Source organism: Acipenser ruthenus, chromosome 25, assembly GCF_902713425.1.
Source record: "Acipenser ruthenus chromosome 25, fAciRut3.2 maternal haplotype, whole genome shotgun sequence".
NCBI lineage: Eukaryota > Metazoa > Chordata > Actinopteri > Acipenseriformes > Acipenseridae > Acipenser > Acipenser ruthenus.
Window position 1 is genome coordinate 8,806,963 of NC_081213.1, and position 63,891 is coordinate 8,870,853.

Below are 63,891 nucleotides of genomic sequence, written 5' to 3' on the forward strand. Positions count from 1 at the left end.
AATGTCACTGCAGTCAGTCGAATGTCACTGGAGTCAGTCGAATGTCACTGGAGTCAGTCGAATGTCACTGTAGTCAGTCGAATGTCACTGGAGTCAGTCGAATATCACTGGAGTCAGTCGAATATCACTGGAGTCAGTCGAATGTCACTGTAGTCAGTCGAATGTCACTGGAGTCAGTCGAATATCACTGGAGTCAGTTGAATTTCACTGGAGTCAGTCGAATGTCACTGGAGTCAGTCGAATGTCACTGGAGTTATTAGCCTCGTCGCAGTCAGATATTTCTGACTGACAGCGAATGAAGATATCTTTCTTCTTAGACTGAGAGGCAGTCGGTTCTTGAGTGATATTTTCTCAGTCTCAATGTCAGTGTGGACATCCTCAGGAGGCATTATCTTGAGACGTCAAGTGGCAGAGCCGGGGAATCCTGGGACTTGCAGTTTGTTTAGCAGCAGGGAACGTTTCGTTTGGTTGAAGAAGACGCATGAGTCATATGATTTATTTATATATATACTAGCCATATGATTTATTTATATATATATATATATACAGACGTGCTCAAATTTGTTGGTACCCCTCCACAAAAAATGAAGAATGCATAATTTTCTCTGAAATAACTTGAAACTGACAAAAGTAATTGGCATCCACCATTGTTTATTCCATATTTAATAGAAATCAGACTTTGCTTTTGATTTTTTATTCAACATAATATTGTAAATAATAAAACAAATGAAAATGGCATGGACAAAAATGATGGGACCGCTAACCTAATATTTTGTTGTACAACCTTTAGAGGCAATCACTGCAATCAAACATTTTCTGTAGCTCTCAATGAGACTTCTGCACCTGTTAACAGCTAGTTTGGCCCACTCTTCCTGAGCAAACTGCTCCAGCTGTCTTAGGTTTGATGGGTGCCTTCTCCACACTGCAAGTTTCAGCTCTTTCCATAGATGTTCGATAGGATTCAGATTAGGACTCATAGAAGGCCACTTCAGAATAGTCCAATGTTTTGTTCTTATCAATTCTTGGGTGCTTTTAGCTGTGTGTTTTGGGTCATTATCCTGTTGGAGGACCCATGACCTGCGACTGAGACAGAGCTTTCTGACACTGGGCAGTACGTTTCGCTCCAGAATGCCTTGATAGTCTTGAGATTTCATTGTGCCCTGCACAGATTCAAGGCACCCTGTGCCAGGCACAGCAAAGCAGCCCCAAAACATAACCGAGCCTCCTCCATGTTTCACTGTAGGTATGGCGTTCTTTTCTTTGAAAGCTTCATTTTTTCGTCTGTGAACATAGAGCTGATGTGACTTGCCAAAAAGCTCCAGTTTTGACTCATCTGTCCAAAGGACATTCTCCCAGAAGGATTGTGGCTTGTCAATATGCATTTTAGCAAATTCCAGTCTGGCTTTTTTTATGTTTTTCTGTCAAAAGTGGAGTCCTCCTGGGTCTTCTTCCATGGAGCCCACTTTCGCTCAAAAAGCGACGGATGGTGCGATCAGAAACTGACGTACCTTCACCTTGGAGTTCAGCTTGTATCTCTTTGGCAGTTATCCTTGGTTCTTTTTCTACCATTCGCACTATCCTTCTGTTCAATCTGGGGTCGATTTTCCTCTTGTGGCCGCGCCCAGGGAGGTTGGCTACAGTTCCATGGACCTTAAACTTCTTAATAATATTTGCAACTGTTGTCACAGGAACATCAAGCTGCTTGGAGATGGTCTTGTAGCCTTTACCTTTACCATGATTGTCTATTATTTTCTTTCTGATCTCCTCAGACAACTCTCTCCTTTGCTTTCTCTGGTCCATGTTCAGTGTGGTGCACACAATGATACCAAACAGCACAGTGACTACTTTTCTCCATTTAAATAGGCTGAATGACTGACTGATTACAAGATTGGAGACATGTGTGATACTAATTAAAGAAATGAATTAGTTTGAAATATCACTATAATCCAATTATTTATTATCTTTTCTAAGGGGTACCAACAAATGTGTCCAGGCCATTTTAGAATATCTTTGTAGAATAAGCAATAATTAATCTCTTTTCACAGCTTCTTTGCTTTATTCTATGACATACCAAAGGCATGCAAGTATACATGATAAAATAACTTTTAATTTCATCACTTTTCAGGAGGAATGAAGCATTATTTCAATGAGCTGTAAGGGTACCAACAAATTTGAGCACGTCTGTATATATATATATATATATATATATATATATATATATATATATATATATATATATATATATAATGTAGAATATGTAGCTATATATAAAAGATAATTACCGTGCTTTGTTGGAAAACATTTTTTTTCAGTTGAAGATAATCAATGTATAATGTTACTAATTCATTTTCTGACTTCAAAGTGTAGTTCCTGTTTAATGGTGCTTAAAGTACTTTAAAAAGCATTGTTGATTTCTTCAAAGATATTTTCAAGGAAGAATTAAAATGGCAGAAAACAATCTGATTGGAATTCTGTTTTTTCTGGTGCCTCCTTAAGTTTCGGGTGAATTGTTTGTCTTTCTATTGCTCATAGTGGAGATAAATGTGTAATTGCATTGCAAGCTTACCAATGATGATGAAGATTTTCCCTTCGTGTTTTGGAAAAGAAACAAAGAAAGATATCCAAGCCTTGCACAACTCACAACAATATATCTTCATGTAACTGCTTTCAGTGTGCCTGTGGAAGCATGTTCTGTCACAGGATTCATGGTGAACTACCATTTCTCCATACCGTCTAAATTATATGTCCTTTGTTCACCATAATTATCCTGTTTTTCCCTCTGCCTCAGTAAAATGCTTAACTTAAAAGCACGCTTCAGGTTGAAAACATTTTTAAACAGCAATGTGCAAAACAAGCTAAATATATTTTATACTGAACAGCAAAGGTTATTTCAGTCACAATATGTTTGTTTTTCATTTTTCTTTATTCAACATTATACAATTATAGATTGTTTGTTGCAATGTTAAGCAAGCAGTTCTCTGTTAATTCACTTTTTTTGGTTGGACAGTTGAGGCATTGCAATATATTTCTGACATTGCTTCTCACCTTCTGTACTAATCTTATTTTAAAACGTCTGGTCCGCCCACAGGTCAAATGCATAGGTTAGATAATGTGAATTATGTACTTCTGTTTTATTACAATATTTTCATATTAAATATACAATGCATATTTGTTCCTATGCAGTTTATGTTTTTGTATGATCTAGCTTGTGTATAGACAATGTAGTGTATGTGATATAGACTGAATAATTCTTACATATTTTTGCTGCTACAGTATGTTTAACATACTTAACTCTTTGGAGTACACTGCAGAAGACACTGAGGTTTTTGCATGAGCCTGTCACTTTCTATAGTATTATAGTTCCTGCTTCAGCTGATTCCTATAATGGTTTCAGAGGTGAACTAATAGCATCAAGGGTAAACTAAAGGTGTAGCATATGAATAAACACTGAAAGATGAAAGTGTAATAAACCAGTAGTTTAATATCGGTGCTTCACAGTTAATCGTGGGGGGGGGGGGGCGGGGGTTGGGGTCAAGAAAAGCTCATTGTGGATTTGAAAAAGTAAGTCACATTTTTACCAGTTAGTTGAAGTCATATTTTTCAAACTAGCTGGGGAAAAGTCCATTGAATTTCCTTTGTCAGTCACATTGTCAGATTCAACTGACTTGCGGGTCTAATTGTGAGGCTACAGCAAAATGGGACAAAATGGTTGACCCAATGGATTGATCGTCAAAGGGAGTTTACAAGGGGTAATCTAATAATAGAAACACTGAAAGTTTGGAATGTACCTACATCACTGGGGCCATGCACAGGGCAGAATTCCCCTGGGCACCACATGTAATAAAAGCATTCATTTGCATGTAACATTTACTTTGGGGGTTTCTTTTCTTGAAACATTGCAATGTACTCCAAGAACAGATAATGCTGTTTTACTTTGTCACCACGTAATACGCACTGGAGCTGCACAAACTGATTAGTCAATTATCTGGATTTCCATCTTCTCACGTGAGGTTCTGTGGTTGGGCTTATTTACCATTCTGACTAAAACAACAACTGAAGAAACAGCTGCTCCTGATCGCTGCCCTCCACAGAGGCTGAGATAAGCAGCAATCCCCTTATAAAAGTTTATCATACTAAAAGCATAGCAAAGTGTAATAAAGCATGGTAAATCATAGGCAAGCATTGTAAAAGCCAGTGAGATAAGGTGAAGCATATTAATAAACGTGGCAAACCAGATCAAACTATGGTTAAATGCATAGTACCACAGGGATGTAAGCACCCCCTATTCCATAGCAGTTTCACCCATTCCAGGTTTTACTTTGAGCTTGATTAGCCACAGTGTATAGGAAACAAGCTCAGATGTGTTCTATTAATCTCATTGTAAAACCAGGAATGGATCAAACTGTTATTCAATGGGAGTCTTAATGCCATCCCTGAACCATGGGGAAAAGCATGGGAAAACAGCAAAAAAAAAGCTGTGCAAAAACACCACGGTAAACCTTTGTAAGAGTCATATTCAAGCAAGCTGTTTCCTCAATTGTTTTAATTTGAACAGCAATGACCTTGACCTGGGTGTCAGCCCATGCTTGCTATGGAGATCTCAATCCGAACACTTGGTTTTGCAGCTCTAATACACACTAATTAATAAATAGTGGGAGGCTGTTCCGTTCCAGCACTTTGGAATCTCCAGACAAGCTCAAAGCCAGGTATAGGCAGAGAAATATGATAGCACAGTATTGGATCAACAGAAGCCAGACCCACTCAGAATGATTGCAAACACCATGAAACAGCAAGTGGAATATTAGTGTCTCCCCTTACAAAAGTTTACTCGTGTATTTGTGCATGTTACTGTAGGTTTAGGTTGAGTTTCCCAACATGTTCAAGAAACTATTCTAATGCCTGACCACAGGATTAAGCAAGGGCTGATTCTGTATTCGCCTGAACTCTGAGATCTCTCTTCTACAGAAGCACCTTTTTCCAGGAATTTTGGAAATTGACACATAGCCAGGATCTATAGCTTCTGGTGTAAAAGCCACTTTGGGTATTTAATCAAATTCCATTGTTCTCTGGAGTTCTGCCAGTAAGTTATTATGAAATAGTCTGGATTCTGCACAACAAACCCTGATCACTGGTAACTCTGCTCTTGGGTAACTGCAGGACGTAAGCTGTAGAAATGTGGTTCAGCATGAACACAATGTTAACAAACACAGGTAAGGAAGCCCCTTTATTACCAATGCAGAATGACTGGGAGCGATTCGAGCAAGAAAGCTCCTGACCGTACAACTCGTCCTGCACGCTACACCGGAAACAAAGTGCTAGCATTATCCATTTCCTAGCACTGCAGACTGACTGCGAGGGGCAGCACTGGGGGAAGCCCTCGAAGGTTGACTAGCTCTTGTTTTTGCATGCATTTCAGGAGGAATCACTATCTGTTCAGACTGTTGCTGGCATTGACCGGTCAGCACAAGTTTCATGAATATTGCACATGAACCAAACTGACAGAAAGTCTACCAGAAAGGATTGTTCTTTTTGATTCAAGTAAAATGCTTTAAAATGAACCCTTTAACAGGTCTATAAACTACAGCACAGGCCTGTACCACATGACTTTTCTGTAATTCTCTTCCATGCTGAATATAAAATCACAGAGGGCAGTTGTGTTTACAGCATAGGTTTTGACCACATCAACAAGCCAAACCTTAAAGCCCACACAACCAACTTTCAAATAATGTATGATTTGTTTAAGAATGTGGGATTAAACTCCTTCATAAAGCAATGCAGCTCAATCTGCTGCTCGCCTCATTTATTGTGTATTAAATCATGCTCTGCAGTACTTTTTTCTGACAGGAGATGGCAGCATAATCAAGGGAAGACCATTGTTTTTCTGCAGAGTTTATTTGGTTTTACAGATTCACACTCTCTAGTGATTTCATTTTTTCAGCTTTAAACAATTTGGATTTGTAGTTTAATTAATTTTCCATTTCAAGAAACTACATGATCTCGGCTAGATTATAAACGACATATGCCGGTGGGTGTGAGAATTTCAACTTTCAGTTAGTAATCAGTGATATAGAAACAATAGGCACTTGTGTGAAAATGTTAGACCACTTTATGCTTTAATTAGACATCTTAAACAATTCATGCATTTTGCCATTTGTGGTTGTGTGTTCCTTTTCTCTAACTATTTTAAATGAACTGCATGTGGCCTATTAAAGTGGTCAATTAAATTAGACCATCACTAATTTGCCTATTTTGACAATGTTCCAATTTTTCCAGTGGTTTGATTTAATATGCACAATAAATCAAAACTACAGAAGTGTTGCATGTGTACTGAGAAGAAATGTTGCAATACAATGCATAGGAAACAGACTTATTTGTATCAGGTCTTTTGTGTTTTAATGCTTATTGCCCCATTATCGGAGAACTCCTCATAAAGTTAACTGTCCATTGCTATTGTAGTCCCTTTTGAAGTGATATTGAAATGGTTTGGCATCCAATCAGTTTTAAATGGGCTTATATTTTTGTGTTTGCTTCTTTTCGTGAATACAGGAAGAGCTGCAGCTGGAGAGAATGGAAACAGCCTGGATACATAAATTGGCTTTATATTAATTCCATCATTCACTACTTAAAGCAAAATTCATTGAAGGTTAAAAACCAAGCATTGTAAATATGTTGCTGAAGAGAACACTGATCTACCATGGTTGTCATGTTGAGGTTGCGTTCATTATTTTTTTTGCTGCATAGAGACAGTAGATTTGGAGTTATAGTCTTACACTTTGATACACGGCTGTATTCTTTGATTTCCTTACTTATGTTCCATTGTTGTCTAGTAAAAATGAACCGTTTCCGTGTCGCAGTTTAAAGTTCTGACCCTATCAATAAACAGAGCTCACACTTTGACACAGTCTTTATAGTTGATCAGTGTTTTATTCTATGATTCATTAAAGGTGGTGCCCAGACCAGTAGAAACAAACCAATTCACTGCCCCTTGGTTTCAGCTTGAAACGGCCGGGTTGCAGGACACTGCAGCTTTAAGTAGTATATATGAGACAATAAATCCGTTTGTTTTGCGAGACTTCCTGCAAATACTGAAAACTTGAATTTCACTTTCACTTTGCAAGCAGCTACTGTTGTAGTGGTGCATGTAGCCTGGGAGAAAAAACGAAACGTCTTCATTCACTTACAAGTAAAAATGGTGCTCAAATACCCAGAGGCCCGGAGAGATGAAAGCATAGTAAGTAATATTTGCTATTTTAGAATAGCCTTCTGCTTTTGAATGTGTGCTCCGCATTGTCAAGAAGTGAATGACAACGCCCCGTAATGTGGGCCAAAAACATCCTTAAGTGCATAATTCACGGCAGTAATAACAGTAAATGCCTCCTGTATGTGTGTTTTATATGCGACGGTCGCTGGAAATGCAGAAATGTATTTCAGTAGCCAAACGTTTTAGGATCAGTTCTATAATTATCGTGAAGGATTAGGTTGACACACTAATCCACTTGACTTGTTGGTTTTGCCTCAGTGTTAAAGTTCAGAGGAAAAGCAGACGCATCATTGTGTGGTCTTGTGCACGACACACGGCAGAGCTACATGATTATCTGTATTGGCTATAACTTGGGCATCTTAAACATGACCGTTTAACAATCTTTACTACAGAGTTTAAAATGTAAACCCCCTCACTGACTGTTCGATAAAAAATATTTATAACTCTTGTAGCTTGTCACAGTAACTTTTCAGCAAAAAAAAAAAACAGCACCCAATAAAATAACAAAAAAACACACCCCAACGCTGACCTGCTCACATGAGAATTATTTGAATTTAATTTTCTTCAGAAAAATAGCAATGTATATAACCTGAATGATTTGTAGCGCTGTGATGTGTTCCGATCCTCCTTCTGTTGCGGATCCTTACAGGAAACTTTCTTCCCAAATCCCGCCCAGCAGGAACTGTAGGCGGTTGCTAGGTTACAGTGGGCCATATTTTCAAAGTGTTTTACTCCGGTCTTTAATAAACTCCTATTTTTTAAAGGTTAAAATTCAACAGTTATGTACAAAACTGAGAAAACAATTTGAGAGTGCTTAAGATACTTTCATTTACATTACATAGATGTTTGATACTAGTTCTGTTAAGTCCATTAGTATTTTATTTTTTCAAAAGGCAGGAGTGAAAGACTGTAGTAAACTTTTCGGGAAATATGGCCCTGTAAATCATAAGTAAGGCTTCTGTTTTTTGTTTTTTATTAATTTCATTTTTCGGTGATTATTTATAGCTATTTTTGAGTTTTTTCCGGGGCTTTCACTTTTTATATACTGTATGAAATTATTGTTTTCGGTTACTTTTCAAAATGCTTGGGCGTTTTTTTCTGTCAATATGTATAGTAACTCGACAGTACTTGCACACCTAAATTGTACCTTCTCTCCTAGATGTCTTCCACAACAAAATCCTTAGTTACGGTTACCGGCACATTCTTCTAGGGCTTTTGTGTGTGGGCATTTTTTGATATTTCGCCACAATTTGCAATTGTTTTAAATCCTCAGTATTTTAACTAATACATCTTTAAATCCAGCGAACAAGTCTCCATTCCTGATTGTAATCTCGTATTAAACCTCACAAGCAGATTCAGAACAAATCCATACAAGTCAGGAAGCATCTAGGGACATTGCTATTGCACTGGTAAATTTAGTTTTTAGGGGTTTGTTTAATGGGAAATGGATGGTCAACTTTAACTGAGTAACCATTTCCATGTTTTTCTTCCGGTGTTTATTGACTATAAACCGATTTTCTTTTTTTTTTTGTATCGGCGGTGTTTTATCGTTTTTTTTTTTTTTTTTATCGGTTAAAACCGAAAATCAGAAGCCCCAATCATAGCGAACTTCTTACAAAAATAAAGTAAATTAAATGCATTCCCTTATATAAAATACACATGGTATAAACAGGATAGCTGATTGCAGGCTATTTGTTAAGATACTTATCTAACTTGTTCCATGGTCTTGTCACTTATTAGATAAATAAACTAATAGCCTGGTCAGCTATTTTATGTTAATTAACTGTTAATAGTTTGAAAAATCCCATTAAGATCCCATTATAATCTCAGTAAGAAATATCTAAGAAAATAGCAGGATTATAAGCAAGCCACAGCAATAGCAGCATAGGATTTGGGACACGTATTGCGTAGTACTCCTGATACTGTTGCATGCTGTATGGTACCAATTCATAGGGCTGCAATGGATTAGCCGTTTGCATTGGAATGGCAAAATATGACACTGGTATAATTGCACCAGTGACAGTTCTATTGTCACTTCCCTTGGGCTATCATTGCCTCTCAGCACAGAACCAATCTAATTCTACTGTCCTGATAATGATTATTTGGTATGACGAAACTTCCAAATATTCCAGAATGCTGTGTAGACCTGGCAGTAATAGATTTGATTATTAAATGTATTGCATGTTAAGATCACTTTTCAATGGTCTGCTGTGTGATCCGCAGATTGACGACTACCACGGCACGAAAATCCCAGATCCCTATGCGTGGCTGGAGGACCCCGACAGTGAGGAGACGAAGGTGAGATCCAGGAATCAGAGGGGAGGAGAGGGAGAGGGAGGTGTGGAGGGTGATCAGCTGTAACCACACTGCCTCGTCTGTGTAGAGAAGCCCATCCGAAGTATGGGGAGTGGATTCCCTTGTCATGCACCTGTAACAGAGCGGTGGCTGTGTGCGAACCTGTGACCCCACAAGCAAGCACCTTAACCACTATGCAAAAGAGCCAGGCTCGTCTGCATTTAAGGTTTTGGAGCTTTTAACCTCCTCTCATCTCACCACCAGGGGGCAGAATCCGTAACGACAGTGTATCGCACACTACCCATTACACACCCATTCCTGGTTGATCTGCCAAGTTGAGAAATGTCACCACAGTGATATCCAGGGCCAATCAAACATACCTTGGATTCCTTCGAACAGCTGACATGCTGTATGTGTTGTGTGTTCTGTGTTGCAGGCGTTCGTGGAGGCCCAGAATGAGCTGACCATGCCTTTCCTGGAGAAGTGTGCGGTGGGGACGAAGTTTCACCAGAGACTGACTGAGCTTTATGACTATCCCAAATACAGCTGCCCCTACAAGAGAGGGAACAAGTGGGTACAGCCCAGCACCGCCAAAATCCTTTCAGAAATAAATCTCTGAGTGGGAAATCAAGAGGGTCTATTCAGTTGCTTATCACAGCAGCTGCTCTAGAACATGACACTGTTTAGATCATTCAAACAGCTCTCTCTCCCTGAGTTTCACAACCCAGTTAGCATTAATCTTGAGAGTCTGTGAAACTGTAGTAGGACATTAACCCCTTACTTGCTTTTCTTACCCTGAGCTAAACTGTCTTCCATTTACAACACTGTCTTCCAACAGGCCATACAGAAGGAAAGATAAGGTTCTGTTTGGAAAGATTTCCTGAAAGATTTTAAAGATTTTCACATATTTGGATCTAATACTTTCTTTGCTTTAAAATTCCCTTCCCTTTTATGATTTGACAAATGTATATCAATTTCAACAATGCTGTTTTCATTTTAAGCTGCAACAGAGTCTGAATGTCTCATTTTTAACACCACACTGCTGCAAGTAGTAACAGAAAGCATACCTATTTGGCTCGAGCATGCTTTATTAAGTATTGGAAATGTAATCTAACTGAGCTGTCCCTTTAATTGCAATGCACTGCCTTCCCTCCAGGTACTTCTATTTCTATAACAAGGGGCTGCAGAATCAGCATGTGCTGTACATGCAGGACTCTCTCCAAGGGGAGGCGCAGGTCTTCTTTGACCCCAATCGGCTCTCTGAAGACGGGACTGTGGCTTTGAAAAGTAAGGCAGCTTGTGGAGGAGGGGGGGGGGGTGCTCAACCCATTATAGGTTTATGAATGAAGGTAAGCATGGAATTAACAGCTGGGTTACGCTATAAGGATGAGACCAGACCATGTTTCAAATGGGAACAATGTTAACCATTTATTAGTTCCAAATACCCACATTACATTCTACATTGAACAATACGTGCCATGAGTATTAACAGAGATAGGCAATTGATCAGATTACCTGAACCCCTGGAGAGATCCCTCAGACTGAATCACCGATGGTCCACGATGATCCTGGAGGTATTCGAGGCTTCTCTGTCTGTGTCGCCTCCATGCCTGGTATTTATACCATATGAGCTCAGGACATACGTGACTACAGTCTGTTTCTGTATCTTTCTAATTCTCAATAGAATTGAGCCCTTTAGCTGTTACTCCATTCAAGTGCAGTCAGCCATTAACCAACCTCTTTTACAAGGTGACCGTGGTTAATTGTGTACCATCTTTCATCCCGTACATTTCTGCACATGCTTTATACTTTCCAATCATTTTAACCCTAAGTTCTACCAATATATTTTACTCTCCTACGATTCCAAATACATTTTCATCCCACATTACCACCTTCTCACCATCTGGAGTATGACTTTACACAGCTCTTCCACTGCATTTTGGTCTTCACTTTGCCCTAAGAAAACTGGTTGGAGGCTGGAGTGGAATCTCGAATGAAGACGTTGAAAAACACATTTTTGTTTCTAGTTGATGTCAACAGAATGCCAGCCCCTAATGTGTCATGAAGGTCACTGGTGGAATAAGTAGAGTGGTGTCACGCAGGAGCAGACAATCAGTTACCATGTCTGCTTTGAGAGAGTCCCAGACAGGCCTGACTAACCAATGCTCAGCACCACCAGTTAGCTAGACCAGCACAACCAGTGTGATTTGTCTGAGTGGGTTCCCCCTCTTGTGTGTGTGTGTCTGCAGTGGCGCGTCTGTCGGAGCAGTGCAAGTGCTTTGCCTACGGGCTGAGTGGCAGTGGCTCGGACTGGGTCACTGTGAAGTTCATGACGGTGGCGGATCAGAAGGAGCTGCCCGACACTCTGGAGAGGGTGAAATTCAGCTGCCTGTCCTGGACTCACGATGACAGAGGAGTCTTCTACAACTGCTACCCCCGGCAGGAGGGCAAAGCCGACGGTACTCCAGCCATGATGAACAAGGCGTTACAATTCACCTCCTTTTAGCACTAGCATCATTATCACTTGTCCCAATTCAAAGGAGGGCAAATCAAACCTTTTCTTAGCAGTATTATCACTAGGACCCTAAGTCAGGGCCACATTTATTGATTACTTCTGTAGACATTTCATAATAAATGGTAGAAAATGGTTTTAGATTTGTCTTGATAAATAAATACATAACTTTTTTAAAACTATAACTATAAAAAAAAAAATTAAAAAATCCTGTATCTTTGAATTGGTCAATCCTTTTACCTCTGTATTCTGTGAACAGGCACTGAGACCACCACCAATATCAATCAAAAGCTCTTCTACCATGTGATCGGAACCAGCCAATCCGAGGACATCCTGGTCGCAGAGTTTCCTGATCACCCCAAGTGGCACAGTAGCGCGACGGTGAGCCGAAAGACATCCTTCAAAGAAATCTGAACAGTTTTTCCATTCCAAGCGATTTCTCTGGATAAACATGATTTGCGGTTCTGTAAATGCACTCATCTCCATCTATAATGATCCTAGGTGTCGGACGACGGGCGGTACGTGCTGCTGTCCATAACAGAGGGATGCGAGCCGGTGAATCGGCTGTGGTACTGTGACCTGCAGCAGCTGAGCGGCGGCATTACTGGTTAACAATTAAAACCACATTTTTAACTCAAAATCTGTTTTGAATGTAACTGTTTAATTGTTCATTTGCGTGTGTGAAGCGCTTTGGGATCCTTGTGAAATGTGCATTGTTGTTGATGTGGTATTACAGTATATCTTGTTAGTGGGAGAGAGTATGAAACCAATAGCATCTCAGTTCTCGTTCCTCTCTCACATTCTTAAAGGGATTCTGCCGTGGGTGAAGCTCATTGATAATTTTGAGGCTCAGTACTCCTACGTGACCAATGAGGGCAGTGCCTTCACCTTCCGCACCAACCTGCTCGCTCCTCGATACCGTCTCATCAACATTGACCTGCAGAGTCCAGACCCCTCTCTGTGGACAACACTGATCCCAGAGCACGAGAAAGATGTCCTGGGTAAGAGAGACTTCCTGGCCTTTCACCTGGATACATGCACAGGGAATATAGCTTCCAGCTAATGAAATGACTCTTACCTGTCACGCCCGCCCATTCACTATGAGTGGTACAGAAAATACCTATTTCACGGCTCCACAATATGGTTCTTTTGAAGGATCTCGTTCAATCTGGCAATCTATAGTCTTAAGTAAATGCAAGTACAGTAAAAATGTACCTGAAGGAACACAAAGCCACTTTTTTTAGGAATAATGGCTTGAAATCTGGCTCTAAGAGACAGGGAAACACAGTCTAAGGCAACTTTACTCTATCAAATCCCAAGTTTCCCCTGGTGTCCCATGCAGTGGCCTGAAACCCAGTCTCCTGAAACCAAGTTCCAAGCCACAAAGTGGCTTTGTGTTCCCTCGATCTAGAGTCTACCAGTTCGCCAGCTTTTTAGTCCATTTTTTTCCCCCCTTGGTGATATTTCTGTATGGCTCTGTAAGAGCCAGGTATTAGGAATGGCTGGTTTAGCCAAAAAAAGGTTCTGATCTGTTTCATTATAAAATATATATTTCTGGTACCATATTTAAGAAGCTCTTCTTCATCTATTCACCAGCAGAGTGCAATTCTCCCCTCCCTGCAGCTTTCTTTCCTGTCATTAGCCTGCCATCTGTGTCCTCTAATGAATGAATATTTTATAGCAGGTCACATGCTCTAGTCATGGCTGGGGTGCAATGATCTAGGAAGTGAAACAGTGACTACTGAAAGTAAGACATGCTGACAGATCTTTGGGTGGCCAAAGTCAGCATTTCCACTCCTGGTCTTTGTTTCAACCCTCTACGAACTTGTTTTGAACCAATTCAACCTCCATCCAGACCCTGAAGTAGCTAATTATCTCATTTTACATGTAAAACCTGGATTGGAATGGCCCTCCAGGACCGTGATTGGACACCTCTAGGACCTCATATCTTTTTTTTTTTTTTTAATGAAAATACATGTTTGTTTTAACGTGCTTCCAAACTGCACAGGTGATACGTGCTGTCTTTTTTATTTGTATGCATTTCTATAAGTAATTCAAAAAAGTTATTTAATAATTTAAAATAATTTAGAACTACTTGTTCAGAAAATACCTGTATCGTTTTTTTTTTTTTGTTTGTTTTTTTTAACAATTCAGCTTGATAGTTCCGTTATACTCATTTGAGGACGGCTCATTTAAAAAAAAAAAAGTGAAGCATTTTTAACTGTGATGATAAAGCTCCTTGTTCTCTGTGTTGAGCTTCATAGCCAGTGTGAATTTTCACTGCTCTGATTACAGACACATCTATGACTGTCCTCAACATACGACGCAGCAGTTTGTAGCCAGAATGATTGATTTAGAATGTATCAAATTACATAAATACAGCTTGTGTTGTGATTTTTTCAAAGAACAATTCATTCGGTACTGAATGGATTAATGAATCACTGAGAAGTACTTAGCATTCTAACGCAGCGCTGTGGTTTCGGTGGCAGGCTTCGTGGCCTGTGTGAATTACAGCTTCCTGCTGGTGAACTACCTGCACGACGTGAAAGACGTGCTGCAGCTGCACCAGCTGAGAACAGGCGAGTTCCTCAGGACCCTGCCCCTGGCTGTGGGCACTGTGGTGGGGGTGAGCAGCAGAAAGAAACACGCAGACTTCTTCTATCAGTTCAACTCCTTCACCACTCCAGGTACTGAACACACGGAGGAAGGCCGGGCAAGAGTCCCGAAATAACTCCCATGGTTTTATTTTAAAAAGCAATGTTTCATTTTACAAAACTAGAAACTAGTCTCCTAAAGAAGTCCTAACCAAGGTTTCAAATCCAATATCTTTGCCCATGTTTGCTTAAGGGTATTACTGGTCATTCTTTAATTGTGCTGAGAACTTTTAATTGAGGATAATCAGATATTTCAATTACAACGCTATTGATAAACTGCTGCAATATAGTGAAAGCATAGGGAAGCATTGTGAAGACCAGAGAGGTAAGGTGAAGTATATTAATAAACAAGGTAAATTCTGGTAAATGCATTGTAGATCTATGGGGAAACGCATGGTAAAGCTGCAAAAGCACCAAACTCTTATAAGGGCTGGCCCACATAGAGGTGCACAATGTAAAGTACTCCTGCTGTGTGTTTTTATAGGAATAATCTACCACTGTGACCTGACCTCAGAGACTCCGGAGCCCACAGTGTTCAGACAGGTGGAGGTGAAGGGCTTCGACCCCTCGGACTACCAGACTGTCCAGGTAACACTGAACACTTTCAACTAGTGCTTCCCTGCTGAAGCCCAGTTCCTACCCAAACATAGATCTCAAATGAGACGAATACATCATTAAAGCGGGGAGGTTAAAACGTTTTCAATTGTAACTTTCTGCATTTGGGTGCCCCGGACACGGAGTGACCCGATTATCTGTGTTCCAGGTGTTCTACCCCAGCAGAGACGGGACGAAGGTCCCCATGTTCCTGGTGCACGCGACAGGGATCACGCTCGACAGCTCCCACCCAGTCTTCCTGTACGGCTACGGGGGATTCGAAGCCTCCATCCAGCCCTACTACAAGTCAGTTCCACAGCCAAGCCTTAAAGATCTGTGGATCCGAGTTCCCCCACCGTGCAACTTATCGAAGGAGTGCTAACTGAGACCTTCACATGGGTTCATTTCATACTGGCCGACACAAATCCTGTTAAAGGGAATTACTTGGAAAAACCGATTTATCTGTACAGCCAAGTCTATGAGATGTGGATTAATGTCTACTGGAGAAACTTTTTCCATTACCCCACTCAGACCCCGTTTACTGTATAGATAATCGCCCCTTCTTCAAAAGTAGGATCTGCTACATGTTAAAAGTGTATAATATGTGTTTAGATTTTAATCTCATACTGACTTTCTGACAAGAGATTTACCTACCTTATGCATTCAGCTGCTGCCTCTGTATTGTCAGCAGTGACCCCTCACCTGTGCTGTTTTACAGCGTTGCCTACCTGCTGTTCGTGAGACACCTGGGTGGGATCCTGGCCGTCACCAACATCCGCGGGGGAGGAGAGTACGGGCAGACCTGGCACAAAGGTATGCAGCTGAAAACAGGCATTATAGGTGTCACATGTTCTTAGTCACTTCAGACATCCAACAAGATCAAAACAGGACCCCACGTGGCCAGATAAAGACTGGGAGACCACAGTATTTTTTGTTTCACCCTGTAAACCCTATAACAATATTTTAATGACGAGACAATTAGAGTAGAAATGACAAGACTCTCGTCAAAGGCGCACAAATACCCCCAAACAAAATCATGCTGCACACACAATGAAGACACATTCCTATTTCTTTTGAATATGACTGCTGGTGTTTGACCCTGATTTCCCTGACTGACACCCTCTCTAGGTGGTTGCCTGGGTAACAAACAGAACAGTTTTGATGATTTCCAGTGTGCTGCTGAATATCTGATCCATGAGAAATACACCACGGCCAGTAAAGTCGCCATCAACGGAGCATCAAATGGAGGGCTTCTGGTTGGTAAGGAAACGGAATGCTTCTTAAGAGACAACCACAGGGTCTGGCGAGTGTATGAGACCCTAACGTGACACCTGAATAGATGACCACGAGGCGATCTGCAAATAAAGGGTTCATTGAGTTTTATAAGATGCTACCATGCTGAACGATTCCAACTTACTTGAATATGGATATTAGCATTTCTATCACTTTTCTTCAGCATCTGTTAACCAGACAAAATGTACATTAAGGATAGATTTCTAGACTATATCATGGCAGTTAAACTGTTAAGCTGCAAAGCAGACATTAGTTTGCTTCACAAGCCAGACATGGGATGCCTTGTTCAAGAAATTTCTATTTCCTCTTGTGACTTGAATTTGAGCCCACTGAGGTATGAAAGATTGGCAAATTAGCCAATAGGTTCAATCAAAATATTGCATTAGAAAAGAGTCTCTCGGATCCCCCAAATGGCTTACCTGATAAAGCTGTGTGATGTTCAGGGTTAGTCATACAGTCAGGGGATTGAGCTTTGTGTCCTGGCTGTGCCAGGTTGCTGGTCTTCACTGGGGGTTCCAGAGCGTTTTATTGGCTCTGGTGCCCATGTGGGTTAGGAAGGTAAAATCAGCAGGGAGAGGTGAGCTCAAAGCAGACACCGGCAGGGCTGGCCTTTGTCCTCCAGGGGCTGCTAGCTGGGTGTGAAGAGGGGATTGGCTTGGGGATCGGAGGACACTCACTGACCTTCAGTTCTGCTGGGCTGTTGTAGGGAGTAGCTGTAATCAGGGAACATAATGGGACATTCTAAATAAAATGTAAAAAAACAGGTACAATAATTGGGCAAACAACATTAAACAGAGGTGCAGTATACAGCACGCCTTTGATTGAATGGCGATATGTGAGCAGATTTGAACCCGTGGTGTTTGGTTTTCCTGCCTGACAGCTGCCTGTGTGAACCAGCGTCCGGAGCTGTTTGGCTGCGCCGTGGCGGAGGTGGGTGTGATGGACATGCTGAAGTTCCACAAGTTCACCATCGGCCACGCCTGGACCACGGACTACGGCTGCTCCGACAACGAGGAGGAGTTCCACTGGCTCATCAAGTGAGTCTCTTATTGGAAGGGGGATGCAATTCAACTTCAAACACTCAATCAGAGATCATGTTTCGGCTAGTGCATCCGTCAGTGCAGTAATCCATGTCTCCACAGTCTAAGTGGGAAAGAATGAATTGCATTGTAATTATTATTGGAAGAGTGGTACAGATATTATTTCTAGAATTGATTTTTAATAGATTTGGCCTACCACATCTCATAGACTCAAGGTCAATTCTTTCCAGTAAGATAAAGATAATAGCGTTTTTGTTTTGTTTTGTTTTTGGCTCCGAGGATAATAATGGGTTACATTTGACAGGCAGGATAACCGTGAGCTGAACCACAGAGCATTAATTTGTATTTCGATCTGCCATAGTTTACATCATTACAACAGACCCCATTATAATTAAACCTGTGCTGTAAATTATTCAGATCTGACTTCATACTGGTTATCATTCATAGAACGATGTTTAAAGTTATGAGTGTCTTGATCCAGCAACACTGCAGTTTGTTAACACTGTCCCTGTGTCCTCAGGTACTCCCCCCTGCACAACCTGCCCCTCTCCTCCAGCCCCGCGCCTCCCTACCCCGCCATGCTGCTGCTGACGGGGGATCACGACGACCGCGTGGTGCCCCTGCACTCCCTCAAGTACACAGCCACCCTGCAGCACTGTGTGGGCCGCCGCCCCGACCAGAGACAGCCCCTGCTGATCCGCATTGACACCAAGAGCGGGCATGGAGCTGGCAAGCCCACTGCCAAGGCCATCCAGGAGGAGGCGCACATCTTCAGCTTCATCGCAGAGACCCTGGGGCTGAGCTGGAGGGACTGAGCACAGGCAGAGGGGCTCAGCTGAGACACTGACACGCTGACACACTCTTTGATTTTAGAGCTGTGTTGGATTGAGGACAGACTGAACACACATCTCCTTCAGGGCTGACACACACAGATGGACACACACACAGTCTGACAGACACTCACACACACTATAGGCACAGACAGATGAAGAAAGACACACATATAGTAGATAGACTAACACTCTCACAAAGACAGACAGATGCACACACAGGAAAAACAGGTGCGGGGGGGGGGGGCTTCGTTTACCTTGAAAAAGACTTGATGCTGTGTTTCAAAATAAATCAATGAATGTATTTTTTAACAGTTAATCCGTCCTGCATTTATTTCTTGATGTCTTATTTTAAAACTAGTCTTTAATATATTTCTTGGTTATTCTTGTTGATTAAAAACCAGTAGCTGTTAATTAATTCCCTAGTGCCATATACACTATTACTTACTCTGTATTTTGAATAAAGGTAATTTCACCCTAGTTAGGTCAATGCCTAGACCTTCAAACAGCTCTTGCTTCCTGTCTGCTTGTGCGCATTGTCAGGGCCTAGGGAATACTGACATCTAGTGGCCACACTGTTAAACTGCAGCGCACAAAAGCAACAGGCAAGATACTTCGAGACACTACTAAAACAATATTAAGGATATTGCCGCATGAATATTCACTCTTGGTAGCTTCTCTTAAGTTCTAGTTAACTGCCCTAGATATATAACCCAGGCCAGGGGTCTTTATAGGTGTAAGAGCCAGCGGCATCTAAACGGCATAAGTCCTGTCTCCATCGGAACCTGTTAGCAGCAACTGCACTTATAGGGCTGGCTTCACTGGCACTGATTAGCATTAATCTTAAACTACCTCATGTTATCTTAGGTAAGGTAATCCTAGACTCGTTCTAGTCGAGGTCTGTGAAACCAGTCAACAATGTCTTCTAAAAAACAGATTAAATACGTCCAGCTTTTCGTCTGTTTTTTATTTAGATTGAATGTATGATAGACCCAACACTGCAAAGACTGCTCGAGAAACACGCAATTTCATTGGCGGCAGCGCCACCAGACACTTTGAAACAAGCCTGATCACAGCTGAGCCGGGGGGCTCTAAAGATTGTCACCAGTTAATGTTCCTGTTTACCTGGGCTCCTGAGACATCACATCAAGCTATGCTAATGAGCTTCTTCCTTACTGACGTCTCTGCAGCCACAGCAACTCACACCTGCAAGTCCTTGGCTGCAGCGCTGCACGTTATGAAGAGGTGCTGTATATACTGTAAGGGCTTTAGAGACAGCTGTGCTAAAACTGTATGTAGATGTAAATGATGGAAAGCGACATTATTTAAAAGGTTTCTCCTAATGAAAAGAAGTCAGGTCAGAAAGAACAAATAAAGTCTTACTTTATGAAGGGTAAACAAATTGAACAAAGTCTCTCTCACATCCACAATAAACTGCAGTGTACTACATACACTAAGAAAAGTACAAACGGGAAAGCTAATGGAACTTAGAAAACATGCACAACACACGCCCGTGTACACAAAACAGAAAGCATCGTTAAAGGCAAGTACTGCGAACTACAACACCGAACAATTAGAGAGTACAATAATACGAACAATTGAGTTGTGTCCTTACTGGAAAGATTAGGTCAAATAAATAGTCATAACAGGTGTGTGTAACGGTAATTTTGTATTTTTTTGCATGCTTTACACACAGTTATAGTGTAGTATGCATTTGCCATAGCTTACTCCGGTTGGCCATGTTTTTAAATATGCTTTACCATACCTCTCGGGTGCCCACCGAGGCTTTGCCATGCGTTGACTATACTGCACTTTGCAACGCTTTAGTAAACTTGTATAAGGATTCGCTTATGTATGGAAGTCTGAGAATGGCATATGAAACTACTTCATATTTGTAGACGGTATAAAACTATTATTTTAACACAAAATAGTATAACTACTACCTGAGTCCAAGGAAACAAGCGTTGCAGCGCCACTGCGTACCACTAACCACCCAATCAGCTCCCACAGTGTTTCACAGTGTGTCACAGCGTGTACCATTGAGTTTCACCGGCAGGGGAATCCCTGGTCGTCTAGTTTCACTTTCACTTTAAAGTACGAGGAGAAACGGGCTTCTTTGTGAGGACGGAAATTGTACATCACATTTAAACAAAAACACTGAAGAAACTGTGGAGTTCAAATATCCAGAGGCTCGCAGCGATGAAAGCAAAGTAAGTCTCTCCCCTTCCCGCTTCTTAAATCTCCCCTTTAAATCTCCATTCACTGCCTGCAGCTCTCCGGTCTCGTGTACAGTCTGGTTACTTGTCACACCATTGTAAATATACAGTTTGTAACACTGCATTTAGAAGATAAACTGCAGACGTGCTGGGATGTTGTAAATATATGTTTTGTGTCACGTATAGACAATCTATGGTGTAACAGTTGTCTTTTTGTTGTTGTTAGCTTAAAATAAAACTTTTCTTTAATGAGGCCAAGTAAATGTATTAATCACTGCACACAAAACGTAACCACATACTATACCTAATTATTCTTTCAATTTTTTTTCTAAGGTTTGAGAGTGCTTTAAAACACAAGAACACTCACAACTTAACATTCAAGGCACTAAATTTGAACCTAATTAATAAAGTCTGATTCAAGAAAAAAAAAAATCAATTATTTTATTTAGAGAAAGGGGAGAGGTTTAGTGAAGTGTCATGTGCCCTTGACCTGAAAGTGAAAGGTCAAAGGTTTCTCTCGGCATATTTGACATAGTAGGTCCTTGTTTTTTCACAGATGGACGGACGCAGCCACCATTTTAGTAGTAATCACTGCTGGACTGCAGGTGATAACAGTCTTTTGCTATTAGGAGTTGATAGATGAAATGGTGGCCCTATCAGTCCAGAGATGATAGACAAAGCTTGTGATTAATTATTATTTAATTAGCCCAATAAAATGTATCACATCTCCCCTAAATATTAGGAGTGAAAGTGTGGTGCACACAAAGAGGCTATGTATGGCAAAGCTAACTAGAACCAAACCATTGGTTAGCAACATTTAAAACAACACCCACATTGACAGGCACAGTGTTTGAATCTGATTAGATTCATACATTGATTGGAAATGACACAGCAGAAGACATGACTCGCTCAACACATCAGCCCTAATTTACAGCAATTGCATACAACGTAAACAGTCTGCAACGAATATAAATGTGACTGCACAATACACGTTCAGCTTTAAAGAAACAAAGCAGTGCAAGTGGTATCCAAATTCAAAATCATGTAACATACAGTTGCACATGGGACGTTTATGACTTTCAGTTTCGTTTTTGGTTGGGGCCTTGGTAAAGTGAACCGAGCACAAGGACAAACTGGCAGAATGATTTGAGAGATTACATTTGAAAAGAAAGATACAACTGTTGGTTTTGGGCACACTGTTGACACATTTTTATTTGGTACTTTTAATTAAATTTGAATCCTAAAATGCTTGAGATTATGCCGTATTAACATTTCTTTGTTCTGGTTGTTTGGGACACACACAAGTTTCAACACAAGATTTAAATGGCTGCTTCCTGGTACGGTAACACATCCTGAGCTGTAGGTCCCACCTGTACCATGAAAGTAAGACTGTCCTACAGTACAGGAAGTGATTAGGTAAAAGGAAGCAGTATCTGCATATCTAAAGCAAGGATATATACAACTTTTTTTGCATTATTAGTTCCACACATCCTTAGCATTGCTTACTTTATCTCTGAATGCACAAGGAAAGAGCCCCCATGTTTGTCCGCAGGTATTAGACTCCCCCATTTCTCTCTGTGCTGGACAGAACGTCCCAGAGGAAATATTGAACATGTGTTAAGTGTAGTTCTGGAAATGAACTATCTGTGCCCAGTAAAGAGAGCATGGGGGACTGTAATAGGTGAGGATCAATAGGCTGCTTATTACAAAAATATAGTAGAAAGGAAAAGATCAACTAGTAGTTAAGGGTTAAAAATGAGTTTGAAAACTTTAGGAACTGCACCTAGATACTCAATCTAATATTCTACACTTGATTTCAATCACACATCCTGCTCTCGCGCTGTTGTGTGATCCACAGATTGACAACTACCACGGCACGGAAATCCCAGATCCCTACGCATGGCTGGAGGATCCGGACAGTGAGGAGACGAAGGTGAGCGTGTCCACAACACGATTCCAACTTCACAACTCCGCACACAATGTCTCTGATGGGGAGAGGCTGGGACTGAGGGGCAGCTTTGAGAAATGTCACCAGAAATACAAAGGCGTGCATTTGAAAGTCCTTTATGGGGGCTCTGCAGTTTGAAACAGTCGTGTTTGTGTTGCAGGCGTTCGTGGAAGCCCAGAATGAGCTGACCATGCCTTTCCTGGAGAAGTGTGCCCTCCGGGGGAAATTCACAGAGAGAATGACAGAGCTTTATGACTATCCCAAATACAGCTGCCCCTACAAGAGAGGGAACAAGTGAGCAGAATTTCAACATATACATTGAATCTTGTATGTACGGGTCAGGGGCAACTCATTAATTACTGCCAAAAACTAATGAGATATATTATTGAGTTATAATATAGTGTGATGAAAAGATGTGTATTTATATTCGAAAAGATGTGTATTTATGTTTGATTGAGTCGGGATTCGTAATAATCTTGTTGCATTCTGCCCTTAGTGTTGGAATCCATAACCAGATGCAGTGAGGACACTTATTATTAAAAACTTTGAAGCAAAACATTTTGTAGACTCTTTACAAAAGCCTTTAGATACAACTGATTTATTGATCAATGAATGTTAGGAGGCAAAATAAAAGCCATGGTGTTCAATAATCAATTAATCCATTCAGTGTAATGAAAACAAGTCATTAAGAAAATAACATGCAAGGATAGAAACAATTTTAAAAAAGTCCACTTCAGTGTTGAGTACAACTACATTTAAATACAAATACAAATGCATCTAAATCATACACATACAAATACAAATACAAATGCAAGCACCTCAGTTGCATTTAAATGCAAATGCACTTGCACTTGAACCCAAGCCTGGTCCACTTGTGCCTCAAATACAAGCATGTGAGGTGTGTGTGTATATACAGTGGTTTGCAGAAGTATTCACCCCCCTGCAAAGTTTTCACATTTTGGTGAATGATAATGTATGCACAGTTTTTCAAACAAACTTTTTTTTATTCAAAGCTGTAGTGGTTAAACTGAACACTGTTATATGAGGAGGAGGTTAAATGTCAGCAAAACTTGCAAAGAAAATGTACAAAATGAAATTTACTGGTTGCATAAGTATTCAGCTCCTTAAGTCAGTACTTGGTAGGTGCACCTTTTGCAGCAATTACTGCTGTGAGTCTTTTTGGATAGGTCTCTACTAGCTTTGCACAGTAGGATGGTGAATTTTTTTCCCCATTCTTCACGGGAAAATTGCTCTAGTTCTGAGAAATTTGTTGGGGATTGTGACAGGAATGGCTGACTGGTCTGACGTCACGGCAGAAGAAGGGACAACCAAAACAAAAAGGTATTGTGCAGTGGCGCGGGCGCCGTTTTATTTAATGAATCCAAAAAAAATAAATAAAATATTCAAACAGAAAACACTCGCTCACAGAGCAAAATAAATGGTTAAACAAAAACAAATCACGAACACAAAATCCAAAATAAATAAACCATAAACCATACAGGTCAGGCTGGGCAGTCGCTGTCACTGTTCCGGTATGCTATGCTTTAGTTTCGTTTTTAAATAAACCTTCTCTCGCTCTCCGTCTCTATCACCCACCCCGAACTAGAGAGCTGCAGGCTTTTATTAAGGTGAACCATCTCCCAATTAGCAACAAAATTAATCCCGTAATTAATTCGGGAGATGGTTCACCTTCTGCACGAGTTTATTAATTATTACTCCTGGCAGAGGACGAGCACCGATCTCGCCTCTGCCAGGACACGTTTTAAAAATAAACGAAACAATAATAAACATACGGCGCTCGCCGACATAAATACAATAAATCATAATAAACACAAACAATACTTTGCACAGGGGCGGAGGATGAACCCTCGTTCTAAAAATAACACAAAACAATGTACAGGGCTGCTCGCCCTGTTACATATCCCCCTCCTTGTGCGAAGCACACATGGCCCCAACGGCCACCTCCCCCCTCAGTCTCAAAGTCCCGGACGAGGGGGAAGAGAGTTGCTTCTGGGGGGTGGCCATGGTGGAATCTCCGGCACCCCCCAATTCTTCGTGGCCGGCAGCTCCCTCTTCTGGGGCTCCCTCCACACTCTCTCCTGCCGCGAAATTGCGGCTGGGGGAGCTGGTCTCCTGACCTTCCCCCTCCTCTTCATGGCCAGCAGTTCCCCTCCGTGGGGCTCTGACCACACAAACTCCTGCCGCGAAAGTGCGGCTGGGGGAGCTGGTCTCCTGACCTCCCCCCCCTTCTTCATAGCCGGCAGTTCCCCTCCGTGGGGCTCCGACCACACAATATCCTGCCGCGAAAGTGCGGCTGGGGGAGCTGGTCTCCTGACCTCCCCCCCTTTCTTGATGGCCGGCAGCTCCCCTCCGTGGGGTTCCGACCACATGACCTCTGGCCGCGAAAGTGCGGCTGGGGGAGCTGGTCTCCTGACCTCCCCCCCTTTCTTGATGGCCGGCAGCTCCCCTCCATGGGGCTCCGACCACAGTGTAGGGACCCCAGGTGAAGCAGGATCCCTGGCGACCCCAGGCGACGGCAGCGGACCCTCGGGAGGCGACGGCAGCGGCAGCGGACCCTCGGGAGGCGACGGCAGCGGCAGCGGACCCTCGGGAGGCGACGGCAGCGGCAGCGGACCCTCGGGAGGCGACGGCAGCGGACCCTCGGGAGGCGACGGCAGCGGACCCTCGGGAGGCAACGCAGGACCGGCAGCAACCCTAGGAGATGCAAGGGAGACACAGGCGACCCTAGGCGATGCCGACGGCGGGAGGGGAGCCCCTGGCCATGAAGGCGGCAGCAGGAGCTCCACTTCTCCCAATGGTGGTGGTGGAGGTAGAGGTAGCTCCTGCTCCTCTCCTCCTGACAGTAAAGGCGGCAGGGGCTCCTCCTCTTCTGGCGGCCAAGGCGGCAGGGGCTTCTCCCCTTCTGGCAGCCAGGGCGGCAGGGGCTCCTCCCCTTCTGGCGGCCAAGGCGGCAGGGCTTCCTCCCCTTCAGGCGGCCAAGGCGGACGGGCTTCCTCCCCTTCAGGCGGCCAAGGCGGCAGGGCTTCCTCCCCTTCAGGCGGCCAAGGCGGCAGGGCTTCCTCCCCTTCAGGCGGCCAAGGCGGCAGGGCTTCCTCCCCTTCAGGCGGCCAAGGCGGCAGGGCTTCCTCCCCTTCAGGCTGCGAAGGCGGCAGGGCTTCCTCCCCTTCAGGCTGCGAAGGCGGCAGGGCTTCCTCCCCTTCAGGCTGCGAAGGCGGCAGGGCTTCCTCCCCTTCAGGCTGCGAAGGCGGCAGGGCTTCCTCCCCTTCTGGCAGCCAAGGCGGCTCCTCCCCTTCTGGCAGCCAAGGCGGCTCCTCCCCTTCTGGCAGCCAAGGCGGCTCCTCCCCTTCTGGCAGCCAAGGCGGCTCCTCCCCTTCTGGCAGCCAAGGCGGCTCCTCCCCTTCTGGCAGCCAAGGCGGCTCCTCCCCTTCTGGCAGCCAAGGCGGCAGGGGCGCCTCCCCTTCTGGCTGCAACAGGGAAACCAGCAGGCATGTTCCCTCTGCTGGCAGTGGTGGAAGCGGAACCAGCAGGCATGCTCCCTCTGCTGGTGGAGGTGGTGGTGGGAGCGACATGTCGTCCTCCCACGGAGACGGAGGTGGCACCAGCAGGTATTCTCCCTCTGCTGGTGGTGGGAGCGACACGTCGTTCTCCCATGGCGGTGGAGGTGGAACCAGCAGGTATGCTCCCTCTGCTGGTGGAGGTGGGAGCGGCTCACAGTCCTCCCACGGAGACGGAGGTGGAACCAGCAGGTATGCTCCCTCTGCTGGCGGAGGTGGGAGCGGCTCACAGTCCTCCCACGGAGACGGAGGTAGCACCAGCAGGTATTCTCCCTCTGCTGGCGGAGGTGGGAGCGACTCACAGTCCTCCCATGGAGATGGAGGCGGCACCAGCAGGTATTCCCCCTCTGCTGGCAGGTACCTGGGCTGTGAACCTTCGACCTTCCCCTTCTTGGGCCGTGGACGCACCGACTCCCCCCTCTCGGGCCGTGGACGCACCGACTCCCCCCTCTCGGGCCGTGGACGCACCGACTCCCCCCTCTCGGGCCGTGGACGCACCGACTCCCCCCTCTCGGGCCGTGGACGCACCGACTCCCCCCTCTTGGGCCGTGGACGTTCGGGCTCCTCCCACTCAGGCGCAGGACGTTCGGGCTCCTCCCTTTTAGGCGCAGGACGTTCGGGCTCCTCCCTTTTAGGCGCAGGACGTTCGGGCTCCTCCCTTTTAGGCGCAGGACGTTCGGGCTCCTCCCTTTTAGGCGCAGGACGTTTGGGCTCCTCCCTTTCCAGGTCCGTGTTCCCTCTCTGCCTCCTTCTCCTCACCTTCCGCTCTCTCCCCTCTCGCTCCTGGTAGACCCAGTCGATCTGGGTCATCCACTCCTCTCCCTGGTATTGGGTGGGGCAGATGGCCACAGTGTGCCCAAACTCCCCACAACCAGGGCACCACTCATTCACCACAACAACCCCTGGTGGCCGCTGTTGCAGCTGCTGCTGTCTCCTCATCCTCCTTCTTCCTCCCATCTTCCTTCCTCCCATCCTCCTCTTCACTCTCCTTTTCTCCACACACAAAAACGAAAAAAAAAACGAAAAACCCTGCAGTACCCTCTTCTGCCTGCGTCCTGGAGGCGCTGCGATCCCACGCAGGACACCACGTGTGACAGGAATGGCTGACTGGTCTGACGTCACGGCAGAAGAAGGGACAACCAAAACAAAAAGGTATTGTGCAGTGGCGCGGGCGCCGTTTTATTTAATGAATCCAAAAAAAATAAATAAAATATTCAAACAGAAAACACTCGCTCACAGAGCAAAATAAATGGTTAAACAAAAACAAATCACGAACACAAAATCCAAAATAAATAAACCATAAACCATACAGGTCAGGCTGGGCAGTCGCTGTCACTGTTCCGGTATGCTATGCTTTAGTTTCGTTTTTAAATAAACCTTCTCTCGCTCTCGCTCTCCGTCTCTATCACCCACCCCGAACTAGAGAGCTGCAGGCTTTTATTAAGGTGAACCATCTCCCAATTAGCAACAAAATTAATCCCGTAATTAATTCGGGAGATGGTTCACCTTCTGCACGAGTTTATTAATTATTACTCCTGGCAGAGGACGAGCACCGATCTCGCCTCTGCCAGGACACGTTTTAAAAATAAACGAAACAATAATAAACATACGGCGCTCGCCGTCATGTATACAATAAAACATACGGCGCTCGCCGACATAAATACAATAAATCATAATAAACACAAACAATACTTTGCACAGGGGCGGAGGATGAACCCTCGTTCTAAAAATAACACAAAACAATGTACAGGGCTGCTCGCCCTGTTACAGGGATCTTGCCATAAATCTTCGATTGGATTCAAGTCAGGACTTTGACTGGACCACTCAAGAACATTAATTCTCTTCTTGTTCAACCACTCCAGTGTGGCTTTGGCTTTGTGCTTCGGGTCATTGTCCTGCTGAAATGTGAATTTCTTCCCCAGTTTCAGAGTCTTGGCTGACTCAAACAGGTTTTCCTCAAGGATTTGCCTGTACTTGAATCATCCATTCTCCCCTCTGTCCTGACAATCTTCCCAGTTCCTGCTGAAGAAAAGCATCCCCATAACATGATGCTGCCACCACCATGCTTGACAGTTGGGATGGTGTTGACTGGGTGATGTGCAGTGTTGGGCTTGCGCCAGACGTAACGCTTGGAATTTAGTCAGAAATGTTAAATTTTTGTCTCGTCTGACCACAAAACCTTTTTCCACATGTCTGCAGTATCATCTACATGCTTTTTCGCAAACTCCATACGTGCTTTAAGATGAGGCTTTTTGAGTAATGGCTTCTTTCTTGCCACCCGTCCATACAGGCCAGCTTTGTGTAGGAACCGGCTTATTGTTGATGTGTGAACACTGACTCCCATCTCAGATACAGAACTTTTCAGATCTCTCAAGGTCATTGTTGGCTTCGGAGTGACGTCTCAAACCAGTTTCCTGCTTGTCCGGCTGCTCAGTTTCGGAGGGCGACCTGATCTGGGTAGTGTCGGGTGTTATGATGCATCTTCCACTTCTTAATGGACTTCACTGTGTGGAGAGGGATAATCAGCGCCTTTGAAATTTTCTTGTACCCTTCTCCTGCTCTGTGCCTCTCTACCACTTTATCCTTTACTTATTTCGAAAGCTCCTGGGTCTTCATGGTTGCTTTGTTGGATCACTATGTGAGTTGCAGCTTGAAAGTCTTTATATACCTGAGGGAAATTATCTACAAGTTAAACCACTTGGAGTACACACAGGCAGAAACCATTTCATTAATTTTGCGACCTTTCAAACAAATCATTTGCACCTGAACTGATTTAGGGCTACAGTAGAAAAGGGGTTGAATACTTATGCAACTGAGATGAATCTGTTTTTCTCTGAAAATCTTACTTATTTATATTCTATATGCATTTTTTAACTTTATCAATGTGGAGTAGTTTGTGTAGATTCTACATGTAAAGTCTAATTTGAAAGCATTGTGGAGTACGCTCAGGTGCCAACAAAATGTGAAAACTTTGCAGGGGGGTGAATACTTCTGCAAACCACTGTGTGTGTGTATATATATATATATATATATATATATATATATATATATATATATATATACAGCTCTGGAAAAAATTAAGAGACCACTGCAAAATTATCAGTTTCTCTGGTTTTACTATTTATAGGTATGTGTTTGGGTAAAATGAACATTTTTGTTTTATTCTATAAACTACTGACAACATTTCTCCCAAATTCCAAATAAAAATTATTGTCATTTAGAGCATTTATTTGCAGAAAATGACAACTGGTCAAAATAACAAAAAAGATGCAGTGTTGTCAGACCTCGAATAATGCAAAGAAAATAAGTTCATATTCATTTTTAAACAACACAATACTAATGTTCAGAAATCAATATTTGGTGGAATAACCCTGATTTTCAAGCACAGCTTTCATGCGTCTTGGCATGCTCTCCACCAGTCTTTCACATTGATGTTGGGTGACTTTACGCCACTCCTGGCGCAAAAATTCAAGCAGCTCGGCTTTGTTTGATGGCTTGTGACCATCCATCTTCCTCTTGATCACATTCCAGAGGTTTTCAATGGGGTTCAGGTCTGGAGATTGGGCTGGCCATGACAGGGTCTTGATCTGGTGGTCCTCCATCCACACCTTGATTGACCTGGCTGTGTGGCATGGAGCATTGTCCTGCTGGAAAAACCAATCCTCAAGAGTTGGGGAACATTGTCAGAGCAGAAGGAAGCAAGTTTTCTTCCAGGACAACCTGTCAGGCCAGTGTCAGACTGGATACCCGTGCCGAGCTCTCTTCCAAATCCCGCTCTCTGTTTACAGGTGTCAGATGACGGGCGCTACGTCCTCTTAAATATCAGTGAAGGGTGCGAGCATGTCAACCGTCTCTGGTACTGTGACGTGCAGCTGCTGCCCAACGGGATCAAGGGTAAGAGCAATCCAGAATAGCCCTGGGGCAAGGGGCGAAAGGAACAAGAGGAGGCGTATTCCATCTGGCTGAAAGTCTGGAAAGAAAAATAGGCATGACTGGCTGTACAGCCTTCATCATGCCTAGCCTAGCACTAAGACTGGCTTAGCTTTGTACTTGAAAAAGCTGTATCATATTGACACTAGATAATGAAGCCCTCAGACTGAATCACCGATGGTCCCCGATGATCCTGGAGGTATTAGAGGCTGCTCTGTCTGTGTCGCCTATGGTATTTATACCATATGGGCTCAGGACATACGTGACTACAGTCTGTTTTTGTATCTTTCTAATTATCAATAGAATTGAGAGCTTTAGCTGTTACTCCATTCAAGTGCAGCCAGTCATTAACCAACCTCTTTTACAAGGTGACCGTGGTTAATTGTGTACCATCTTTCATCCCGTACATTTCTGCACACGCTTTTACCCAGTACATTCTACTCTCCTAGGATTCCAAATACATGTTCATCCTACAGGCAGTGGAAACAGAGTTTCAGATCACAGCTTTTGATTTGTTTTCCAATCCTCATTAATATGTGCAGGCCTCCTTCCCTGGGTCAAGGTGATTGATAACTTCGATGCCAAGTACTCGTACATCACCAACGAAGAGACTGTGTTCACCTTCCTGACGAACCTGGATGCACCTCGCTCGCGAGTCATTAACATCGACCTGAGTGACTGCAACCCCACCCACTGGAGGACACTGATCCCAGAGCACCACAAGGACGTCTTGGGTGAGCGCTAGCAGGAGACCGCTACCATTCTGAACAGCTCCTTCCTGCAGCTAATGTATTGAATTCAATACTGAGCCCTTTTCACAAAGCTCTCACTCCTACATTTTTTAAAGAATGTTTAAATGAATATAATACATATGCTTGTGGACAACTGTAGTTTTTCCAGAATAAATGACAGTCCTCGTGTGTGATCTGAAGCACAGAACGTACATGGAGTATTCTGTATATATAACAAGTACAGTGTATGGAAAAGAAAGTAAACCTAAAAGCTATTCAACGCTAGATCTCTTAACACTTGTATAATGTTTGATATACAGCTGTTGTTAAAGAAGCAACATTCTAGACAACTATTTTAAATAGACTGTGAAAAAAAAACGATCTAAAATAATTTATCAGTTAAAGTTTGGTGAATCGGACCAAAACATCAACTAAAACATTAATGAAATAATAACTTTTACTGCAAAATTAAGACAAATGTAGCTATTTTAGTAAAGGCATTTCACATTTTCAGCTGATTTTCAAGGTTATTTTTATTTAGTTTTTACCTTATTATATTCAACTTGTTGTACAAATTTGACTCAACTTTTATGCAGTGACTTTTGTCCAAATTTACTCTGGAGGTCAGCTGTTCAACTGGGGGGTATTCAGACCCCAGAACCCCCAGTAGCACCTCTGGTTCTTTGATGCTTTTTGTAAACACTTCCTGTAATTGATTCAAAGCCTGAAATAATAGTGAAGTAATCCCGCTTCTCCTTGCCCTGCCTGTCCTATCGATTATGTGACCTGCGTGAACGGACAGTTCCAGGTGGTTGACTACATGCGCGACACCAAGGATGTGCTGCAGCTGTTCAGCCTGACCTCTGGGAAGCTGCTGAAGACCCTGCCCCTGGATCTGGACACCATCGCCGGCTTCAGCGGCCGCAAGAAAGACACTGACATCTTCTACAAGTTCTACTCCTTTCTGCAGCCAGGTCAGCTTCTCTCTTGTGCTTTGAATCTATCGTTATCTATTGCTGTCTCTGCTTTTTTCATTAGCTGATCATTAGCTGATTACATCACACGTGTCCTTTTTCAACCATTGGTTGTGAAAATTGATTTTCAGTTTAGTAACGCACAGTTGCACAGAGGCAGCTTCAAGGCAGGCAGAAGCAGGAAGAGCAGAGACTGGACAAAGGCATTGCAGTTCAGCACTGGGACCACTTTACAAAAACAACTATTAAATAATAGTATTGAATAGTCAAAATGCAAAACAAACAGTATTCCTCCAAGCTAAAGCTACCACACCAACCAGGACCAAGATCAAAGCACCTGCTGGTCTCGAGTCCTTGGCTGAGCCGAGGGGCCGTTTCCCAGCTCCTCCTTTATACACGTGGTCAAGCTAAACTGGCTTGTGGGCAGGCTCAAATTCCCAGTTTAGCTTGAACACATTCAAACAGATTTCAGATCAGTCTAAACCTAGTCCAGCCACATTCACACATGGCTAGCTTGTCTGCCTGTTAAAAATCTCTGCTGATACAAATGCTGTATACAATATTCATTTTATTTACATTATTTAGCCAACACTAAATCTATACATTCTCGTGTGCAGAAATGCAGCATTTAGGAGTCTTTTCAGCCCCTGTGGTTGTTTCGTTGTGCAGGAGTCATCTACCACTGTGACCTGACCTCAGAGACCCTGGAGCCCACAGTGTTCAGACAGGTGGAGGTGAAGGCCTTCAACCCCTCGGACAACCAGACTGTCCAGGCAAGCAAGTCACTTTCATTAAACAAGCCTGAAACCGCATGGTTCTGTTGAAGTTCCACTCGGAGAAGATGCTTCACATCCCATATTATCTCAAACTAGAGCACACATCAGGTGCATTTGTACGCAACTGCCCCCCTGCCTCTTGGATTTTAACCACTTGGAGCATTGTTCTGTTATAAATCAGGTCTTTTTCAATTAAAAATATCAAGATGTCTCCAGGAAAAGTTTATTGTCCGAGTCCCCGAGGGGCTTACCTGGTAAAGCAAAGCCGCGTGGTGTGCAGGGTGAGTCATACAGCCCAGGTTCGCATCTTTACTGCATGAAGTTGGCCAGTCTTCACTGGGGTCTCTGAAGGGGGCGTGGGTTAGAGGCAAAACCAGCAGGGACTGTTTCTCCTCGTCGCGCTACAGCGGACCCTATTGGCCAGGGGCTCAGTGAGCTCAGAGCGGACACCTGCAGGGCTGGCCTCCAGAGGCCGGTAGCTCGCTGACATCCGCTCTCGAGTTACTGTGTGTAGAAGAGGAAGCTGGGGTTCGGAGGACGGCCACCGAACATTCTCCTGAGCTGTGTGGGGAACTGTGGCGAGGAGAATTAGGGGCGATAATCGGGTGTAAAGTAATTGGGGGGGGGGGGGAGGTTATTGTCCAGTCTTCCTGTGTAAGGTGTTGGAATGTTTAATCAAATTTGAATGAATAAGGCATATGTGTTCTACGTGGTATTCTTACGGATGTATTTCTTACATCCACTAGGGGCACTGTTGTAGCAGCTGAACTTAGAGGACATGTTTAAAACCTCTTACGCCCTCTAGTCCCGCGGGCGGAACACGGAACTGCACGTAAACATTATATTTCATAACTCATTTGTAATATTATTACAAAAGCAAAAGAGAAAAAAAGCTGATGAATATGGGGCAGCAGTGTGGAGTAGTGGTTAGGGCTCTGGACTCTTGACCGGAGGGTCGTGGGTTCAATCCCTGTGGAGGACACTGCTGCTGTACCCTTTAGCAAGGTACTTTACCTAGATTGCTCCAGTAAAAAAAACCCAACTGTATAAATGGGTAATTATATGTAAAAATAATGTAATGTGATATCTTGTAACAATTGTAAGTCGCCCTGGATAAGGGCGTCTGCTAAGAAATAAATAATAATAATAATAATAATAATAATAATAATAATATCAGAATCGTTGTTTTCCTACCGTCAAACCGCGAAGGAATTTTTCGAATCTGTCATTTCACCGCTGAGATATCCCATTCGCAATGTGTCTAGTACCCCCATGCTTCCAAAACAAATGTGATCGACTAGCTTGCGTTTTGCTGCTCTGGTCTTACAACCTTGATGACGGTGAAGTCCCCCTGATCACGTTGTAGGGGAGGTCACAAGCTTTCCATTCATACCTTTACTTTGTTTGTAGCCCAATCCATTACAGAGTAATCGATGTGCAAACAAACACACCCACCTCTTGAATGAGATAAGGGGGGGGGAAAAAAGCCTTACAAAGGCTAATGCATGTGGCAATGGATAGCATGTGAGGTGCCAGAAGTTAACATCCCTTTTAGAACTTAGTGTGTCACTGGACATAAAGATTTACACAATGTTTATTTTTGGAGAGGTTTGGGGACCCTTGGGCTTAGCTTTGTAAAAACTCCTGTAGAATTTGATCCCTTTGTTCAAACAGTTCCAAATTTTTACCCAGTATAGTAGACATGTTGGTGAAGCACTGGAAATAAATCTGGCTCTTTTCATATGCTACAAGTTGAAAAAATGACTATAGAACATAAAAAAATGAAAAGAGTTGAAATGAAAAGTTTTTTTATGTATTTTTTCTGGATATCTTCTTCCAGTGTGGTACTGAATAAGACTTTTATCACACCTGAGGTTTTAGTCTTGATGCCCAAGAACCATGCCTGTGCTATCTATACTTTGGAAGATATTGTGATTTATTTAAGGACACAGCCCCCCAGGTGGAAATTGCCTGTGAGGGGCTGGGGTTTTGACAGGTTAAGAGTCCCTTTGAGATCACAGGGGTGCTTTCAACTTCTGGTTGGATTCAAACAGATATACAAAATGAAAGTAAATAAGATTGATTCATTCAGTAAGATTACTGTGATAGACCTCTACCAAGTTCCTCTTTAAGATATTGGACCCTTTTTTCTCAACAGGTCTTCTTCCCCAATAAAGGATGGCACCAAGATTCCAATGTTCATTGTGCACAAGAAGGGCATTAAGCTGGACGGGTCTCACCCGGTACTGCTGTATGGCTATGGAGGCTTCAACCTCTTCCAGCAGCCTTCATACAAGTAGGAACATCCCACTGCACCCTTAACTAATATATACAGAAGCACTGAAAGGAGACAGTAAAATGTTAAGACGAGGGAACGCTGTAACAAGAAGATCTCGCCTTCAGACCACTTTAAAGGAGTGATAAGGAATGTCATTAGCATTGGTCCTAACTGTTTTATCACTGCCAGACTGTTGGTTGTTTTTTAGTAGGACATGTATTCTTTTCAATACTGTATAGACCTTTAAAGTTTAAAGTTTCTGTTGCTTCCCGGTGCCTCATCCCTTCCTGTTTTGGGTCCCCAGTGTTGCGTACCTCATCTTTGTCAGACACTTGGGGGGTGTCCTCGCCGTCGCCAACATAAGAGGCGGGGGGGAGTATGGAGAGACGTGGCACAAAGGTGGGGCCCCTAGTACAGCTTATTTTAAATGATAAACTTGAGCGGGAGATGGTGAGAGAGAGAGATGGTTATCAGGAAGGAATCATGCTAGAATTCCGGAATTCAATGCCGGAATGTGCTGGACCCTTTCTCTCGGAAGACACACTTTCTCTGTATTCCAGGAGGAAGTCTGAAGAACAAGCAGAACTGCTTCGATGATTTCCAGTGTGGTGCTGAGTATCTGATCAGAGAGGGGTACACCTCCTCCTCCAAACTCACCATCAGGGGAGCGTCTAACGGAGGCCTGCTAGTCGGTAGGTACATTGTGCTGTGTGCTGCTCTCCTGTGAAATACTGCATAGATTTGCTGTTTTGTGTGGTTTTCTTGCGGCTGTAAGTTTGTCATGGTGAGGGGAATTATGGATTATCAATGTAAAAAAAAAGTATAGTATTGAAACCGTTTTATGATAAGAGTGTTTTCTAGTTATAGATTATGTTATGTAAGTCTTAATGATGGCTGATATTTACACCTATTCTTCATTGGGACAAGCCAGCCCTTTCTAATTGATAGAATCCAGCTCCTACAGTTTGAATCTTAAACAAGTGAACAAGTGACTAGACAAACAATTCTGATTGAAGTCTCATTGACTTCTTTTGTGGTAGCCTGGGTCACATACTGTATGAACTGAGTTTTGTGCTTTCAGCCAAGCCTCCAGTTGATATTAGACCCTTTCTCACAGGGGGTAAGGGAGGCAGGGAGCAGTTCAGTCCATGCCTCAAGCCTGTCCTGAACTGGAGGGAGCACCCTTTCTCTTAGGGGTGAGGGAGCAGTTCAGTCCCCTTGCCTCAAGCCTGCCCTGAACTGGAGGGAGTACCCTTTCTCTTAGTGGTGAGGGAGCAGTTCAGTCCATGCCTCAAGCACATCAACTCATTTAATCTATGACCAGGTTTTGAATCCAGGCCTCCAGAGGTGAAAGGCTGGTGTATTTAAACACACTCTTTTTTTATCCCCTGCCTGCCAGCCGCCTGTGTGAACCAGCGTCCGGAGCTGTTTGGCTGTGGCATTGCCAAGGTGGGTGTGATGGACATGCTGAAGTTCCACAAGTTCACCATCGGCCACGCCTGGACCACGGACTACGGCTGCTCCGACAACGAGGAGGAGTTCCACTGGCTCATCAAGTGAGTGCGGAGCTTCCTTCTGGTGCATTACTACAGGGGCACCTCAGCAATACTGAGCACAGGGCTTTCACTCTGTATTTTTTGGTAAATGAAATAAATATAGGAGGCTGTGTGGTCCAGTGGTTAAAGAAAAGGGCTTGTAACCAGGAGGTCTCCGGTTTAAAACCCACCTCAGCCACTGACTCATTGTGTGACCCTGAGCAAGTCACTTAACCTCCTTGTGCTCCGTCTTTCGGGTGAGACGTAGTTGTAAGTGACTCTGCAGCTGATGCATAGTTCACACACCCTAGTCTCTGTAAGTCGCCTTGGATAAAGGCGTCTTCTAAATAAACAAATAATAATAACTGAGGCAGAGCTAAATAACTTCTGAATGTTCCAGAATTCTTTCTGATTATAACATTAACTGTTTTATTTTTTATTTCCGTAACCTTTGACACTTTTCATTATTTAAATGGCCAGTATTAAGTCTGTATACAGTAAATTCAACCAAAGTGTGGAGATTAACTTGGTGTGTGACTTCAGGTACTCCCCTCTGCACAACATGCATCTCTCCTCCAGAACTGTATACAAACCTTTATATATGCTTTTAAAAAGTTTTTTCCGTGTTTTATTTAAAAGATTTTTTAAGTATTATTTTATTGTTTTAATAATGGTTTACATTTGGCAGGCAGGATAACTGTTGAACCACAGAGCATTCGTTTGTATTTAGATCTGCCATAGTTTACATCATTACAACAGACCCCATTATAATTAAACCTGTGCTGTAAATTATTCAAATCTGACTTCATACTGGTTATCATTCATAGAACCATGTTTGAAGTTATGAGTGTCTTGATCCAGCGACACTGCAGTTTGTTAACACTGTCCCTGTGTCCTCAGGTACTCCCCTCTGCACAACCTGCCCCTCTCCTCCAGCCTCGCGCCTCCCTACCCCGCCATGCTGCTGCTGACGGGGGATCACGACGACCGCGTGGTGCCCCTGCACTCCCTCAAGTACACAGCCACCCTGCAGCACTGTGTGGGCCGCCGCCCCGGCCAGAGACAGCCCCTGCTGATCCGCATCGACACCAAGAGCGGGCATGGAGCTGGCAAGCCCACTGCCAAGGCCATCCAGGAGGAGGCGCACATCTTCAGCTTCATCGCAGAGACCCTGGGGCTGAGCTGGAGGGACTGAGCACAGGCAGAGGGGCTCGGCTGAGACACTCTTTAATTCTGGGGCTGTGATGGAGAGACACTAACACAGATAGATCTACACACACACACACACACACACAGAGGGGGCATTCATAGGGGACAGACAGACAGATCCTCAGACACAGGGACAGGTTGAAGAGGGGCACACCTTCTTCAGACCTAGGGTTAAGCCAGAAGGACCCAGACAGACACATGGACAGACAACTCAGGGTTATAAAAGACTGTTGTTTTTAAATCTATTTGATTGATTAAATAACGTACCTGAAACTGTTCTTCTCCTATTTACACTCGTTGTGTGATGAATTTACAAAATCATTCTGGAATCAGTGAACACATCTTCATTGCACATGCAACTAATATCCTGTTCTATAAGTGTGTATGTTGCGAGTAGGGGTGCAAATGTATATAGTTTGTGATTACTGTATGTATACAGGGTGATTAACATTATTGAACCGCCCTTTGTTGGCCAAACGGTGCATCACACAGAGTGTCATTCACATTTTTCCTGTGCATGTCATCCTCCACGTACCCTCCAGTTTTCACAATGCTCCGACATCGTTGTGAGAATTATGAATTACCCTGTATATGATTCCTGCTATATATATGTGTGTGTGTGTGTGTTTAAAGCAGGGATTTCTATATCAAATCCCTGCACTGTGTTCGGTTCCCATCCAACAGGCAGACAAACCAGCCATGAGTGGATGTGGCTGGACTGGCTAATTTTGCGTGATTGGGTCCAGGGTTCGGTATTCAGTCAGGAGAGTAGTTTTGTGTCCTAGCTGTGTGAAGCTGCTGATCTTTGCTGGGGATTCCAGAGCGTTACATTGGCCATTTTTGTAGGACCCCACCCAGGCTGTTTTCCTATTAACTAGTGAAATTCAAATAGGAATGCGCTCTTTTTCAATTTGTTGAAATGTTTATTTTGTTCGTCTATTTAGGTTACACGGGGCAGTGAAGAGTGAAAGAGGAAGAACTCTTGTTCTACGACATTCGCTGTTCAATAAATGCTGAGCATGGATATTTTTCAGTCACAACTTCCTTTCAGGGTAAAAAGCTGACAGGCTTTCACTCTGGTGAGGTAGCTGGCATGCTGCTACCTGATCTAGCTTCTTATATAACAGCTTTTCCTCCAGATGTATAATATTGTGGGTGATGTCACTCTGTAATGTTTAATTTTCACTACTATTGTGTATACTGTATCACAACTTTTGGGTATACTGTATCACGACCTTAAACATGTGAACTCAGGATGCACAGTAAAACTGCTCTGCGTATTCTTTATCCATTACATTTAAATATGATGCAGAATTCATATTTTTGCAATGCGTGAAACATCCAGTACACAGCTTATCTGGAGCGCTGGGTCCTACAATCCCTTAGAGACGTTTAGCACAGTGCATGTTCGTGGTAAAGGTTTCCTATGGTTATACTCTACATTCGCCATAGTTTCCAATGGTTTAATATGCTTTCCCTCTCTGTGCTCCTGAAAGCTCCTCAATTGCAATAAGAACCTCTCCGAATGATTGCAGCCATCTTAAAAACACACGGGGACTGACATCCGAGGGTGCTGATTTCCACCACTGAGAGGACATTGATCACATTACCATATCCATGTGTAACCAATAGCTTTGGGACTACCTGCTGCTGCAGGAGTATCTACAGACACACCAAACACATCTACAGTGCCCACTAAAGTTAGTAGCAAGGTTCCCAATAAAATAAAGTACTATGCTGAGAGATGACCTTAATTATCGACACCTGTTCTAAATCCACTGCTTACTGATGAAACGCTTCACACAGATGCTCCAGCCCAGCTCTCTTTCAGTGGACTGAAGTTGTAATATAGTTGTAATAATGGCATTGCTGTGGCGTCTTCTTCAGTAATAATGGAACTCCCCGCTATTGACTCCGGAGTTCAGTTATTACCTAGTAACACCTACAGTAATGTCATTATCCCTGCAATGTGAGTCTATTGGAGTTACTATTATTGTGCATAGCTAGCAACATAATATGAATCTAAACTTCAAAGCCATTTTACATTATTTTATATTGATTGATCTTTGAATTTAATAATAATCTTAATTTACATGTGTGCATTCATGTAACATTTTATTGGAATATTGCTTTTAAAAAGTAGTAACTAAATAGGTGTTATTATTTTCTTTTAAATTCTAATTCTAGAGGTTTTTTCTTTTGTTGTTATAACCTTTAAGCTATACAACTATAGATACTGAAACTAAGGGTAACTGGCAGAGTAATTGTGCTGTCACATGAAGAGAAAAAAGCTGCAATAATGTTATTGGACACTAGAGGGAGCGGTTACTCTGTTCTGTATAAACCAGTGCAGGACAAAATCTACCTCGCCAATGGATACGGTCCCAATAAAGCAAGAATACCTTGTTACTTTTTCAACTCTCAAATTATTGATTTAAAAAACATATTTGGATGTCATAGTTTTACAATAAGTGTGCATTATACTTCTGTGTTTTTATTGGTTTCCTGTTATTTTATCTATTAACTGCGCTCTACAATAGTTAAGTGTATATATGTATATATAGATTTTTTTTACTATGGTTTACCAAGCTGCTCAGTTAATTACACTGTTCACATTGACTTTATTAAATAGTTTTTACTACACCTCACTGCATTTTGCTATGCTTTACCACGGTTTACCACATAAACAGCTATGGACTTTCGAAGCAGTTTATCTTGTTAGTTTTTTTTCAGTGTCCTGAGCTCAATTGCATCATCACTGGGATCCAAGTTCAAAAAGGTTATGTCATCCATCTGATGCAGTTGGAACTCCGTGATTGGCTTTTAATCATGTCAATCAAAAGGACCAGTATCCAATTGGTTAATAAGCAAACAACAGGCTGTCAGGTAGTGTTGCAATGCCATAATTCCATCAACCTGTTCTGCAGTTAGGTAGATGTCACATTTGGGGTTTTGAAGTAGACGGTTCTAACAGATCACTCCAGTAAAATGCATTGCAGGTGTTTCATAGGTCTCACGTTGTACTCAGGTAAGCAAGCATGTGGTTGCACACTAGAATAAAGAAAGTTCTCAGTCCCAGTGTCTTAATCTCAGGAAGTCTGTTAGTGTTGCACTTCCTCTGTCATTTCACCTCGGTGGTGTCTTGTCTAATGAAAACGTCACTCTCTAGCTGAAGTAAAAAGCATTGACTGAATTGGACTTTACTACTACTGCTATATCAGTGTCTTCTTCAGCTGCTGAAAACCTGGGCAATCTGTGTAAATTTCCATTGTCTTGCCACTGACATCCACACCAAAAAGATTGATAGGCTCTTAGCATGGCAACAGGTTCTAAGGTTCCTTAATTGCCTGGCTCGGCAGTCTAATATTTACAGGGCATTAGGTATCACAAGTATATGCCACGGATACATGAAACCAAGTTGAAGCGATGTGATATAGTCTTTGGTGGCTGACACCCTAAGACTGCCTCTTCCAGTATGTTAACTGGAAGCCTGCCCCTCTCTCTGCTGCAATGACAGGACAACGCTGTCCGGGGTCCTGAAACAGAGTCTGCCATCTTGGTCTAACTCGAATCAAAACACACACAGGAGACTTTTTTGCAGAGCTCTAGTAAGTGATCTCTTCTTTTGTTCCTTTTTTCCCCTCTTGCTGTCTGTCGGAAAAGAAAAAGGAAGTGTTTTTCAAAAATAAGCGTCTGACTATAGGAGAAAATAACTGGTAGCGTTGTGGATTGCCGTTGCTGCTGAGCTCAGGTTTGATGCTGGCAAGCGCAGGGAGAGGAGTACCTTGCTCTGGTATTGATTTCTGCTTCCTATCTGTTAATCACTTAGCAGGGATATGAATTGGACAGGATCATGCATCGATCTGCAGGGAGCCGCCAATCCAGCTGCTTATTGTAAACAGTGCACGCTACCTTCTCCTTGTGGGCCGGAGGGATCTGAATATTAAACTAAATGAATACGGACCCAAAAATTGCTGGTGTATTGGGGGGGGGGGGGGGGGGGCGTATAGGAATTCCATAATGGATTTCTGCAAAGCCTGTTGTTATATTGATCTATATGGTCAATACTTTTAATGCAACGTCTCTTAAAATAGCCCTATGACCCAAGGCCTCACTGTTTACAAAACGGGACAAATACAAACATAAAAAAACTGAAAGCATCATCATCATCATCATAATAATAATAATAATAATAATAATAATAATAATAATAATAATAATAAATAAGTAAAACACACAACACACTCCCAAATTGGTTTTAAAATAGCAGCTCTAAGCAATCTCAGAGGATCAAATCAATCCTTATGAAGTGGCTGTATTGATTATTTCTCTCTGGGCAGTGTCAAGTCACTGACAGCTTCTCGATGGCTGTTTGGGGTTGTTAGCTGCAGTGGTCACTATGCTGGGGGGGGGGCAGCTGGTGACCTTAGCTATTGATTTTATCAGGACAGCTATTACATGGTGTGAAATTGATGTCTGCTCACTGGCAGGACATTCAGCATTGAGGGGTATGGACTTGTTACAATCTTCAGCTCACACAGGGCGTTATCGGACCTTCCAGGGGAATTGAAGGATCCAGCCTCGTTTGCATACAAGAGGGTGGTGTTCCATTGCTAACTGGGGGTCTTAATAAAGTGGGCACATTGCTATGAACACAGATTCTTACATTACCATTTATAAGATGTTGTTTAAATGTATTCCCTACTCTCTTCACTTCTGAGTTCCAGCCCATGCTTTAAAATCGATGTTCTTACCTCTTATCAGGTTTTTTAACACAACCAGTCCCCTTTAATGTGCCAATGACCTAAAAGGGATTCCTATTGAAATAAAATAACGTGGTAGATCTCTGTGGTTTCCGTTCCCTGGTATTTTGTAGTTTTCTGTACTATGAATGAATATGTTGTGTGTCTCTTCATTTTATTTGCGGTGTCATTCCTCACACAAACTGCTTTTTTATGCTCAATGCACAGGATGACATCTATGCACAATGTTTTGATGAAAACAACACTGATTGGTTGATTATAATATAAATTCATTCAAGAATACATTTACAATATATATTTTCCATATTAAGTTTTCAGTTTTGTAAGAATATATATGAAAATATACGTACAGCTATGTCCAAAAGTTTTGCATCACCTTGTATTTTAGGATCGCGACATTTTTTTTTAAGCTATACGAACATAATTTAGATCTTTTATTTAACATAATGTAATCAAAGACATTTTTTCCATTTGTTGCCATGTTTTTTTAAGTATATGGAAAACTACAAAGCGGTATGTAATTCAATACGCTAATGTAACATATTTCAGCAGGTTTCATTCGACTTTATGAAGCACAATGAGTTCATTCTAATTGTGATGCAAAACCTCCGTCCATAGCTGTATATATGTATATTGTAAAATATATATTTTTCAGAATATATACAATATTTACTGTGTATATTTGCCTTAAAAATAGTATTTTTAAATATATTGTAATATAATTAAACATATCACAGTAGATTCATAAGCACTATATAGAGAGAGATAAATTTGTAGTATGTATTCAGTTTTCATTTTATATATTTTACATTTTCATAAGCGCATATATTAATAGCATTCATGCTGTGAATTACTTTTTAGCGTGAGAAGACGATTAACCTACCCCATTTAGAGTCGTGCAATGTTTCAGATGCGCACTTCCTGTGTGGAACGTGTGTGGTATCTTCTGCTACGTCACGTTAATAACGACTGTGTGACGACTTTCTAAGCTGCGTGGAAACTCGGCCATTGAAACTATTACATATCTTTAACAAACTAATTGTTAAAAGGGAGAAGAAATGAGTGGGTGCACAAGCCTCAGGTCATTATTATACTGCAGTCCTTACTGAAATTCCACCTTGCTCAAGCTTGCTCAGAGGCTGCAACACAGGTACCGCATTCTGGTGTGACTTCATTAAACAAGCCCACTATCTGTCAGCTCAGAAACAGCAGTAAACAGATTAGAATGAGCTCAGAAACAGCAGTAAACGAGGGTTAGAAACACATATAATGAGATAATAAACGCATCCAGATATATCCCCTGGGGCACATTTAAAAAAATAAATAAATAAAATAAAAAAAGAAAGATGTTTTTAAACTGCATTTGTGAACTTTATATGGTGAGAAACTGCCAAGACTTTAAAAACACACATTATAAAGTATTGTACAGATAGGAATTTAACATGCAGCAATCATACATGCAGTGAGCGAAGGGTGTATACAGATAGATACAGATCTACAGCAGTGTGCACATTTACACCTCAAGAGCTGTCCTTATATACCTATCTGCATGAAGTCAGTAAGTGATATAGAAACAGCAGGCACTTGTCAAAAACAGTAGACCACTTTGTGCTTTAATTAAGCCCCTTAAACAACTTCTAAAAAGTCTCGTGCATTTTACCATTTGTAGCTATGTGTTCCTTTTCTCTTACTATTTTAAATGAATTGCATGAGTGGCCTATTAAAGTCATCAATTAATTTAGACAAACACAAACTTGCCTATTTTGACAATTTTCTAATATGTTCAGTTCCAGTGGTTTGATTTCATATGCACAACAAATCAAAACTACAGAAGCAATGAGGTGTTCAATACACGTGTACACTGCTGTAGATATAAAGAGAGATGTAGATGTATCTCCTACAGTCACAATATTATTTAAAATCTAAGGAAATAGGCGAAATAAATGCATTAATATTACTTTTCAAAATTAGACACAAGATTAATTGTATATATTTAACGACATTTTATTTCCACATCTGTGGTCCCAGGGCTGAAGGAGATATAGCTACAGACAGACAGATAGATAGACAGATATAGATAGATAGATAGCTAGATAGATAGATAGATAGATAGATAGATAGATAGATAGATAGATAGAAAGAAAATTCCAATTCAGAAGGTATAGAGTATTCCTTTAATGATAAACATCATAGTCTTGTGACCATTATGATTCTAGTCCCCTGCATTCCACAGCAATAAATCACAGGCTCCCAGTATGACACTTCCGAGCCTATCGTTCACCAGTAATGGTCCTGTTTGCACGCGTGTGGGATTGTTTAGAGGAATCTCCCAGTGTCAAAGGTCAGGTGAAGGTCGTTTCCTCTTACCAGAGGGAAGGAAGGGCAATTGTGTCACTATGGAAACCACGGTTAAATCAGTTGTTCTAGAAAGGATCTCCCAGGAACAATGCAGTAGCTGTAAAGAACGGGGGTTTGTTAAAAAGGTTATTCACAAATACTTGAACCTGTTGATTGTGTCAGACATACCCATAAAGTATATTAGGTGCTGTAAAAATGCATGTCACATCAAAATGTGTATTTTAAAGCTGTAGTGATAATTACATAAATTGTATGTAGCACATAGAAAATGTTATAAAAAAAATTAATATACACATTATTTAAAAAAAAAATCATAATTAAATTTGCTTTTTATTTTGCAGTTTTTTCCAAGTTAAAACTAATTTTAAAGATTACTTTAACATTATTATTATTATTGTATTCAAATTGCATTCAAACTGGATGGCATGAGGGTTGTTTTGATAACAGTGAGGCAAAACAGCTCAAATGAATACTGTGCATTTCCTTCATAATACAAAATCTTTATTTCACTTTGGCTTATAGAGAAAATAAAAAAGCATTTTGGTCAATGATTGCTTTTTGTAAAATAATGCATTTTTAATCCAGAAATGACCTCACAGGGGTTGTGAAAAGAAATTCATTTTAATAGGAGCGCTTGAGTATTCTGGGCTCTATTCTGAAGGAACAAAGGCAGCAGTGTATGAAATATTATGAACCTACCAAGAACTAATCTAGTTGTTTTAATATTCTGAGTAGTTTCCAGCTAGTTTTACAGTCTCCTCTCAGAAACGTAACATTTAACAAAATTGGATCATCTGTATTCATGGTTGATTTAGAACAAAGGAACATGGGAAACATTTGCGAAGGAGAAGAGGCAGTTCAGCCAATCAAAGCTCATCCCTTCCTAGCTCACCATTGCCCCCACCAAGGAGAAAATCACAAGCAGTCGTGTTGTGCGTGTCTGTTTATGAGGTAGCATTAGGTATGTGAACAACCACCTACCTACCTTACTTGTTGTTGGGTGAGTCTAGCTGGGTAAGAACCATTTCACAAGGGGCTAACATTAGTGAACAGCCAAGTCAGAAGATCCCAGCACACTGCTGCTGCTGCTGCTGCATGGCCCACAGCTGCTCTTGGTCTCCTGGCTTTGCCTTGGTTTCAGTTCTGGACTCTGGGAGGGTAAAGTGTCAATTGATAGTGCAGGACCTCCCTGTGTAGTTGGGTTGAGTGAGAGAGGACAGGCTCCTGGTGCAGGACCTCCCTGTGTAGTTGGGTTGAGTGTGAGAGGACAGGTTCCTGGTGCAGGACCTCCCTGTGTAGTTGGGTTGAGTGAGAGAGATTTAAAATGATATGATTTGCAACTTGAATTAAGAACTCATCAATGAATGGAGTGCACATACAATCATATGCTGATAATGACAAACTTAATTTTTTATATCACTTAAACAGTGCTCTTACATATATGTTTATTTTGCGGGTTGTACTGTCGCGGGTCTGCAGGTTTTAATGTCAATTTGCAGGTCATTTGGGTGGTCTGTGATACCATTGCTGGTATTATAAATTGCTTTGACTAGCTAATGTTATTTGATGGAAGGAAGCTCAAGACTAGTGTAATCTGTGAGACCAGCTGCATGAGTGCAGGAGCTGCTCTTTAGATCTGTAGATCCAGTTGCCTGTCATTGACACATGCAATGTAGGTCAGATCAGCCAAAGGGTCTATATTACTTGTCAGCGCCAGCATTGCAGCGTATTGCCAGAAAAACAATAGGAAACCTTATCCAAAGTGACTCATTTCAAGATGAGAATGCACCAAACCACCGTGCCAGAATTGAGTGCTAATGGCTTGAGGGGGAACCTGAACGATGCACAATCGCCTGCCTGCCTCTCTGCACCAACTGCATGAAATAATGAAATACTAATGACAGTATGGATTAACATCCACGAGACACCTTCCAGCACCTTGTGGAGTCTTTGAAAACGGTGACCCTAATAAAATTCACTCATCAGTGGCCACTATCAGTCTGACTATCTGTTGTACACTGGGTCAACCTATATTGGGAATGGACTTATAACCATGCCAGAATATTATTAATGCCAACAAATATAAAATGGTTTACGTTTTCTGGAACCTTTTGACAAGAAGTCTTTGTCAGTGGCTTCAAATCCTCACATCACACACAGTATCTGGATTCCTCTCAAACTAAACCATAAACCAGTAGTTATTAACTTAATTGGTTTATAATTACTGGGGGTAACCTTGTTTGATCAAAAAAATGCACTTCAGATTCTGGTCTTTCTTTCTACATTTGTTGATGAGCTTTGAAACAGTATATCATTTAAAAAGCTAGTCCTTCCTTGACTGGACTTCCTACAATAACCATCATTGGTTTGTCTTGCTTGGTTTTGAACAGGTCATGACGGTCCATGATGACTGCGGGTTGTCTACACCGTTAAATGGATTCAATTGTCATTACCCGCTGGGCCTGCGTTAGTAAAACACTAAATGGGTGTAACAATTCACCCCATGTTGCTGGAATGTTTGATATCGTCCCACACTTGTAATTTGTATTCTTAGATGCTGATGTGGTCAGGCCGAAATAACGTTGTCACGCAACCAAAAACAATGTTAAAATTTCAGAAACGAAAGCCACCGCAGCGTTCATCCATTGTTTAGTTTTATCGCAGGAACAAAGACGTTTTCTCTCGGAAACTGACGAACTGTAACGAATCAGCAGCTGTTTGTTATAAAGAGAGGGATAGATCATGGATAAACACGACTATTAATATTTACAGCCTCTTAGTAATTTTCAGTTCTCGGTGACAAAGGGGTGGCCTTTCTTAACGACGCGACCAGCAGGACAGACAGCTTGGTAACCCGCCTACATCAGCTTTCTCAGTCCGGTCAGACCACAGCCTTGGCCCGTGCCTATATTGCGGTCAGACCCTGGCAGCTGCTCGGCAAGTCTGTCCTGTGCCCTGGACTGAAGGACTGTTATATCGTCCCCCGAGTCCCTTGTCCTAACTGCAAGTTTCTCAAAAGCGCCTGCTCGCCGATCTGTTGATGACGATGACTCACGCCTGACTCACTCCCTCGTGGGCAGCCCATAGATTGGATTCTGGGCACCGCGGTAAACAGATACACCGTGCCCCGGTAATACAAAGGAACACTGCAGAACAGGCTGGCGAAGAAACAAAGACAATTCCTCTTTGGCTCTAAGTATCCTCCCACTCATTCACCTGAGCAGATGCCAAAGTAATACCATCTATTGTCGGGTGCATGTGGAACACGCATATATACAGCTATGGCCAAAGGTTTTGTATCACCTAGATTGTAGGATTAAGACATAATTAAAAAAAAACCGATATGAACATAATTTAGATATTTTATTTAACATCATGTATTCAAAGAAACTACACAATGATAGTGGAAAACGACAACGCGGTAGCCCTATGTAAATAAATATGTCAACGTAACATTATTCAGCAGGTGTCATTCAATGAAGCAAAAGGAGTTAATTATATAGGGTGATGCATAACTTCTGTCCATAGCTGTATATGCTGGTCCGGTCCCTGTCCCCACCCCCATTAAATCAGGTTCGGAGAACACCTGTTGCAAATTCAGAAATGGAGGTTTGTATTGGTATAAAATAAAGGGAGAATGGGAGAGTGTGAATACAATAGCTCGGCTGATGTTGCATGACCTGTTATTCAAAGTGGATTGCGGTTAACGCGGCCGGTGGTTGAGTAAGGGTTTGTAAAGTTCCCGGTCAGTCTCTCCTGTATAAATGCGTGGTGGAGAAGGGAGGATTCTGAAGCTAAGAAGGAAAAATCACTGAGGTCGGACTCAGGGCCACTGAGGTTTATATGCAGACTATAGGTACAGGGTTGACCTGGCAGATTGCTCAAGATAGGAAGCGCCAAAGCTGTGGGCAATTCTGAATTAAGACATCTACGAGTAACAAATACCGACGGGCTGAATCCGAGAGAACACCCATTTATTAATACCAAAGAAGCCGCAAAACATGTCACTGTTTGACGGAAACCGAAACTAATGGACGGGCTGCTTCTCAGGTGGGTACGTTTCTTCTTCGTCAGTCTGTCTAGCTGTCTGTCTGTCCTTCTGTCTGTCTGCAATGTTGAACCAACTGTTCAAGAATTAAACACACATCTTATGGGACAAATTATAGTTTCTTTTTAATTACTTGAAAATTAAAAATGTGTTTAAAATCGATTGCATAAGATCTAATTGGAATATTGTATTTCATTGTAGATCATTAGTGAATGGATGGTGAAGCACAGATAAAGCATGATGTATAAATGCTTATACTGAAATGTGTTTATAATCTGTTGCATAAAATAATTCTTTATTTCTCAAACACTGTTTACAGTCACTCTAAATGAGTGCTAGTACCGCTGTCTTGTGATTAAACCAGCTGTAGAAACAAAAAGATTTCCATAGCCTTTTAGAGAACCATTGTCCAATGCCTTTCTAAACAAGCAGTGGGCAAAGTGCTCTGACAGAGTGTCAAGCGCATTTCACTGGAGAGGATTTGTGTCTCTATAGAAAACTACTATTGGAGACTGTAAACAAACTGGACAGTCAACAATATCCCTTTCTACTGCAGAGGGCTCAATGCAGGGGAAACAGACACCAATGAATTATGATGTGTAAAACTCCCTTCAACCAAAGTGAGTTCTGACTCCTGCTGTTGTTCTGGTTCTAGGTGTGGTTCTAGGTGTGGAGTTCTGGATGATGAATTCCCTGCACATCTGCTGTTCTCTGACAGTGCCGGCTCCAGGTTAGTAAAACTGCTTCTTTTTCACAAAATAAAAATCATACTGCAGGAGACCTGTGTAAAGAAATAGTCTAAATAACAGATAATAAACAGTGATTGTATAGGATCTGAATACCCAGAAATAAAACTGTATTACAAACACATTGTAATGTCACATTAGCAGTGTAACGCTTAATGTCATGTTAATTATATTCTTATCATAGTATATTGTTTTAGTTAATTTTGCTAACACTGTAACACTGTAGCCTGTTGTTATTAACCATATATTATCGTTAATAACATTCTTTATTACAACCAAAGTGTTGCTACAAAGTTGTAATAGAAACATATTTTGTATTGGGCTATTCCATCTTCATATTTCTAACTTGAAAGATGCATTTGTAATAATTAGGCTTAATTCTGGTCCTTAAAGTGTTGAAGGCTTCTGCATGGAAATCTAAGTAAACATGTGAGGTTAAAGATAACATTTGAAGTAAAAATTGTAATAGAATAGGCTAAACAGAATTGAATTTTAAAACAAGACTTCCTGTATGTTAATGCTGCCTATATGAATAGATCCATGGAGATGTATTAAGTGATTGATTTGACTTAGCGATACTGGTAAAAGAATATTGATCAACTTGGCATAACAAATAATGACCTAATATATATTATACATATACACACTTAGAAAAAAAGGTTCTATCTAGAACCATTAAAGGTTTTTTGCACCGATGTCATAGGGGAACCTTTTTTGGTTCTTCAAAGAACCATTTTGAAAAGGTTCTTCAAAGAACCTTTTAAAATGGTTATTTAAAGAACTTTTTAGGTTCTCCCCCCCCCCCCCAAAAGATTCTTTCAAACCATTTCCTTACCCATACATATTTTGTCTGCAATACAGACCCTCCCATCTTGATTTTTATTATATTGCTCCTACTACAAAATCATTGTGTGAAATTAAAGATTAATGTAGTGTATTTTTGTTATTGTAACATTTAACTATGTAGATAGACCATTCCCTTTTACAATTCTCCTCTGTAAGTAAGCTATAGAAATATCTTCATTATTAGTTAAAGCAGTAATAAATAGAACACACAAATTACTAACTACTTCTGTGTAAGGTGAATTAAAATAAAAAAAAATACAGCAAAACTTTTTTTTTCTCTAATTGGAGAAAAGCAGCTCCATTTATTAAATACAATCATAAAATATGTACATAATTAAATTGAAATTAAGTAAATTAATTAAAATGAAAGGGTTAGAAGACTTCCTTCACATTTTCTCCAGTAAACTCCAGTAAAAACAAACTTAAAACACTAAACATTTCTGCAGCACTTTCAGAACAGAACCTTAATGATCATTTTATGTGTTTATTTTCTAAACACAGGCCGAAACAGCATTATATAGTCTTTTAATACTTTAAAGTATTAAGTTTGAAGACAAATGCCTCCAAAAAGCTCATTGTCTTCCTCGTCTGCTTTGGATATTCAATACCAAATATATAATATAAAGAAAAAACAGACAGCCCCCAAAGCAAGAGACGCATCCAGATTCAAATCATCAGTTAGCATGGACTGGCCATCCATTACGACGGTCACTCTCTCGTATGACATAGGAGTTCCCTCTGTACAGTCATGTAAAACAAATCACAGAGGTTGGGGGGCTGGGTCCTGAAATATATATTTTTTAAATTCAGAAACCCATACATGTCAAAAAAAAAATACAGTACAAAACAACAAAAAAAAAACATTATGGACGGAGGTTATTCAAAATGTTTCTGATAGGATAATTGCACTGGCTGAATATACATAAGACCTATTACAAATGCACATGGGGTGGAAGGAAAGGCCACTTATGTTTTCATAATATCAGAAAAAATATTCTAAAACATTTACAAACTTTTGTTTTGATCAAATAGTAATACATAGTACATGCAAAAGGTATACAAAATGTAAATATATCTGTTAGTTGCAATGTTTCTTTTACATTCTCTTACATTCAGCCTACAAGCAGTAAAAGATGGAAACAACCGATCAATCCAAATGTACCTGATCTATCACAAATAAAGTTGACTAATCTTCTTTTAACAGGGATGGTAGAAGTAATATTGCTGCAGTCAACTCCAAACCTAGAAAAAAAAAAAAAAAACATAATAACCGATAGGTTGTTACTTGACATCAGTACCAGTATCCAGAGAAATCGCATTCCAAAATGATCCAGGTGTCAGCTGCTTTAAAAAATACCTGTATATAAATATATATATATATATATATATATATATATATATATATATATATATATATATATATATATATATATATATATATATATATATATTATACACACACACACACACACAGTATATCTATTTACATGAATAAATATTTTCATAGCTATCAATATTAAAATCCAAAAAAAGAAAATGTAATGTCAACCTCAATGTTTTCCAGAACTGAATCAAAACTCAAACCAAAGCTTGTTACCTTTCTTCTCTAGGTCATTCAAGCAGCTGTTTATTTTTTTTTACACACATCTGCTTTAATTGAGTCTTCGGGCTAGTGCTATTAATTGGGAAGCCATCTTGCCAAGATTTGTCACCACCATCTTGTCTGCATCAATGCCTTATAACAACTTCTTCTCAGTCAGCAACTGCATAATATAAACAGGATACAAATATTTAAACTCTTTAAAAACAAAGCCTCCAAGGCTGATCACGGTTATATTATTATTGCAGACACCTATATCCAATGCGACAAATAAATAAGCTGCCAAATAAATAAGCTGCCAAAGGTTAAATTATTGATTACCTGCATATTAATGGAGTCTTCCCTCATCAACTCCTTCACAGCAGTAAGCAGCTGTATGATTTTTGTTTTTGAGAATTCATTCAGATCCTTCTTTCCATTTCTTAAAATGAAGTCATATATCACCTGATAGAAGTATGCACAAAATGAAGATGGATAACTCAAGCTATTGTTTCTATGTCAGTTTATCACACTGCTTTTAACTACCCATTGCTGCAATATGTTTTCTTATTTGTGTGCAATACTTCCATACTTTCCCTGTTCAAAACAAGGAAACTTGTCCATGACTGTTTTCATGTCCCCACCGGGACTGTGGACAACCACATTCGACGTCCTTTGTGTGTATCTTTTAAAAGCATTTTTATATGATTTTCATTGGGCTGTGGCTTTGCCCATTCCTTGGATAGCTCAGACACATTTCTCTCATAGTCATCACTGTTTATCACTATTGCATTTGAGCACTGATCCATTGCAACAGTGAAACTCCTTTGTTTTTTTAGTGGTGTTTCACCTCCAGAAGACTTTCTTTTCTCACTCCATCTCAAATGTGAGCACTGTAGGATTTGCAGAAGACAGACTGTGAAATACATTAAAACACTGTGAAGAGAAGAGCAGGGGGCTGGAGTGTCTGTGAGTTTGCCAGTGAGAATGACTGCAGGTACACAGAAAACATTAATAATATACCAAACAATAGTGTGAGAGTAACTTTAAAAATGCACTAAAAATCATTTGAATTGGAAAATTCCTCTATATCAAAATAACTCAGGCCAAATGTTCAGAGACATACCCAGGGTTAATTTCCTTCCTGCTTGATTGTGGGATAAGTCTGGTAAAATTTGTGTCCCATGCTGCGGTATTCTGCACTTTGGCCAATGTGTGGAAATAGGCCCAGGTAGTAGCGTGCACTTTCCTCAATCATTTTTGACCATACCATGACAGATTCATTTTCCTTCAGATGTCTTTTTACATACTCGCTTAATGGAGGCATCTATGCTTTGGCCTGTGAATAAAATAAAGTAAAAAAATCACAACAATAAAATAATTAAACTCTTTAGATGACTCCCATCCATCATCCACTATCATAACAGCTTATTCCTTTAGAGGGTCACAGTGAGCCGGCACCTAACCCAGTAGACACAGGGCAATGCAAGGCAGGACTACACCCTGACAGGACGCCAGTCCATCGCAGGGCACCACACACACACTCACACACACACACACACACACAGAGGGCAATTTAAACAGCAGGTCTTTGGACTGTGGGAGGAAACTGGAGTACCTGGAGAAAACACACAATGCAAACACATTGGGGAAAACATAAACTCCTACTACACATACAAAAAAATACAATGATCACCACAGTTCAAGACATAATAATAATAATTTTAAAAAAATAGTTTAAAAAGAATAGCTTATTACTAGTCATGCCTATTATTTTAAAGCTTTTAAGACTACCAATTAAGAATCAATTGTTCACGCTGGGCAAACGATACAGTTAACTACAATATCGCTGTTGATAAGTTAAGTTCGTAACAACAGTGAAAATCCATTGCTCAGTATAAACCAGCGATTGATTATGAAATGGAATGTTAAAATGCAGTCTGAGAGGGAATAGGCCACGCCCACAATGCCTTAGTTGAGGCTGTCAGGGCAGTGGGCTGAAGCCAGAGCGGTGATGACTGAAGCTATGAAAACAGTCCGTATAGCGCTATAGCTTGGTTCGCGTCTTTTTTCTTTCAATATGATACATTTGAACATTAAACTTGAATTGGTGTGTAACTGCATGTACTTAAAGATAAATAACTTACATTTTAATTGAATAATAAAATGAAAACGGGGGTTGGGGGAGTTGGCAACTTCGAACAGCTGAGCGCGAGCCGAGCAGAGCCTGAGCGCGAGCCAAGTCCAGACCAGCCGCTGTCCAAATGGCGCTCATCGACGCCAGTGTTTAGTTGTTATTTAGTTAAATATTATTTAACAGATCCATGTTTGTATGACAATTTTGTTTACTTTGTTTTATGTAACAGTTTCATCTCTCGATGTGTGTGTGTGTGTCTTTCACCGCTAAAATGGGTGGTTTTAAAATAATCAATTTATACTTAAAGTTGAACTGTTGAGATGTTCTGTTTTCACATACGTTGATTATCAGTAATATTGGATTCCTATAATGCTAATGTAGGTAAACTAATCGAACAGTGATATTCAGGGTGTGTGAAAAAAAAGTCTTTAACAATGTTACAAAGGTCTAAACACCAGTGTTTACATTATCACTTATAACACTGCTGTTTAGGGATAGATCACCTCTCTGCATCAATAAACACACGCCATTTAGCTTATAAACGCGTCACACGTTCTTTGGTTTTACAGTGCAGAGTACACACAGCACACCTACAATGTAAATAAACGTGAAAAAAGTGATTGAAAAATAAATCATGAAAAAATAACACAATTAAAAAAAAAAGAAGCTGAATAGTTGTTAAAAAAAATAATTAAAAAAAGCGCGCCCCCCCCCCCCCCCCGTCTCTGAACTATCCCCAGTCGCTGCACTCATTAGAAGAACATGCAAGTTGGTTGTGGGAGGATTCTTTTTGCAAAATTATCAAGAACGCTCTTCTGCATTTTAGCCTGCTAAAGAACCATCTAATAAGGTATAAGGTTCTTCACACACAAAACCATGTGGCAAGCTAGAAACAGGTCCTTGTATAGAGCTTTTGATTTGAAAGAATTTCGAGTAATAAATGAGACCGCAATGAAGTACAATAATACCTTCAAGGTTAGATTTAAGAAATAAATGTGCTAATATATAATTATTTAATGGTTCATGTCTGTCAAATAGATTGTGTCAGATTCATCAGTATCTTTGCACTTCAAAATAAAGGTAAGAAAACTATTAACAGATTAAAAGGAAAATAAAACAATACATAATTGTGAACAGACTCGGGCATACTTTAAATTATAATACATTATAATTGTTTAAATCTGCACCGTTGTGTGGACTGCATATACAACCATAACATTTAGACACGGGTATAGAACGTGGCGTTATAATAAAGTTTTGTTATTCTTGCACAGTATTTATTATTATTATTATTCATTACAGTAATTAATTCGTAAGTTTTTCCATGTGTATTGTTTTTCGTTATATAAATAGTATAACATGTTCATGTATATGTTATATAATAATGATTGTACCACTTGTTTGTTTATCACGGTTTATATATTCTTTTTTTTTAATTGTGTGTCTGTTGAAATAATTCTATTTTATTAAATTATATAATTGATGCTTTCAAAAAAATGGCTTCTCCCCCTCCGAATCGTTCCTTTTCGTTCTGTTTGTGTTTTTTTTTTTTTTTTTTTTTTTTTTAATTTGCTGGGACATACATCGATCAGAACCCTGGACAGAGACAGGGAAATATATCCTATCACAAAGCGCTCGGATTGGTTTCCTCTCAGAATCTTACTGATTAACACGATTATCCAGTAAAACACGTTTTAAGAATTGTTAATTGTAAGAATTGTAAATATTAAGAACCCAAATTCAAAAGATAAGATACTTAAAATGAGAAATTCGAAACGTTTTTATTAGCTGTTCAAGGCTTGCATAGACACAAGATAATGAACTGTTATGATGTTTGTTTGCTATCCGCACAGGTTCAAATGTATTTTAATACAATATGTGTCATGTATGTTTTTAAAGTTCTAAAACACATTCATAAGATATGTGTCAGACATTTTAAATAGAGGTTCGCTGTATGTATGTATCGAGGTGAAGTCAACTGCTTGCACACAGTGTGAAAAAAAACCGCCATTATGAACTACAATGCACTGCGTCACGTTAAGCCTATGGGTTCCTAATATTAAAATCTTAATTTCTTTCCGTCTTAAAATGATATGTATTTGGGTACGTGAATACGTACATATAGACCTAAACAAACAAAGCTCAAGGTTTCATTATTTTAGTACAAACTACTATTTTAGTACAAACACGGTGTTATAAGTGAAACAATATAACCCACAAGGAAGTAGATAAACAGCGATAAACAGACAACAGCAGCCTCCGCCACTAGAGAACTACGAGTCAAGAACCAGCTCGAGAAACACGAAGAGGCGTCTGTGAGCGTGCCAGGTATCACTGTTTAGAACAAAGAGAAAGCGGCGGGGTGCAGTGACTATTAACACGTTACTGGTGTGCAGTCCTACCCACGCATTTCTTTCATGCTTTTAAACAAGTCGTTTATCTTCCTTTTTGTCTGGTTACATATATATATATATATATATATATATATATATATATATATATATATATATATATATATATATATATACATCGTTAATTATTTTAAAATGAATTCCACTGTTATTGGTTCCATTTGTCACGATGAATACAGTACAGGCACAGAATAACAGGATTTTGATACACATTTTCATACCATTTCAGTGGAGTGTGTTGACGATGGAAACCAATAATTTATTATATAACAGGGTGATTGAAAATAGAGTTTTGCTATTTAAACCTCACGGCAATAACAACACAATTAAACACGTATATTGGTTTTCATGACAAGCGTCAATTCGGCAGATTCCTAAAATTACAGCATCAAATTAACACTCCATTAAACCTGGTATTTCATAAACCACAGCATTTTTTCTAAATAGAAACTGTGCTTTCCTTTAAAATACTATTATAAAATATATGTTTGTATTCATGTTGAAAGTTATTATTATTATTATTATTATTATTATTATTATTATTATTATTATTATTATTATTATTATTATTATTATCTATACTTGGCATAGATGTAGAGGCCGTGTACTTTTGTTGAAATGTAGGCCAGTATTCGAAAAATTGCAATAAAAAAAGTATTGTTATTCGGATATTAAATATAGCTCACTGTGCTTTCGTTTAAAATACTATTATAAAATGTATTTATTTATTCACGTTGAAAGTTAAAGCAAATATTTTAGTTAACTGCTGTTAGTCGAACCAGCTCTTACAAGTAATTCTTTATTTATTCTTTATTTCTTCGCAATTATTTACTGTAATCTCTATTTTTTGCTCTTATTTGAATTTTATATTTTGCTAATGATTTTATTGTACTTTATAACTGCTCTTATATGTAATGTGATATTCTGAAATGTGATACTTTACAATGTGAGATTTTGTACTATGATATCTTATAACAATTGTAAATCGCCCTGGATAAGGGCGTCTGCTAATAAATAAATAAATTACTAAATAAATACTGTAAATAAATAAATGCATACATATTATTATTATTATTAATAATACAGAAGCATTTAAACTAGAAAGGAAGGGGGGAGAAAACAAAAAACAGAAGGGAGACCACATCAAAACAAGGGCAACAACTCAGGTAAGACCACTATTAAATGTATTTATCTTAATGCTAGAAGTCTCAGAAACAAAATGTTAGAACTTGAAGCTACTGCACTAACAAGCAACTACGATGTGATAGGTGTTACAGAAACTTGGTTGTCTGAGAGTGATGGAGACGAATATAATATTAGTGGGTACACACTGTATAGGAAAGACAGGCAGGACAGAAGAGGCGGAGGGGTAGCGCTATACATAAGAAATAGCCTTGAAGCCCAGGTGTTAAATCAGGACAAAGAAAACAATGCAGAATCAATATGGGTCAGAATAATGGACACAAATTCAAAGGGCATAATAATAGGAGCATGCTATAGACCGCCAAATTCAGACGCTGAGCAAAATAATCTGTTATACAATGACATTCGAAATGCGTGTAGAAAAGGAGAAGCCATACTAATGGGGGATTTCAACTTCCCCTGTATAAAATGGGAAAACCCAATGGGGGGCACGACGGACGAAATTGAAATGGTGGAAATGACAAATGACTGCTTCCTACCGCAATTTGTCAAGGCACCGACTAGAGGGGAGGCATGCCTTGACTTAGTCTTTTCAAATAATGAAGACAGAATAACTAAAACAGAGGTCAGAGAGCCATTGGCAAACTCAGACCACAACATGGTCTCATTTGAAATATTTTTTAAAACCCCAAAAGTAATGACTAAAGCTAAGGTTTACAATTTTAGAAAAGCAAACTACGAAGGTATGAAACAGAGACTAACAGAAGTAGATTGGAGTAAAATAGAGAAAACATCCACAGAAAAAGGGTGGCTGTTTTTTAAAAATGTAGTACTAGAGGCACAAAACAATTACATCCCAAAAGTAGACAAATCTAAATCTAAAACAAAATGGCCAAAATGGTTTAATAGATCAATTTAAAAAAAATTCAGCGAAAAAAGGCACTTTACAGAGCGTTTAAAAGGGACCAAAAACAAAGCACACAGAAAGAGTACTTGGAACTGCAAACACAATTCAAAAAGGAAGTTAGAAAGGCCAAGAGAGAGATAGAAATCAATATTGCTAAGGGGGCTAAAACCAATTCCAAAATGTTTTTCCAATATTATAACAGCAAGAGAACATTCAAAGAGGAGGTTAAATGTCTAAATGTTAAAGAGACACAAATGGCAAAATCATAGATGAAGAAAAAAAATAGCAAATATATTAAATGATTACTTTTCACAGGTTTTTACAAAGGAGGACACGGACAACATGCCCCACATGTCAACCTGTTCCTATCCAGTTTTAAATAACTTTAGCATAACAGAGGCAGAAGTGTTAAAGGGACTAGGAGCTCTTAAAATAAACAAATGCCCTGGGCCGGATGAGATCCTCCCAATAGTACTCAAAGAAATGAAAGAAGTTATTTACAAACCGCTAACCAAGATCATGCAACAGTCTCTTGACAACAGACTGGAAAATAGCAAATGTAATACCAATCCACAAAAAGGGAGACAAAACTGAACCAGGTAACTACAGACCAATAAGCCTGACTTCTATTATATGTAAACTTATGGAAACTATAATAAGATCCAAAATGGAAAATTACCTATATGGTAATAATATCCTGGGAGACAGCCAGCATGGTTTTAGGAAAGGGAGATCATGTCTAACTAACCTACTTGACTTTTTTGAGGATGCAACATTGAAAATGGATAACTGCAAAGCATACGACATGGTTTATTTAGATTTCCAGAAAGCTTTTGACAAAGTCCCGCATAAAAGATTAATTCTCAAACTGAACGCAGTAGGGATTCAAGGAAATGCATGCACATGGATTAGGGAGTGGTTAACAGGTAGAAAACAGAAAGTACTGATTAGAGGAGAAACCTCGAAATGGAGTGAGGTAACCAGTGGTGTACCACAGGGATCAGTATTAGGTCCTCTGCTATTCCTAATCTACATTAATGATTTAGACTCTGATATAGTAAGCAAACTCGTTAAATTTGCAGACGACACAAAAATAGGAGGAGTGGCAGACACTGTTGAAGCAGCAAAGGTCATTCAAAATGATCTAGACAGCATTCAAAATTGGGCAGACACATGGAAATGAAATTTAATAGAGAAAAGTGTAAAGTATTGCATGCGGGCAATAAAAATGTGCATTATAAATATCATATGGGAGATAGTGAAATTGAAGAAGGGAACTATGAAAAAGACCTAGGAGTTTATGTTGACTCAGAAATGTCTTCATCTAGACAATGTGGGGAAGCTATAAAAAAGGCTAACAAGATGCTTGGATATATTGTGAGAAGTGTTGAATTTAAATCAAGGGAAGTAATGTTAAAACTCTACAATGCATTAGTAAGACCTCACCTAGAATATTGTGTTCAGTTCTGGTCACCTCGTTACAAAAAGGATATTGCTGCTCTAGAAAGAGAGCAAAGAAGAGCAACCAGAATTATCCCAGGTTTAAAAGGCATGTCGTATGCAGACAGGCTAAAAGAATTGAATCTATTCAGTCTTGAACAAAGAAGACTACGCTGCGATCTGATTCAAACATTCAAAATCCTAAAAGGTATAGACAATGTCAACCCGGGGGACTTCTTTGACTTGAAAAAAGAAAAAAGGACCAGGGGTCATAAATGGAGATTAGATAAAGGGGCATTCAGAACAGAAAATAGGAGGCACTTTTTTACACAGAGAATTGTGAGGGTCTGGAACCAACTCCCCAGTAATGTTGTTGAAGCTGACACCCTGGGATCCTTCAAGAAGCTGCTTGATGAGATTCTGGGATCAATAAGCTACTAACAACCAAACGAGCAAGATGGGCTGAATGGCCTCCTCTCGTTTGTAAACTTTCTTATGTTCTTCTTATGTTCTATTATTATTATTATTATTATTATTATTATTATTATTATTATTATTATTATTATTATTATTATTACTGATTCGGAATTACAAACACCATTTCTGTCGCTATTCTGTTTTATATGGCTTTTACACGAGTTCCTTGTAGCTCGATCGCGTCGTTGTAATACAGTGATAATGAACTACATTTCACATAGCATATATTAAATTCAAATGAATAAATAGTCAAACCTGTTGGCAGAGAGATACACGATAACAATTCAGCGACGCTGCCGGCACAGTTTAAATTGTTGTTTTGAGGAGCTTTGCATATCCTACCGCAATTCAAATGGATTGACTCACATGCAAGCAGAATTCGTGAGAACAGAGACATGAAACAGTTAATCAGCGAGGCTTTTAAAACACCCCCTATAACTCGAATTAGCATAACTACATTTGAACGGGTCCCTTGTTGTTCTGGTGTCGATGTGTTTTTACTGTCCTGGCAGACGTTATTTTAATTTGGGTTTGTGCTATGGGTATAGGGTTGGAGAAGTTATCGAAATAGTTTTCCACCACAGCCACATTGTCCATGTAATACACATGTATACACTATGATGGAGCCAGTTTGCCTGCGATGTGCCCATTGGAGAGAACATAGCCTTAAAAGTTCAGCTTCGCGCTGATGAGGGGAGCAGTGAATGACGTCGTTTCAAACTGTTTTCTTTTTATCGCAGTCTAGGTGAACACTAGCAATTACTAGCTGCAGACTGTTTCAATACTCAGAGGCTGTCTGTCTGTAAGTGCTAGAAAACAATGCATGTTTAAAACCAATACTTCCTGGCTGAAACAAAAACCGGACCATTCTGGAGTATTTGAGAGCCGTTGTTGATAATCACTGCTGTGGGCATTTGAATTCGCCTTTTTTTCCTGACAGCTTTTAAAATGCAGCTTAGAACTGCTCAAATCCAGATTGTTCTGGAAACTCTATTATCCAGCAGCCTTTGCAAGCGACAAAAAGCCAGGGGCTGTATGTCACGTGGCAATGCGATAATCCCATGATTCTACAAAAACAGGAAACTGTGCAGGCAAAGCTTGAGGCAAGTTGAAAACAGTTCCTCGCATACACTGAAAACATTTTTAAAGAACTCAGTATCATTTGATTTAAGCACAATTTAGTGTTTATATACGTATATAAATGTAACTATTACAAAAAGATAAGCATAATAGGAGGCTGTGTGGTCCAGTGGTTAAAGAAAAGAGCTTGTAACCACGAAGTCCCCGGTTCAAATCCCACCTCAGCCACTGACTCATTGTGTGACCCTGAGCAAGTCACTTAACCTCCTTGTGCTCCGTCTTTCGGGTGAGACGTAATTGTAAGTGACTCTGCAGCTGATGCATAGTTCACACACCCTAGTCTTTGTAAGTCGCCTTGGATAAAGGCGTCTGCTAAATAAACTAATAATATCGCTGCATTCAAGGTTATAGTTGATAAATCCAGACCATGTAGCTAATATCGCACACCGACTACTTAAATATTAAAAAGAACAAAGTTTTTAAAAAGTGTTACTTACCTATTTTTAATTCAAATATAATGAAGATGTAACAGGGTAACACGCCGGTTTAGTCTTGTATTGGCTCCCTGTCTGTCAGACACGTTAAGATTCACCGGTGTCTTTTTGTGCCACAATTACAATTCGCTCTTTTTTCTGAAAGTTATAAACTGATAATGGCTGCGATCGAAATTGAGGCTGATTTAATTACCACCGCTGATTAGATCATGACAGCGAGATTTTAAAAAAAAACTGACATGTAACAGTGCATTCGTGTCTTGTATACGCATGTTTGTCTTTCAAAGTAAGACTGATTGGTTTGGTCCTAATTTAATATTTAAACGACGACGGTATATTATAGATCAATTGAATAGACCCCGCTATCTAACTTTCACAAAAGTGCCCATTGCAGCTTGGTGAAAACACGTCAGAAACCTGTCCTGTGATATACATATGCTAGTTATTTCCTTTAAAAATAAACGAAGGGTGTTGAAAATTTAAATTTGTACTGTTTTTACATTATCTTGAATAAAATAATGATATTATTTAACAGTATTTAGTTGTGTACAATAATGGAAATTACGCACAGGTAGTTTTTGATGCAAACGGTATTCTACTATGTTCACGCTGTTAAAAAAAAAAAAACATCTAATACTATTATTGCTAATTATTATTAGAAACGTTTGTAATGAACCCTCCTGCATGTGGAACTATACAGTATCTAAAACACCTGAACCCTGGCTTGTAAAAGAGAGCAGTCCTTTCAGATGTAAAAATGAAGAGCAATATCCCCCCCCCCCCCGAGGTACCTGGGCTATAAATGTACAGATCATAATCACGTCTTTCTTATTAATATGTATTGCAATATGGAATACTATAATAAGAACCCTGAATAATCTAATCATTATGTAAAATATTTTCATAAAAGTCTAACATCACTTTTATAAACACGTGTCTTGCATTTCTTGCTGGCTATTGTGCTTATAATTAAGCAACACAGCCACAATAATTATTTTGAATAACCTAGAAATAAATACATCAAACATGTGTGTATAAAACACACACACACACACACACCAGTGAAATCAAATGTCTAGAAATTTAACAGATTTAACAGAACATAAACCAGGGTTATTGTTTATGTTAGGCTTTTATATGGACTAAAATAACAGATGAACAGTGCGGTGTAATATATACATGTTAACAGGTTTCATTCTTAACAACTTGATTTGAAGACGCAGAAGGTGATCGAGAAGCATTCTTTAATCGGATCAATCGGATTATATCTGTTATCGTAGTGCACGCACGCGCTATATTGCAGCTGTGCACGAATCCGTCCTGAGGGCTTTGAACATTATTTCCCAAATATTCTCAAAAAAAGGGAAAATAAATACAAAATAAAATGTACTTGTGAATGACAAAAAATATATCTTTCGGGTGAACAATTTGTGTCACGCATAATTTAAAACGGTCCTTTTTGTTTAAAAAATAAAAAAAAAATGCAGTCAATATATCGTAATTAGACGTGAGCCCCACCCCCTTATATATATATATATATATATATATATATATATATATATATATATATATATATATATATATATAATTTTCTAAATCTCTTATATATAAATATAATTTTCTAAAATCTTTTAAAATGATCCCGCTCCCTTGTGCATTTTACTGTCTAGTCAGCAAATTTAAACGGACTATTGGAGAATAGCGCAATTGATAAAATGTAACCTGCTGTGGTCACTGCTTCCCCTCCCCCACCACCACCCCTACCCCTACCCCTACCCCTACCCCTACCCCCACCCCCACCCTGCAGCCTA

The 63,891-nt window shown here is 40.6% G+C and overlaps 1 protein-coding gene, 2 long non-coding RNA genes and 1 pseudogene across 3 annotated transcripts; 2 read left to right on the top strand and 2 right to left on the bottom strand.

The window, feature by feature from the left end:
- Window positions 1-6,955: 6,955 nt before the first annotated feature.
- Window positions 6,956-18,791, top strand: LOC117414061 (prolyl endopeptidase-like). The gene is made up of 15 exons (XM_059000044.1): window positions 6,956-7,231; window positions 9,485-9,559; window positions 9,993-10,126; window positions 10,713-10,843; window positions 11,806-12,015; window positions 12,328-12,449; window positions 12,570-12,675; window positions 12,878-13,069; window positions 14,558-14,755; window positions 15,207-15,310; window positions 15,486-15,622; window positions 16,035-16,129; window positions 16,445-16,576; window positions 17,490-17,646; window positions 18,170-18,791. The coding sequence occupies exons 1-15, from the start codon at window positions 7,190-7,192 to the stop codon at window positions 18,462-18,464; spliced, it is 2,130 nt and encodes a 709-aa protein (XP_058856027.1). The 5' UTR covers window positions 6,956-7,189; the 3' UTR covers window positions 18,465-18,791.
- On the bottom strand, window positions 11,874-17,495 carry LOC131701524 (uncharacterized). The gene is made up of 2 exons (XR_009308857.1): window positions 17,029-17,495; window positions 11,874-16,671 (listed from the first exon to the last, which is right to left on the bottom strand). It is a non-coding gene; the product is annotated as an uncharacterized LOC131701524 (long non-coding RNA).
- Window positions 18,792-19,632: 841 nt separating the features above from the next.
- Window positions 19,633-40,298, top strand: LOC117413665 (prolyl endopeptidase-like; annotated as a pseudogene).
- Window positions 40,299-51,613: 11,315 nt separating this feature from the next.
- Window positions 51,614-52,532, bottom strand: LOC131701562 (uncharacterized). Its single transcript, XR_009308875.1, has 3 exons — window positions 52,334-52,532; window positions 52,010-52,175; window positions 51,614-51,654 (listed from the first exon to the last, which is right to left on the bottom strand). It is a non-coding gene; the product is annotated as an uncharacterized LOC131701562 (long non-coding RNA).
- Window positions 52,533-63,891: the final 11,359 nt, after the last annotated feature.

Excerpts from the sequence above, each read along its gene's own strand:
- LOC117414061 (XM_059000044.1), top strand. The coding sequence starts at position 7,190 with ATGGTGCTCAAATACCCAGAGGCCCGGAGAGATGAAAGCATA. Across the intron at positions 12,676-12,877 it reads GCTGAGCGGCGGCATTACTG|GGATTCTGCCGTGGGTGAAG; the intron begins GTTAACAATTAA and ends ACATTCTTAAAG. Across the intron at positions 13,070-14,557 it reads GCACGAGAAAGATGTCCTGG|GCTTCGTGGCCTGTGTGAAT; the intron begins GTAAGAGAGACT and ends TTTCGGTGGCAG.